At 37.7% G+C, this 72,089-nt stretch overlaps 2 long non-coding RNA genes across 2 annotated transcripts; both read right to left on the reverse strand.

Annotated features, from left to right (window-relative positions):
* Positions 1–25,466: 25,466 nt before the first annotated feature.
* On the reverse strand, positions 25,467–35,003 carry LOC129450344 (uncharacterized). The gene is made up of 5 exons (XR_012359726.1): positions 34,699–35,003; positions 33,921–34,048; positions 33,571–33,713; positions 33,386–33,479; positions 25,467–26,089 (listed from the first exon to the last, which is right to left on the reverse strand). It is a non-coding gene; the product is annotated as an uncharacterized lncRNA (long non-coding RNA).
* A 4,157-nt stretch (positions 35,004–39,160) lies between these two features.
* LOC141351331 (uncharacterized) lies at positions 39,161–40,723 on the reverse strand. Its single transcript, XR_012359553.1, has 2 exons — positions 40,465–40,723; positions 39,161–40,000 (listed from the first exon to the last, which is right to left on the reverse strand). It is a non-coding gene; the product is annotated as an uncharacterized lncRNA (long non-coding RNA).
* Between the last annotated feature and the right edge of the window lie 31,366 nt (positions 40,724–72,089).

Below are 72,089 nucleotides of genomic sequence, written 5' to 3' on the forward strand. Positions count from 1 at the left end.
AGAATACAACCCATTGCGTACATTGCGGTTGCAAAATTCAGGTCAATTAATTATCCCTAGAATATCAAAAGTGTCTAGTTTTATTTTTTTAACCCCTTGGGGGTCAGCTGACATTAGCTTTACTTAGAATTACATTACATCATGTTATGTTGTTACACATATGTTACATTATTACTCCACTTACAAGTACGTTTTAATCTCAGCCACTGTACTTTAATTATACATCTTTAACTAAAGCGTGATGTTCGGTGTTTCTGTATTGTCCTCATCAGTTATGTAAGCTCGGGTTCTTCTTCCTTTATGTAATGGCGGACTGGTGATCTGAGCACATACCGCCACCTACTGTTTTCACCTACTTTTAAGACAAATAAAACGAGCGCATACTGCTACATGTTACGCATGTGTATTATTATCATTTATTTTCTGTTTGACAGCTAATTTTATTGATATATTCACATTTGACAGGAAATACCTCGCTGTAGCATTAAGAGAACGGGTTAGGACCGTAACCATTTGACATCATGTACTGTAGTTTGAGGCATATAAATGGCAGGCTCCTAATAAAATATATATTTTTTAATCCTCCTTTTTATTTTGCATTTATATAGCCAATCTCAGTGTAAATCCTTTAAGCCATACAAGTCTATAGGCAGGGTACCGTTTAAGAGAGAACAGATTCACCATGTACTCACTTAATGTGCATCACAAATATGAATTTGTTCTCTCAGGCTGATCCATTTAGTAGCTACACAACCAGTATGTGATAATATCATCACTACAGATTTCTTGTGCTGGAAAACCATGATGATGAGAACAGCATATCCTGATATATACGCCACATCACACATACAGATACAGCTATACCTACTGCTAGGCTCCAACAGTCCAGATTGATATGTTCAGCCCCGCCACAACACAGAAAAGATTCTTCTATTCCCACAGAAGAAAAGAAAGATCTTAACAAGTCACAACACTTTAAAACTCAACTACAAAATCCCACAACGATCGAGGGCACAACGGAAGTCAAGGCCAAACAGATGATTGACAGGAACCAGAACAGTCTAAACCAGACAGTGATTTATTTTCTATAGCACAAACGGTGAATGAAATGTGAAGAGTAAAACATTTACAATAGGTGACAGATTGAATGAAATAAATAGGCAAACAAATACCCCAACAACTGTCTATCCTTGACAGTTACAAAACTGCTCTTTTTAAGGAATGTAGTACATATTAACGCACAAATCTATTATGCATAAATCAATTAAAGTAGCTGACAGGGAACGTAAAGTACTGATCAAATGTACAGTAAACAGGTAGGTTAACAGCCCTCAACATTGTATTGTATTAAAGCCTCTGACGAAGGCAAATGTAAATGCAGGTAAACTGTAACAGTTCTCAATCTGAATGAAGTTGGTTGATACATTTTTGGGTGAACCGCTTAGTAACAAATGATAAAACAAATCCAATCATTGCCTGACAGTTTAACACCACCCAGCAAGTATATGATTGGTCTTTGAACATTTTGTCACAGTGCTTTCCTCTGAGACACTTAATCTGCTGTAAAAACACAAAGCAATGCACGAAGACAGACATGATAAATTAAATCAGTCTTAATGAGGTGTACGTCAACAAAATTAATTGCTTTTGTGTGACACTCGCGCACGTATGCACACTTATATACAATGTACTTGAGCATCTTTTTTTTGGTCCCAGGGCCTTTGGAAGCCACCCAGCATCTTTAGATTGACCATAATGACTGTGATCAGATATAAAAAGGCCCAATTAGCCATGCAGTGATTCTTGCCCCCTTTTGTGCACATTACACTTGCAAATAAACCTATTATCAAAACAACGCAGTAATAAAGTAAGGCCTCCTGAATTTCAATAAGATGGCAAACAAACAATGCATTATTATTTTAATGAAGATCTGTCATTTGTGCTAAACTCTCAGAGTGTGCAGTTTCTAAATTGCCTGCAATTTGTTTAGAGAGACAAAAAGTTTTTCAACATGGTAATTTGCAAAAACTAGTTAAATTGAGATGGCAGTAAACAAAAGACAAATTTTTAAAAAGCTGACTTAATTCGTTGACCCATTTGATTACGAGTAAATGCAAGGTTAATTCGATTAATGGTTGTGTTGGAAACATCTCCCTCGTCAGTCCCTTGTTTGATCTGAACCTATTCAGGATGATGTGCACTGCATACTCTCATTTCATACAAACACAGATGAGGGGCAAGAACAGCAAATCTTGGTCTTTTGTTTATCAATACAGAGACAATTAATTGGAACGACCGGTGGTATTTCCACAACATGCATGCAAATCGACACACAGTGAGAGAGAGAGAGAGAGAGAGAGAGAGAGAGAGAGAGAGAGAGAGAGAGAGAGAGAGAGAGAGAGAGAGATGCACATCTGTCAGCACATAAGCAGACTGCATGCAAACACTATGAAGTACCAGGATGTATTGATGTACCAGGATCAGACAGCTGGGTATTCTCTGTGTCACATGTCACACCTGCTTCCCAAACAGAGTGTCCAGCATCTGGAAAGGTCAGTGCACACAGCCTGTGGACAAAACTGCTAACAAGCTTAGTGCCACAACAGTCCCAAAGCCTGGACTGTTGACAACACTCACTACAACCTCACGACATACAACTCTACAGTTAATGTTTTATGTAATTGTTTGTCACAGTTGTCATTTTAAAAGCAATATCAAAAATATGTTAAAGGAATACCCTTTTGCCATATTAAAGTGTGTTTTTACCTCAATCTAGACAAATTAATACATACCTATCTTTTTTCAATGCGTGCACTGTACAGCGCGTTGTGAATGTGTTAGCATTTAGCCAAGCCCCATTCATTCCTATGGTACCAAAAAAAAGTTTTATTTTGTGGCACCATACTTACTCGTGTAACTACTCATGTAACAGCTATAAATAGTGTTTGGTGGCTTACCTGTTTGGTACCATAGGAATGAATGGGTCTAGGCTAAATGCTAACACATTCACGACGCGCTGTTCAGTGCACGCATTGAAAAAAGATAGATATGTATTAATTCGTCTAAGTTGAGGTAATAACATAGTTTAATATGGCAAAAGGGTAGACTATTCCTTTAAATTGGTTAGTGAAAACACATTCATCTTGACAAATAATGGTGTATTATAATGTTACAGTACTAGCGTAGATACTAACTTACATTCTTTGCATTTATTTTACACTCTAAAAATGCTATATATTATACATTGACCCTCTTATAATATACTATGATATATACAGTATTATGGGTGTCGGAAACAATAAAAATGTGGGTGGGTTCAAAGCATTTACTGGAGTAAATGTCATTTTTTGGTATTCTGGTGCCTTTTATTTAAACAATTGCTTTTATAACCTAAAAGCTTTGCTTTCCTTGTTGTGTCACGGGAGTACAGTTGGCGAAAGAATTGAAAACACGAAAAGAGTTGATATGGCCTCGAATTGTGCTTTTCCATTGCATAGTACCCCACTGTATAGTTTAGTTTGGGTCGGGTCAGCTCACCTCACTTTGGCGTGGTTAGCTTTTCCATCGAGTTTGGTATCACTTCGCAGTGGGAGGGATTATAGGCGTGTTGTTATATTTGCGCTGCCTACTGCTGTGACATCATACAAGTGAGAGCGTTGTTGTACATTCCCATTCATTTATTTATTCATCAGTCCGCCACAAAATTAAAATTGGCTACCACAAATAGATGTTTTCACATCGCGTTTATCACTAAGGTTACCTTTATCTCTCTCAGTTTATGTTTAAACACCCGTGGCGTCAGTAGTTGACGCACTCCGCTGAGCCTCACTGAAGTTGCATTTAAGCATATAATGCTGACGTGCTCGTCGTGAATGTTCCGCCACAAACTGCAAGTTTGGAAAAAACTGTTATGGTGTTTCTGATTTTCAACCTGTTGATGTTTTTCATCGCTAAAAGGGAGTTTGGGAACTTATAGCAGAGCCCAGATGACAACATGTTTGCTCGAGACAGCGCAAGCTAGCATGAAGGTAAAGCTAATCTTTTACATCATAGCGTTGACGCTGGTAGTGACGATTCTCTCAGACCAATCAGTGATCTACTGTGTTTTCGCATCACGTTTGGTATCAACTCGGGTCGTTGGAACCCCAACCGAGGTGGTACGAAAAAATTATCGGGTACTACGTACTGCACCCAATGGAAAAGCTCCCAAAAGTAAGCTAACCCGACCCAAACTAAACCAAACCGTGGGGTACTATGCAATGGAAAAGTGCCATAAGGGTGCGTTTAAAACCGCATACTTATTGAAATTAAGTACCTACTCAGTGAATACCTACTTAATGAGCGCTAAAACAGTACGTACATTCACGTTAGTATAGACATCTTCCGACATGTTGACGTTATCATGTGACCTATGACGTAGTAGCCTTGGTCAACTTCATGCGCCACCACAAGAACCGACAGGAGGATGACATCACAATACCGCGAGGGCGACTCGAAATCTGACTTCTTTGTATGATTTCTGGAATCACTCTCGCGGTACTTTGATGTCATCCACCTGTTGGTTGCTGCATGAACTCAAACAAGCCTAATAACAGGCATGGAAACTTGTACGTACTTGTACTTAGTACGGTCTCTGTCAGTGTTTACAATTGTTGAAATGTCTGGACAAAGAAGAGGTTGGGCAGCTGCTCAAAGATCTCACCTTTGGAGAAGATGTTGATTTTATAAGCGAAAAAATACCCCAGATATCATACCCCAGAATTACATTGCTAGGCCACCCCAAGCATTTAAGATCTAAGATATTTTCTTAAATAACTGAAAATGTGTTCGTCTGAAAAATGATGGACATATGCATCTTTTAATGGAAATTAAAAAGTAATTAGTCATTAATTGAAATGGCTTATTTTCACAAGTGTCAATTCAGTCATTTTATTAAAAATATGACCATGTTTGCGGCAAAACTTTCTAAGTACACACTGTAAAGTACATTGTCCTTTCTGAAAAAAGTTAAAAGGTTAAAAAATTCGATCAATATTCTAAAATGTTTGGTAAACCTTAGATAGTGTATGCGCCCCAGACAGTATCCTGAAGGCTGTTCCACAATGTAGGTGGTAGGTAGGAAAAGGCTTGACCTCCTTTGGTGGCACCATAGTTCATTCATTTCTTCTTCGGTGCACTTAGAGGACTTTGCTGAAAACCATGCCGTTGTGGCATTTAACTTTGTGGCATTACTGGCAACAAACCAGCATTTCTAAATTGCCTGAGGCCCGAATTGAACAGAAGTGAAAGTATTTGATGAATGTATAATAATAGTTTTGCACACATACATACATACTGTATTATTATACTGTACTGTATATATCCTACTAGTACTGTATATTATACGATAATCATTAAAGTCAAATCGGGACTCTTCTTTTATACTTATACAGTATATTCTTAAACTTAAAAGTCCGGAATTGACATGAATGACCCATGAATGCATTTTAAATATAATGCAATACAGTATATAATGCAGTATATATAGCACAATTATAAAAACAACATCCACAATATATTTATTGACCGCTGATGTGTCATGCTGAACAGCAGCAGTCTCTATAGAGTCAGATGTTGCCTCCAGGAGGCTGCAGGTCATTCACTCCATAACAGGTATAACAGATGATGACTTGAATGCAAGTAGAGTGTATTTCTGCCATGACTACATCCTAATATGTAATAAACTGGCGTCCCCACAGAGTTTAATTTGAAGCTATTCACACGTTTACTGAAATAGAGCACGGGACTGTAACACATCAACGACACCCCCGAGACACCTTCAGAACTGCACAGCGACTCTCGTCCGGACCAAAATGAGTCAACAGTCAACCGTGGCTAAGCGTAAAGCGCGGAATGGTCTATAGCGCGACGTATCTATCCAATTTCAAGGTCATGTGCTTGTAACTACCAAATACCATTTTGAAATTGGTTTTGTGAGTTTGGTAAACTGCTCGGGAAACACAGCCTAAAGGGAGTTGATTTTTTTTATTTTAAATTTTCCCCCTCGCTCCCCTCTCAATTTCATGCACACCAGTTTCAAGCATGCGGCACCGAGACTGGGACTTCTCCCAATACGGACTGGAAACAGAAGATTAAATTGAATCCTGCAGTACATGTGGGGGCTGTCAGGGTGACATCGAACTAACCATGCATCCAGATGTACCCTGCGTGATAAACTGTGGGGGAAGTTTTTCACTCAGAAAAGCACGAACCATGAAAAAGTTTGCACCCACATTTTTTCTACGTTTTGGATAAAAATGTATTTTGTGGGATTTATTGTTTAACATTGTCCTACATGATGTAAAGAACATTTAGTGCAAAATATAACCTTGATATGTTTAATACTGGGCATGTCAAAGATTGAAATTAACTTAGATATATTAATAGATATTAATTGGAATGCACAACCAGAAAACGAGATTTCTGAAAAATAAAAAAAAATCTAATTTATCTCGTTTTGCAACGAAACTCTTCAAATATAGACTATATGTGCCCTTACAAAACCTTTAGGATATGTTAGGCTTCAATAAAAATTAATTATTTTATATATTATATACACAACAATAAATCAAAAATATTTTATAGATTATTCATATTATTAAAGGGATCATTTCACAAGATTTTTTTAAGATGTCAAATAAATATTTGGTGTCTCCAGAGTAGATATGTGAACTTCTTACTCAAAATACCATATAGCATACAGTATATGCCACTTTGGAGGTGTGAGAAAAAAAAATGCTGTTTTTTGGGTGTGTCCTTTAAAATGCAAACGAGCTGATCTCTGCACTAAATGGCAGTGATGTGGTTGGATAGTGCAGATTAAGGGGCGGTATTATCCCCTTCTGACATCACAAGGGGAGACAAATTTCAATGACCTATTTTTGCACCTGCTTGCAGAGAATGGTTTATCATTTTACTGGGTTGATCTTTATTCACATTTTCAAGGTTGTTAGAAGCACTGGGGACCCAATTATAACAATAAAACATGGAAAAAGTCAGATTTCCATGATATGTCCTCTTTAATATATTTAAATTTTGATACATTCAGAAAGAAATTATGTTTTGTGGTTGCTCGTTCTACCATATTAAACCTTTTTTTCCCATTAAGCAGTGATTCATCATTTAAATGAAGATAAGGTCACATCTGTACGAATCTGACGGAAATATTTGTGGGAGTACTTTTGCTGTGTAAGGAGATTTTCATTCACATATTAGTGGATGAGACAAAGTGAGCTTCAACATTAACATTTAAAGAACAATGAGTTCTCAGTAAGTGCTGTGTGAATACTGTTATCTGCACTTTTAGTTGAATTGGGGCTTCACTAAAACCACCTGTCAGTAAAACCATGAAGGACAGATATTCACTTAAAGCTGAGCTTGTGGCCAAGGTTTCTCGCTAGGTGAATTCTGTGTCTCTTTTTCTACAGCAGAGGGGAATGGAGGGTGTAATAGCAAGCGGTATAGTGGTGGGCAAACACCAACACACACACACACACACACACACAATGACAGCTGGGCAGGGTGCTGTATTCTGCTGAGATGTTCTCAAAATGATTTCCTAGCAGATATCATTTCAGTGGCCAACTGAATCGAGGTGGAGCGGAGGGGAGGGGGTGTAAAAGTGCAGGAGGTGTCTCAGGTGCACTACAGGAAATGAAAAACGAAAAAAAATGAAAGGAATGTTTGTCAAGGGGTGCCGTCTGGCATGCCTCATGGAAAATTAATAATGTATTTTTGCAAATTTGCAATGTTATTTTGCCAGATCAGGGGAGCAGGGCAGGAAGCCAGCTAGTGGAAGAGGACGGGCCCTGGGAGGAATGCTGATTAAACTTCGGCAGAACGAAGCCAATTGAGATCAATGGTGGACCGTGTGTGCTATGTCTTAATAATAAGATTGGTCTGATCCCGCAAACCCTATATAGAATCGTATGTGTGTATGTTTCAGTGTGTATGCTTGATAGAAAGACATCACAGATTCAATGGATGTATATTTTGAACATTTTATAACACAAGAATTCTAGAAATGCTGTACTGTACAGCTTTTAGTGTTTGTTTGTGGGTGTTTCTTTAACTTTGGCTATTTTATATCCCAGTATGTTTGTATTACAACCTTCAGCTTTTTGTTTTTGCTATATGAATGTAGTATTACAATAAAACTGTCTTACACAATTTACATTTGACAAATGCCTTGATTTTCCGAGCAAAACTTCTGATTTTTTTAAAGCTGTAACCCAAAGCATGCTGCCATAAAATCAAAGGCACCATTTGTCATTGTATACAACGTGTCGTTCGAAATGAAAAGGCAAATGATGCTGCTTAGACTGCAAGAAAACAGCTTCATGTTGTCACAACAGAGACAGGCAGGCAGTAAGTGTTGTTCATTGCTGCCTATTACTTAAGACTGTGATTTAAATCTTGCTTAATGTCATGCAGCAATGGCTTTGCTGACAGGAACGTTACTTCTCATTGCTTCAGTAATATCTTGTAGTTTTTCCCCTCAAAGACAAGTGCAACACTCAAAAGCCCAGATCAATTTCATGGCTGGATTCATTTCAGACATTTAGCACACATTTCAGCCTGATACACTAATCATATCTGTAGACTTGTCTCTGTATGTCTGTTGTATATCTCTTTATGTGTGCGTGCGTGCAAAGAGACTTACAGTGCGTTTTAAGGTACACATTTATTTTTATCAGTATGTGTGTTCCCTGGGTTCAAACCCATAACCTTTTGTGCTATTAACACAATGCTCTACCACTGAGCTAAAAAGTGCATGCATGTCTCCTATGTGACATGCTATTTGGTACAGTGCCCTCCACTAATATAGACACCCTTAGTAAATTTATGCAAAGGCGGCTGTAATATTTTCTTTTGATATTTTAATAAATAAATATATAAATAAATAAAATAAAAAAAAAAAAAAAAAAAATAAAAATAAATAAATAAATAAATAAATAAATAAATAAAAAATAAATAAAAAATAATAAATAAATAAATAAATAAATAAATAAATAAAAAAATAAAAAAATAAATAAATAAATAAATAAATAAATAAATAAATAAATAAATAAATAAATAAATAAAATAAAAAAGTTGTGCTCGCAATTGATTTATTTTTTTTAAATAAAAGTTTTTTTTTTGTTAATATTTTGAGTAAAAGGTCAAATACATTTTTTGAAAGCCGCCTTTGCTCATACTGCATTCAGCAAGGGTGCAATATTAGTTTATGGGCTCATATGGAGTTTACAGTACATAGATATATTCTCAATGGTGAGAATAGAGACCACATAAATTAACTTGTCAGTTTCACCACAATATTTATTTCGCGTTTTCATTGGGTGATGCATGGGATCGGCTTCCAAGACCTAAAACCTGAATGTTTCAGTAAAACTTTGAATCAACTTTTTATCAACTGCTAATTTATGTTACTATATTAAACCCATTTTGGACCGCAATTATGTGCTATAATTACTGTAGGGCAGACTTTTGACTGTGGACATAAATCACATACAGGCAATTTTGAAACATAGTGGAGGCTCGTATGAATTATGCCACAATTAAACCTGTTTGCTGACATTATGGTCAGCCTTTTCCTTCATCCAGATGCAATGAGAATTTAATATTTCATAAACATAAAAACTGTGCTCACAGACATTTTTTTAAAAACAGAAACACAATTTTTATGGTTCTTGTAAAACTCTTTAATAGGACAAGCCATGAATCATATTTAAGCGAATTCAGCAACTATACAGCAATCTTTCTTTAATGCATTAAGAAGAAACAGCTTGCCAACTTTTTAACCACCAGTGAGTCAAAATTGTCATTTTATCATCTTTTGCCAGGTTGAAAATAAGGTTAAGGGCTTCCAGTAGATTCTCATCATAAAAATTGCCTTTTTATGTCAAAACTGACTGTATTATATTGTAATATGTTCGTGTATTTCATCACAATGTTATACAGACATTCACTAAACCCCAGAACCGCCCTTACATTGTTTCACTGTCGAAAGCGTGGCAACTGCAGTCCAGTCTACTGATCATGTTATTTTATGAGAAATTCAATAAAACAGAGGTGAGAGACTGCAATGACACAAACAGCACAAAAGTAAAACAAAAACACGATAAATAAAAGGCGTCAGAACAAGAGGCCAGGAGTATACACAGCTTCACTTACCAATTACCTTAAATATGCCTCATTAGTGGCTAATTTATTGATTCAGCCTGACCACAAGAGTTACAGTCGTGGTGCCGGCTGCAGAAAATTCTGTTTTATTTGCAACTTGTATATTAGCCATGTCAGGTACAATGGACCTATGGTCTCCTGAGATTACACTGTGGGGATTTTATCCTGCAAATATGATCGTAATGAAGCTGTCACGCAATCCCAATGGCATTTATTGGAATTCTCTGGGTCAGATTTGACATTGCGGCTATTGGCTGAATTGATTTGAACCTTTTCATGGAGAAGTTCATCATGACAATGTCTTATTAAGAATATAAAAGTCATTTGAGTCATTAGGAATTGCATGTCATCTTGAAGAATTTGTGCAAAAAATGTCTTTAAAAGAGCTATTATAAATGACCTTAAACACTTTTCATCAACACAGTAACTTTGTCAATAATTGTTAAAATCATGTTTGTCGTTTCTCACAGGTGGTCACACGAAGATAGCTTCTTTTAATGAATACAAGTGTGTTTGTGTCCTTGGTAGATGTTTTCTTTGTCTCTGGTTTATGTTCTGTCTTCAAGGTTAATAAAAAAGGAATTGAGTGCTGGATTCTAAAAGCCGCACATCACAGAGGCTAATGAGCGAACACAGTCAGTCTCATTTTCTCTGTTTACCAGTTGGGTGGTTATAGTGACTCAATTAAGTTGATTAGAGTACAACTACTAACAGAAAGAGTGACAAATCAAACACAGTAAAACTATGTTCAAAACATTGCATTATTGCAGTTTTTTGAGGCATAATATACATTGAATGATGTCGCCTTTAAGGAAATGAAACATTAATTAGCCAGATGTCCTCATATATTTCCTCAAACTAGGGCTGTGGCAATTAATCGTGCAAACGCGCATTTGAAAAGTTGTTTCAAATTGCTTTCAGGGATTTTCATGATATTAAAGAATATTTTGAATGAGTTTGTTTAACAAGCGTTGCTTTTTAAAATGTATGTTACGACTCGTTATGACCTAAATGCCGTAGTACACGCAGGAGCTGTGCATGAAACACTGAATCGGAGCCTTGCGATTCAGAATCGATTTCAGACAGATCTTTTTTAATGGGAAACATGATTAATTGTCACAGCCCTATTCCAAACCAAGGGTGCGTTTCCCAAAATCACCGTTAGATGACTATGATCGTTGTTACCATTAAACTCTATTGGTATCGACAGAACTATTGGCGACCATAGTTGCTTTCAGGAAACGCACCCCAGTATGACTTTTTCTGTGGAGTGCAAAAGAAATTCTGAACAATTGAACTGGTTGCTTGTTTCAAGTCAATTTCAATGAACATAAATTCATTAGCCTGATTCCATAAAAATTCTTACATATTTTATGAGTTGGCTAATTCGTATGAAATCGTACAAAGTTAATAATGCAAAAAAGTATTGTATAAAACTATAATGAAACCCCACCCTTTACATTGCCTTTAACCCCAATGTCACGGGGCAAAGGCAAAGCGTACAAAAATTTACGAATGTGGTCGTACAAATTCAACCCAGTCTCACAGAGTTGCGTATAAATAGCACGAAGTGTAAGATCGTGCAATACATATGCCAAATTCCACTTTGGTGTGCATATGATACGCCATTTCTTCCCATTCACTTAAACAGCGCATCTTTTTTGTCGTTTTTTTTTTTTTTTTGCTATCTTTTACCATTTTCGCTTGGGTTTAGGGTTAGAACAACTTTTTGTTATATAAAAATTACATCCTTACCCGAACCCCAATTTAACCCCAACTACAAGTGACCATGGCTTAAATATAGACAAAAACATGGAGAAACCTGTATATTAAATAACCTCCTTAAGCAAATCTAATCCTAAACCCAAAAATAAAACAAGAAAAAAAGATGTGCCGTTTAAGTGAATGGGAAGGACTGGCGTATCATATTTACGCCAACATGGAATTGGCGTATGCATTGCACAATTTTTACACTTTTTACACGTGCTATTTATACGCATCTACATGAGACTGGGTAGACAGATTAATATGAATTAGCAACCTTGTAAAATACATACACATTTTCATAAGATAGCATTCAACAATATGTAAAAAGCACTAAAGTATTATAAGGTGCCCCATATGACTCCACTTTTTCTAAAGTCATTATAATTTAGTGAAAAACTTGCCTTTTTCTGGCACATTTTTGAGTTATACTTTTGAGTCAAATCTTTCAACTAAATTGTTTTAATTCACAAAACCATTTTCAAATGTTTCTTCACAAATCACACTAAACTGGTTCTCAAACTTACTAAAAGAATGATCCGGTCACAGCAGTTAATAGCTGACTGGAGGAGATTACAGTGAATAACAACCTAAACTTTTGTCTTTACGTCACACAAAGACTTCAGAACTTTATATATAGTGCACATTGAACCGTTTCATATAATTTTACATTCCATTTAAAGCTTGAAAGTACTGCATGGAAATTCGAGCAATAAAATAATCCAACCATTTTCGTGCCTTCCACAGAAGAAATAAAGTCATACGGACTTGAAATGACATGGGGTTGAGAAAATGATGAACGATGATGAAGTTTCATTTCAGTCGAGGGCTGCAAATAAGTGAGATGACACCATTTAACTCCATTGTGCTAAAGATACTCTTATAAAAACAAGAAACCTACACCCCTGCATAATCCATCACATAAATGAAAGCAGCTCTGTTTCCATAAGAGATGTTAAAATGTGAAGGCAGACCATTTTCTCACCTCAGACAATTGCAGATATGCCTCGGCGAATCAAGTCATCTGCTAAGTCACAGTGAAGCATGTCAGAACCAATGTGAGTCGCTTTTTTGTGTAGAGCAAGTGAAAATCTGAGGAAATTGGAAGTGGGGGTGAGAGTAACAGCAAGATGGAATGACAGTGGAAGCTAAACTTTTAAAAATAAAGGTTCCTAAAATAATCTTTGTTGGGCTGAATGGTTCCATAAGGAACCTTCGATATCCACTGTACCCTGTCATAAAAAACGGTCAAAATAGGTACCCCAGCTGTCACTATACTGTAGTACCGTTTAAAAAGGTCCTAATACAATAGGTACGGATATATACATTTGGTACTAATACGTACCTATGAGGTACTAATATGCATATTTGAGGTACTAATAAGCTATCTATGGTACAAATATGTATCTTTGAGATACTAATATGAACTCTTTAGATGCAATAACTTTTTGGAAAGGTAACGCTGCAGTGACAGACAATTTTTTCTGACAGTGTACCTTTCTGTTAAAAGATTTTTTGGACACCCAGAAATTGCTGCAAAGAACCCTTTCCTTTATTTGTAAGAGTATGGCTCTGCAAATCTCTAGGCAGAAATTTCGACATATTTCAACAAAAAAAATTGTAAGACTGTACTGTTCCACTTTAACTTGAATGCTTGAGGGAAAATACAACAGTGCTTTCTGTTGTAAATTGCAATAATATGACACAAATTTCCCTAAAAACAAGGAACTGTAAAAGTTGAACGGCAAGAACGAGATACAATGGAAAAGGTAAAGCTTTGTTAGATGAGAGAAATCACTCGCAGCCAAACAAATTTGCAATGGATAAATTGGATTCCCAATGTGTGTGCAGAACTTTAGGCTGTTTAATTAGTTTTACTAATCAAGCTCTCGCAAGGCACTGCTGTACATACAGTGTCCTCCCCCTAATTAAGTCTTTTGAGTCTCAGGTATTGCAATTTACTTTAAAGAGCACCTATTGTCCGTTTCACGATTTTACATTTCCTTTGATGTGTAAGTGTGTATTAGTACGTTAATGATTCTCAAAAGGTACAAACCCCAAAGTAAATGATGACACGAGTTATCTTCTCCAATGTAAATCTCTTTTCTTGGACTACAACAAACACACGGATTGTAGGCAGTTTACTTCCTGGGATTGGTGATGTAGTAAAGACCGACATTATCATAATTCCTCCTGCTTGGACTCACAGCCTGTAAATTAACTCCTGTTAGTATTGTGAGTGAATCTTTCCAAAATGGTAAGGAGCGTCACATTTCCGGCTGACATCAAACCCTGCTGAAAGAAACAATAAACCATTACAGAACATTCTAATGGTTACAATAAAATACCAATAGGAACCATTAGCTTTTACTATTAAAACCACTACACTGCAGTGTTTTTTGGTCCATATTCCATTAGAACCAATACATAGAACCAATACAGTACATACCATTAGAGACCAACAAAGACCAATACACTGTAGTGTGTTTTGGGCCATATTCCATTAGAACCAATAAAATTCCCAATAAAACCAATAGAATTTCTGTGATGATGTCTATTGTTTTTTTTTTTTTTTAGCGGGGAAGATATTCAGGCCAATCACAACGTACAGATTAGCTGGCCAATCAGGTACACAGCGATTTTCAAATCGATGAGTTTTGTACAAAATCAGTGTGTTTCATGAAGAGAGGGAAGTAACGTTGTTTTAAGCAATGAAATAGGTGCACTTCAATTTAGCTCTCACACAGTTTCCAATACATTTTTCGAAGTTTGATCCCATGGAAGTCACGGCTCTAGCAATGTTAAGCATGAGCTAATCTTCAGCCATCCTCCCAGGATCAGTGTTCTGTTCTCAGGCTACAGCACTTGGCCTCTTCCCTAATTTTGTCAATATCCCAGCTTCACAAGAACGGCTGTTTGACTTGCAGTGTGGGAAACAGGAGACACAGAACAGATGTGGATGATGTGGTGGGGTTGTGTACGGAGCTAAGAGGCTTCCCATAGGTAAGGAACAAAATTACAACTGAGGTTTTTAATATCTCAATTGTTACTCTTACCCAGTATTTAAAGTGGAAACAAAAAGTGACTAGGTACTGTATCTTACGTGTCCTGTCTCAAACTGAGCTTAGAATTACCAAGATACCAAAGTTTTTATACAAAAAGCAATAATAACAGTCTTATGCTTTGCTATTGATTTTAATGTTACAACCATAGACTGTAAGAAATATAGACGTAGTGTCCGTGATGTCACCCATGGTTTGTGAAGAGCATTTTTTAAGCTTAAAGTAGGCGGTGCCTGCCGTCGCCACCTTCAAAAACCGTGTCCAGATCCAGCTTTATTTTGACTCTGTCTTGACTCAGACTTGACTGAGAATCCAATGACACCAATACTGCAAGCTATATACATTTATACATTTTCAATGTGTATTTCAAGAATTTTGATGGGCTATGGAAATTGACACCATTTTGGTTACAACCCCTTATTTTCACATTGTGAATAAGTGTCCCAGTAAAGAACGACACATTTGAGTCTGAGTCAAGTCGAAGACCAGAGAGTGTCGAGTCTAAGTCAAAACCGTGTCAGGATCCAGCTTTATTTTGACTCTGTCTTGACTCGGACTTGACACTCTTCGGTCCTGGACTTGACTGAGACTCCAATGACACTAATACTGCAAGCTATATACATTTATACATTTTCAATGTGTATTTCAAGAATTTTGATGGGCTACAAGAACGACACATTTAAGTCTGAGTCAAGTGGAAGAACAGAGAGTGTCGAGTCTAAGTCAAAACCGTGTCCAGATCCAGCTTTATTTTGACTCTGTCTTGACTCGGACTTGACACTCTTTGGTTCTGGACTTGACTGAGACTCTAATGACACCAATACTGCAAGCTATATACATTAATACATTTTCAATGTGTATTTCAAGAATTTTCTGAAATAAAACTAAAATCTCCATCAGGAGGTCTTTAAGAGAAAGCAGGTGAAGCATATGGAGAAATCAGTCTGAGTACAGATGTCATTCTGTGGTTATTTGCGCATGGAGACTGTGACCCCTTTAACAGGAAAATAGTAGAGGCATACAATGACAGCCCTCTCATGGTTGACCAGGGTTGGCTTCTTGTCATAGAGAAGAGCAGGCGTGGCAGATTGGCTCTTGTCTGCCAAAATGCTCCAACAATGAGTAGTTTGTCAAGAAAAGAGAAGTGGGGGAAATACCGATAAAAATGTCACTCTCCTGGACAGGCAGAGGGGCTGTCGAACCAAAAAAATTATACAAGAAATGATGCTTTATTAACAAGGTTCGGGAGGAGCACGATCAGATAATTACCTAATTCAGCACAGGTGCATCTCATTAGGTAATCAGCCAAACACTATATATACAGACATCCTACCTACCTCAGGCCCTGTTTACACGTACATGGTTATTTTTAAAAACTGAGAGATTTACCTTCGTTTGTGCCCCTCGTTTACACGCAAACGGAGAACTCGCCTCTGAAACCGATTGCTTCTAAAAACTCCGGCCAGAGTGGAGATGTTGAAAAACTTCGGTTGCACGGTTGCATGTAAACTGAGACAAACGGATGTTCAAGCAGGCAACGTCACAGAGTATGCGCCAGAGCTCGCACGATAGGGATTCGAAATTAGACCTCTACGTGTGATTCCTCAACTCGCTCTCACGGTACTTTGACGTCATCGATCACCTACTGCAACAACTCCTCACTCCAACATGAAGAACCAGTTCGCGTCACCACCAGCGCTGCCGGTGATTGGCTTACGTGGGCTTGAACTTCTCTTGACGGCATATATGCAGGGGTACGTGTAAATAAACACTTTTCTGAAAACTGACGTGTGTGCACGATATTATTTTTAAAATGGAGAGGTTGAAATGTCCATTTATGAAAATAGCCGCCCACGTGTAAACATAGCCTCAGTCTGAAGATCGTTTTCCGACATCCCTCCACCACCCCAACTCGACACTCTAATCTGTTTTATCCCACTTGGAAAGGGGGAGTTCTCCGGGTTCGGGCCATACCCCAGATTTGGAGTTCGAGCATCACTCCGGATCCAGAGCCCTCCCCCAGGACAGCACGCCAAAATATGCTTACTTTCGCAATCGGATTAGATGTAAGGGCGAACTCGTGAAGATGAGGAATAAAGAGGAACACAAGTTAAAGCGAGAAGTAGCATTGCTAAAAGAGACAAGGCAGGTGTGATTTTTAACAAGTTAATAATGGGAAACTGAGAAATAAAATATTGTATACTGTGGCATATTGAGATCAGAGAGAGTAAACATAGATGACTGAGAGAAGAGAAGATGGGGCAATAATGTAGCAAAAAGAAAAAAAAAACAGGAGAATAAGCCATTGAAAAATTATTGGTAAGTTAAAGATGTGGCACTCTAGGAACCTCTAGGAAAAGAGGAGGAGATGAAATATGAATGTGGAGGAAGTGAAAGCTGGCAGAGATGAGGTAGGGCTCCTGCTGTTTTACTTCTTTTTTTAATGTATGCCAACAGAGGAAACAGACAGTGATGAGAAAGAGAAAGAGAATAAAAACAACAAGATTCTCAAATTAAGTTTATATTGCAAAAAAACCCAAAGGTTTATTTTGGAGTGCTTACTTTTCTGAAGTATTAACAAATTGCCTTTTTCAAACTTACAAGTCATGAGTTTGAAAGTAAAAAAAATGTGATTGTTAAATATGGTAGCTCATACTTGAAATGTGACCTCTGCATTGAACACATGCATTGCAAGATATGCAGACGGACTGGAGCGGTGGGCAACTATACAGTAGCTAAAACACCCGGGGAGCACCTATAGGCAAAGGGTGTCTTTTTTCAAGGGCACCTTATTTGCAACCAGACAGCATTGAGAATCAAACCAGTGATCTTTGGGTCTTTTGGTGATCATTCTGAGCATGCATTGGGATATATAAATATTTAATACAGTTGCACTGTTTGAAGGTGGTAGTAATTCACACTGTGGTTGTTAATTTTAGTAGTTGATTATTACTATATTTTATATACCAACTGTTAGTCTGTCTTTTGTTTAATGAATGTTCATTTGATGATGTGATGCTGTTAATCAAATCTTGTACAATTGTCATTAAAAACATTAGATGAAGCCCCGCACTAAAGCTCGTAAATAAAAGGCAACAATTTGCATATTTTTTGAAGTTGATACAATTTAGGAAATATTCCTACTTCATCTAAATATGTAATTGTTACAGTGATGGCAGAGGAAAATTGACTTTTAAAGTTTAGTACAGACATTTACATAAATTAAGTAAATAAATTAAATGCAGCCCCCCCCCCAAATGTAGCCTTCCATTTTTATGGAAATCTCATTTTTATCACGTTTCCTAAATAGTTCCTAGCACTTAAATGTTTTTGTTTGCCGCACAGAAAAAAATAAAATGTTTTTTTAAATTATATGTTTTGAAGCACTATGATTAATGGAAACCTTACAGCAGACTAAACAGATAAAACAAAGTAACACAGCAAAGTTAACTTTAACATTTCTGCTAATGCATCCGAGTAATAAAAATAAATACCTGTGTGGGGAACTGACTCACCTCTATTTATCTTCAAATCAGATCTTTGTCCAAATGTTCCAGATGCTCAGGCAGATGTGTGGGGAAGTGTTTATTGTTTGTTTTTCATTATTTTTGACATGGCATTGAAGGCTTGTGCCTCCTGTGTGCTGTCTCAGCAGCATCATAGCAATGACAGCAATCAGTATCAATAAAGCCCTGTAGCAATTTTAAGGAACTATTACTTTGAGTGATAGTCCCCATAGAGCTGTATTATTCTTGAAAAACACTAATTGGAAGCTTTATTTTTTGCATACTAGAGGAAAGAAGATTTTTTTGTACACTCTAAAATTGCTGGGCTATTTTACCCCAGCATTGGGTCAAAAAGGGACACAACCATTGAGTTAAATTAACCCAGAAAATGTTTATATCTGACCCATGAATATTGTACTGAATGCCGCTGTTTACCTAATAGAGTGACTCCTGCTAAACATTTTTAAGATGTGTTCATCTGGCTCAATGAGGTAGAGCACTGCGTTAGGTCAAGGTCATGGGGTCGATCCCAGGGAACACATATTGTTAAAGAAATCTGTAGGTTGAATGTACTGTAAATCTAAATAAAGGAAAACATATTTAAAACATTTAAATGTCAAATACTGTATTTTCAGTAGGGGTGAGCGGGGCACAAACTAACACGGGGTTAATTGTAACATGGCTACTTTACTCATTTAAACAGGGCTGAGCAATCTGTGCTTTTGTTCTTTTTCTCTTACTGTCAAAAGATGACCTCCTGTGAATTTATGAAAAGTTTTGACGTGTTTTGGATAAGATATTGAACAAAGAGTGTTTTGGGAGGCATGGAAGTACATTTCTTCATCTTATGTTTTTTTTTTTCATTTCTGAGTTGGATCCAACCTTATATTATTTTAAACACAGTCTTGATACCTAAAACATAACACCATTTTGAAACATGTCAGCAACTCCTTCTAACTAAAAGCTGGGATTGAAACATTTTTACACAGCGGGGTTAGTTGTAACACAGTTGTTACAAATAAGCCTCAGGTATACAATGATACTAAAATGAAAACAATGTAAATACTATTAATCAATATGATAACTGTTAATACAATATAATATATAAAAATATTAATTTTAATTGTGCAGCACTTTAAAAAAATATATGCGTTGATGCATAATACAAAGATGGTCAGATGAAAGATCATGAATTGGTGGATCTATTTATAATAAGCAGATATATAAAAAATATCTGTATATACACAGACTTTTATTGAATTGTTTTTGTTAAAACAAAATTTTCTAGCAGGTGTTAAAACAAACCCTCTATTTGTTACAACTAACCCCATCTATGGGGTAAGTTGTAACGTTTACACTCCTTTCACATTTGGTGTAATTGTCAGTAACAGTAGGTCGTCCCACAAACAAACTTTAAGTGTTCAAAGCCAAAAAGCGTTACTTTGTGCCCCGCTCTCTGCAGTTTTTTTTTTCAACTCAGTCAAAAAGGGACAAGCCCAGGCGTTGGGTTAAATTAACCCAGAAAAATGATTATATTTGACCCAACAATGGATTAAAACACCCCAGCATGGGTTAAATTACAGTACAACCCAAGGAGCTGGGCTCATCCCTTTTTTACCAAACTCTGGGTTAAAAACAACCCAGCATTATTTTGTGTGTATTATTATTAGTAGTAATGGTACTAATTGTGCCTGCAACAAAAGAGTTTATGACATATCTGGCAGCAAGACATTTCTCTTCGAAACTCACAGCACAAACATCATTAAGTATTTAAAATAAATGTTCTGATTCTGTGTTGTTTTCTAATGTTAGTTGGTATTTTGTCCTTTATTCCAAAGTTCCTGACCCTTTATGATTCAGCGTAAGTTTCTGCATTGCCCAGTGATTGTTTAACTGGAGCTCAAAGCAGACATTTGACTGAGCCTCGGGGAACACAACACTCACTGAACTGTGAGGATGAAATATTGAAGTGACAAAAAAGTGAGACAGCAATGTGAAAAAGAGAGTGAGAGAGGCATATTAGGTAACCTACTGTATTCGATTGATTCTCTAAAGCTTTGAAGAAAAGGCATATTTATTTTTCCTTCAAAATCTCAAACGTGTTTACTCTCCTTATGACCTCAGAAGCATCGCAGAGAGATTCACACAAAATCGCATATTCTCTACAGCAACAAAATGACAGCAAACAGGCCAAGTGTATCTTTGAACCTTAAACGTGCTACTTATCGCAAAAATAACACAACTATGAAATAAATCTATGAGCAGCGAATCAGTCAGCCTTTCTTCTAAATGGTATTAGTAGTGACTCAAATCTAGATAAAGCTACGGCTTTCTCTCTTTCCCGCAGGATCGGACGTCTGATCACATCTTCTGCAGCCCTCATATATGGATCAATATCTACGAATGTACCATCTGAGAACATTGATTTACTGCTCGCTGTCCTCTGCTGGTTTCATCTTTCTGAGTTTGAAATACACTTTAAGTCAATTTTACACTCATGCGAATAACTTTTTGCTGCATTGGAGTACTTTTAGCATACGTATAATGTTTTCCTTCCTCTGTGATTTTCCCAATAAAAGATAAAATGTAAAATTTTGAAAAACTGCAATATGTAAAAATTAATAATTGCTTATTAGATAAGACTGCCACCCATTGAGTCTCACCACATTGTCATAGCAGTTTAACTATACAGTAGTTAAGGTATCTATGTACAGTATCAATCCACTTAGAGGCAATCAAAGCTTTTTTTGACTACAGTACTTGCCTCTTTAGACTAAAAGTAGCAGAAAACACAAGAGATCCTAAAGTAGCCACTATCAATGTTTTTTTTTTTGTGAGTAAGAGGCTCAACAGCTACAATGGCAAATAGTTAAGACATTGATTTTCTGTGGTAGCTAAATGTTTACATGCCACTATGTACAGAAGCTATTTCATGATGTGATGGATAACTGAATCACAGTCCTAGGCTAGTCACTGAATGCTTTAAAGATTGCTGAGGTGTGGAAATGTCCTAAGACGTACTATTCACGGCTCATTGAATGGATGCACACATTGTCTAATGTCTGGACACCAAGGTATTATGTGCTTGATAAATCTGGTAAGAACCAGAACCTTTAGTTTTTTGCAATGATGAGGTTTATTAGGTCTCAGGAGACCCTGATCACATACTGTTGGTTTCTAATAAAGATTTTACAGACCCAAGACTTTAATACTTAGACTTGAGCATTCATTGACCTGTTGTCTGGTTCTACATCAATGAAAATTGGAAAAAAATCTTTCCCGCTGTGCAGGACATCATCTGAGACAAAGGTACACAATTCAAGCCACATGTCTGCAAAGCTCTTTGCAAACTATTGAAAATCAATGATGGTTTCAACTTCTGGCTAGCTTCTGCAATTCAGTTGACAAAGAATAAATCAAGAAGCTAAATCCTATTGGAGATCAGCTTACCTACAGTAGCACCGGTCCTGCACAAGAAGAAGGACAGGACTTCAGTACCTTCATTAGACTTGGATAGGTGTTGCTCCCTCTTTGCACCTGGTGGAGGGTATCATCATTTTCCTGTACATAACACTCTAAAAAGGTGGGATGTTTTCAAAAATATACACATGCTGGGTTGTTTCAGCCCAAAACACTTGCTTGTTTAGCCCATGGTTGTGTCAATGATGGATATTCCATAGGTTAATTTAATTTAACAGTTTATTGTCACTTTTTGACCAAATTATGGGTTGAAATCAACCCAGCATCCAATAATATGAAATAGGAATGTGCCTTTAAAAAATCTTCCCTTATGTTCTTCTAAATCTGTGTGAGTTTCTATTTTCTGTTGAACACAAAATATATTTCGATAAATGATGGTAATGGTTCCCATTGACTTCCCTTGCAGGGAAAGCAAATACTATGAAAGTTAATGGGTATCATCCAAACCTGTACTTTTTGAAGGGCACCACCCCAGTGACAGCTGAGGTACATATTTTGATTATGTTAAATAATTTTTGTATTTTGATTTTCATTATGTTAAAAATTGATATTATTTTAATTTGATTTAATTTTAAGTGTTCAAACTGTTGAAAAAAGTTTCATTCTCAACAATTTAAGTTTGTACTGTTGGGTTGCTTTTAAAACATTTGATGAAAATTATATTTAAAATGAAATTGTAATATCATTTAGCCTGGGAAAACCCAGACAACTTTCGGCAAATTTAGATTTGCTCTGTAAGTAGTCTGGCAAAGAGGCCATTCAAGACCATTTCTGATGCCGAGAAATCGCGGCACCAATCAGTAACGTTGGGGGCGGCTTTACACAATGACAACAGCACAGCGACGGTGAAGCAGATTTTGTACATTACAAAGATGGATGCCACCGTGGAACATCACTCGTCTGGGTATTGCGTCTGTTTTAAGCGACTTTTCCATTTCGTTAAAACCCGAGCAAAGAACTTCCGTGAGCAAAGAACTTTTCGTGATATAGTTACATTTTTTTAAAATTCTTTTTTCGTGATATATCGTATAACGAATTCCTGTTTTCGTGTGATTATCACGTATTGGTTACTCAACTGCTTTTCCCTATTTTTAAACCATTATCGCTTCGGTTTAGGGTTTGATTTGGTGCTTGCATTAAAATGTCACTTATATATGGTTCATACTATTTTTTTCTGATTTACTTTTTTATATGTCGCCTGGCGTTAGGGTTAGAGTTGGGTTTGGGTAGGGATGTCATTTTATGTAAATCTAACCCTAAACCGAAGCGACAATTGTTTAAAAATAGGAAAAAGCAGTTGAGTAACCAATACGTGATAATCACACGAAAACAGGAATTCGTTATACGATCACGAAAAAACGCGGAAATTCGTGATAATATCACGAAAAAAGAATAAAATACGTGACTATATAACAAAATTTCGTGAGACTGGGCTGCAACACCCGAAGCCTTATATCTAAAAAAATATGTTATCACTGTCTTACCGACTGGATCCAGCAAAATTCTGATATAGCTCTGCATACGTCATCTCCTTCATCGCTGCGATTGGTTTTATGTCTATCCAATTGGACACAGAGTGTCACGGCTAGGCCGTGTCATGTTTTGTGTATTGCACTGATCCGTCTCACCTGGACTCTCATTGACTCATTAAGCCAATACACCACACCTGTCTTATGTTTAATTGTCTTTGTATTTATATGCCTTGTTTCTGTCACACCGGTTGCCGGTAGATTGTCATTGTCATTACTTCCATGTCTGTTCCTGTTCACGTTAGATGTTCCTGTGTTATTTACATGCCTGTTATTTTACTCCTCATGTTTTGTTTCCAGTTTTATTATTAAATGTTATTTATTGGTTTGAACTCTGCGTTTGCGTCCTGTCTCTCCAACCCTGTCGTGACACAGAGGCCTTTGAGAGACGTCCGTTGGTGACGCCCCTTTGGAAATTATTTGTCTTGATAGTTACTACTGAGAATGGTCTGGATTTAACCAGGCTAAATTTCATTATTTTTTGCAAAGATAAATGACAAAATATGTTATGTAAACAAGGTCATAGTCATGTATATTTACTAAAAAAAAGTGTAACACAAAAATCTATATTGTTCTGTTGAGTTACTTTTGACCCACCTGTGTGTTACTTTCATCCCAGCTGACGGGGTCAAAAGTAACAATTCACTACTTATGTTTAAAGTAAAATTATACTGAAGTCGTTTTACATTTGTTCAAAATTTCACCTGGTATTGATAGACCACACTTGTGAGTTATTGACCACAGCAAAAATACATAGCTGTCTAAAATAGTATATTTTAAAATGAAGTTTTTATGAAGTTTTCCCCTACATTGATTACTTTGATTATCAAATTTTAGTTGGGACTTGTTTGTTTGATGGATTTTTAACAAACTATGCATGTGGATTTTAAATACAGTGAAGACAAACGTCTTATATTTTAATATAAATGCTGCCAAGTTTCTTGTTAATCACACATTGTATTAATGTATAAAATAATAAAAACTTTCAAACTATCAGCTCAATTTGTAGCAGATGGCACATAAAAACATAAAAAATATATGTGTTAAATGTATAAATTACTTTATAGATGCAATTGCTAATTGCTTAAAAATTGAGCATGTAAAGAACACTGAAAAAAGTGTTTCATTGGATCAAAGTAAAACTTTTGCGTCAACTTGTTACAACTAATTACTTTACTTTTTATCAATCTAAAATTTTTACTTTGAACAGAATGAACTATCCACCACCCGGCCAAAGCAAAAAGCATCCTCGAATCAAATACACCTTCCAAGTTAACGAAATGTCAAAATATACCTTGTCTTAATGCATTAACGTAATTATTTTACTTTGTATTTGGTTGGATATTTGGTTAGATGTAAAGTAAAATAATTAGGTTAAGACAAAGTATATTTTGACATTCCATTAACTTAAAAAATTTATTTGATTCAAAGATACTTTTTGCTTTGGCCAAGTAATGGATAGTTCATTCTGTTCAAAGTAAAAATTTTAGGTTGATAAAAAGTAAAGTAATTAGTTGTAACAAGTTGACGCAAAAGTTTTACTTTACATCTAACCAAATATCTAACCAAATACAAAGTAAAATAATTACGTTAATGCATTAAGACAAAGAATATTTTGACATTTCATTAACTTAAAAAACGTATTTGATTCAAAGATACTTTTTGCTTTGGCCAAGTAATGGATAGTTCATTCTGTTCAAAGTAAAAATTTTAGGTTGATAAAAAGTAAAGTAATTAGTTGTAACAAGTTGACGCAAAAGTTTTACTTTACATCTAACCAAATATCCAACCAAATACAATTTAAAATATTAATTTAATATAAAAAAAAATTATTTACTTTCAAAATGTGTAATTTTACCATCTGTCTAAGATGAATGACTTCAAGCATCAAACTTTTGACAATTTATTTTGTCATAATACACATTTTTGTACAAATACACACTATCTTACAATGTAAACACATTATAATCATGACAATTTGTCATAAAACACTTCAACAATGTGTATAGTATTGTTATAAAAACACATAATGTATAACAGTTTTTAGTATTTGTAGACACACTGGATAAAATGTAAATTCTAAATAAGAATCAGTTATGGTTGATAGATAAACCATAAAACTTAATCAAGATAAAACAAATCAGGTTTAGTAAACAGTATTACAGTTAATGTTGTATAAAAGGCTCAAAAAATTTACCTTCAGTAGCTGGGTCAAAGGAAAAAAATGTACTCCTGCAGTTTTGAAGAGGGGTTCTGCACCCTTCGGCTCATCTGCTTACTGTCTAGGTCCATGACATTTTTTTTGAAAGGCTTTAAAAGTTATATTTGAGTCCATCAGGATGTTTTAAGTTCAGTTCAAATGAGTCCAAACATGCACATGCAAAAGAGGGCAACTCATTTATTACTCCACACCGTCAATGAAAATGGAAATGTCCAGTGCAGGATTAAGAGCATCACTTTCACGGATCACAAAAAATTACATGGTGGTCTTTTTGAATTCCCTCTCCGCTTCTTCCCTCTGGTCAGCCTAAAAACATACAAGAACAGAGACCAATTTAGGGACTGTGCATAGATATGTACACTAGATGTAGCCTTGGCTACGGCAGTTCATTGGACCGAATGCGTCAAACAGAGCCGCCATCTTAAAACAGGGGAATCCCGCATCAGCGTCATTGTAGGCAATGGTGTAACAGAAATAAAATCACCATAAATCGTCATGAACGCGATTTTCTTGGTTTTCTTTTGGTTCGTTTGAACAGTCAGACATGTATTTAGCATTAGTACAGGAAAAAATAAAAAGTTTTGATTTTATGAAAATTTACTTTTTCTAACTGTAATGCATAGTGCTAGTAGCCCTTTCATCCATGCGCAGCTCAAAAGTCCGGCATCGTTCATGAATTCGAAGTACAGGCGGAGATGGCACCTTTACCTAGATACTTCCTATGACAAGACCCCTCTTCTAAGATGGCGGCGGTTTTGACGCATGCTCAGAGCCCCAAGGCGACATCTAGTGTATATATCTATGGGGATTGTGGAGGAAGAAAACACCCCTTCATCTGAAAATGTATTACACAATTTTGTTTGCTTTCCTACTATGGAGGTCAATGTAGAGCCCAAACATCTGTTGCTAACTTTAATTAAAATATCTTAATTTGTGTTCAGCGTAAAAATAAAATGTGTACGATTTATTTCAAGAGGAGAGTATGACAAAATTTTCATTTTTTATTGCATGGACACAAAACCAATGCAGGTAAATGGGGGGGCTCTTAACAACATTCTTCAAAATATCAGCCTGTGTGATTTCTTCCACAGAACACAAAAGAATGTGTAAATAACACAATTACTTGAACTACTTTTAAAGGAATAGTCTACTCTTTTGCCATATTAAACTATGTTATTACCTCAACCTAGACGAATTAATACATACCTATCTTTTTTCAATGCCTGCACTGTACAGCGCGTTGTGAATGTGTTAGCATTTAACCTAGCCCCATTCATTCCTATGGTACCAAAAAAGTTTTATTTTGTGGCACCATACTAACTGGTATAACTCCTCATGTAACAGTCTTTAAATAGGGAAAACATGAAAGTGTTTGGTGGCTTCCCTGTTTGGTACCATAGGAATGAATGGGGCTATGCTAAATGCTAACACATTCACAACGCACTGTACAGTACACGCATTGAAAAAAGATATGTATTAATTCGTCTAAGTTGAGGTAATAACATAGTTTAATATGGCAAACGAGTAGACTATTCCTTTAAGCAATATTGCACAACCAAATCAAAATTTTTCCATGTTTTATTCACCATCAAGGCTTGAGAAGACCTCTGTTAAAGGAATAGTCTACTCATTTTCAATATTAAACTATGTTATTACCTTAACTAAGAAGAGTTGATACATCCCTCTATCATCTGTGTGCATTCACGTAAGCGCTGGAGCGCGCTGCGACACTTTGATAGCATTTAGCTTAGCCCCATTCATTCAATGGTACCAATCAGAGATAAAGTTAGAAGTGACCAAACACATCAACGTTTTTCCTATTTAAGACGAGTAGTTATACGAGCAAGTTTGGTGGTACAAAATAAAACGTAGCGCTTTTCTAAGCGGATTTAAAAGAGGAACTATATGTTATGGCGTAATAGCACTTTTGTGAGTACTTCTACTCGGCGCAGTAACTCCCTCCCTCTCCCATTATGAGAGTGAGAAGGGGAAGGGACTTTTCAGGCGAGTCGAAGTACTCCCAAAAGTGCTATTACGCCATAAAATATAGTTCCTCTTTTAAATCCGCTTAGAAAAGCGCTACATTTTATTTTGTACCACCAAACTTGCTCGTATAACTACTCGTCTTAAATAGGAAAAACGTTGATTTGTTTGGTCACTTCTAACTTTATCTCTGATTGGTACCATTGAATGAATGGGGCTAAGCTAAATGCTATCGAAGTGTCGCAGCGCGCTCCAGCGCTTACGTGCACGCACACAGATGATAGAGGGATGTATCAACTCTTCTTGGTTAAGGTAATAACATATTGAAAATTAGTAGACTATTCCTTTAAAAGAAACCGCCACAGCTTTTCCATAATTCACTATGTTTTTCCCTCAAGGTAGACATGTTAATACATACCTCTCATGTCTCAGTGCGAGCAACTTAAAATATGAGTCCACTTCTGAATAAAAATTCCTTAGATCAGTGGTTCTCAAACTTTTTCCGCGTGCGGCCCCCCTTGTGTACGGTGCATTCCTTCGCGGCCCCCCCAAAGAAAATTTATGACAAAAAACTGTTCTAATATTTAACATTTTAAGTTATACAAATTAGTGCTGTTGGTTAGTAGCCTTATTTTTTTAGGTTTAATTACACAGAATTCATGATAAATTAATGTATTTTATAAAATGCCATAAAATTGGGGCCCCCCTGGCACCATCTCGCGGCCCCCCTGGGGGCCCCGGACCCCAGTTTGAGAACCACTGCCTTAGATGACATCGAGGTGAGTAAATTATAAGATGTTCATGACTTTTTTCAGTCAAAAATAAATTAAGGTTTTAATGAAAACATTCCAGGATTATTCTCCATATAGAAGACTTCAATGATGCCCAAATGGCTGAAGGTAAAAATGACAGTTTCAGTGCAGCTTCAAAGGGCTTTAAACTATACCAGATGAGGAATAAGTTTATTATCAAAGAAATGATCGGCTGTTTAAAAAAAAATACAACTGTATTTGGTTAACAGACACAAATGATCGCCTTGCTTCAGCTTTCTGTATTCTTCAAAGAGCTTACGCTGTATGTCCTATGCCAGGGCTATTCAAATCTTACCCTGGAGGGCCCGAGCACTACAGAGTTTAGGTCCAACCCTAATCAAACTTACCCACCTGTGATTGTCTAGTGATCATGAGGATGTCACAGGTCGGAGAAGCGGACCGCCCGTCGCGGGTCACGCTCCTCCTACCTGTGACAGATTTGGCGTAGTCGGCAGTCCACCCCGGGTTGAGCGACCAAGGCCCCCCAATGGCCTACCACGTATTTAAAGACCCTACTCGATTTTTCCTGTCACCAAGAAGAGCCCGTTCTAGGGACTAAAATTGTTTGGCGGGGGGGATGTCACATGGTGACTATTATAGGGCGGAACCAAAAGTGGCGAAGATTGGTTCCGCCCGAAGATGGTTTCCGCCCAGGCCGAACATTTCAAACACCAGTACTTCCTGGTTTCCAATGGCAACACAATCGGGGCTTTACGAGCCACAGGTGAGAAGAATTAAGGTGGTAATTTGTGATTGGAGGATGTGTGAGGATGGGACATATAAATAGAGCGGCAGAAACACCAGAGAGAGGAGTTGATTTTCGGGGCGAGCTCCGCTCCGTTAAAGGCGGACCAGAACTCACACTTCCTTTGAAGAGTCTAGAGCGCCGTTGATCGCTTTAAAAGCGAGCGGAAAGAGTGCGGGGCCAAGAGAGGCGAAAAGCAAGGAGTTGTGGCTGTATATTACAGGAGCACCACAGAAAAAGTGCTCGTCTCTGCGATTGTTGTGTGGTGCGTGGTCACAGAGACCGATCCGGTGTGGAAAGAGCGGAGGCCTGGGCGAAGTCTTTATAAGAAGAAACAGAGTAACATTGGAGAATACTCACCGGAGTTGTCGTTGAGGACGATCTACAGCGGCGGAAAAGCTGTAAACAGGAACAAGAACAGCAGAGAGTCATCGGGGAGTGTGAATAAGCTACGTTTATCACGAAGTGTGAGTAACAAGCTACGTTTATCACGAAGTATTAAGAAGAGTGCATTACCTGATGTGTGTTGTGAGTTTGATAACCAGCGTTCAGCCCCACCGTGGAGAGAAGCGTGGGCGAGCCGGGGAGTAGCATTGGAAGACGACAGTGTCGTGAAGAATTGCCAATGGCACGCGAATAACATCATAGATTGTATTACGTAGTGTGGAACGGAGGGTATATTACCCGACGTGTGTTGTGAGTTTAGCACACAGAGTTGCGGCCCCACTGTGGAGAGAAGCGTGGGTGAGCCAAAGAGTAATACTGGAAGACACCGTAGGAAGCCAGCATTGCGAAGTAGTGGCCTTTCACGTGAGTAACATGATCCAGCGTACCATGTGGTATTGAAGAGGGTATATTACCTGACGTGTGTTGTGAGTCTAGCACACAGAGTTGTGGCCCCACTGTGGAGAGAAGCGTGGGTGAGCCGAGGAGTACAACTAGGAGTAAACACTGGAGGTCTGGCGTCCATCCTGTAGGCACTTTTCCCCCTCCACCGAGAATAACGCCCAACCAACTCAGTCCTTAGTCACTTAAAGTGTGTGGAGTGTCGTGGGTGAGTCCTTGTCTTCACTGTGCGTGTGTACACCTAAAGCTTGCAGTGTAGTGCTGTGCTTGTGTTGACAGAAGCCACTTCGAGGTCAGAGGAGTCGTGAGGAGATCACAGCACGTTGAGGCTAGTGGAGCGTGGGTTAAAGGTAGTTGCCAATAGGATTTCCTGAGTATAAAGTGACGGATCCTTTTCCTGGCTCTGAAAGAGGGGAGTGGTGAAGTGTACCTGCATACCAGTGTGAGTAAACCATCTTGTAATTATTGTTCTTGGACGAAGGGTTACTGTTATAACGTCTTCATACGATAACAATCCTTGTGTGGAGCCTCTTCAAAGGTTCGCCGCTGCTCAGTATCTCTGGAACCGTAAGTGGAGGAGGAGCAAGGGAAGCGTTCGGCTCTGCACGACCATACCCGAAGTCGAATGCACCCTGTGTTGAACACCGCCCTGTAAGCCCACGGCCCTAGAGCGAAAGTTGTGTGGAATAACCATTGTGTTTGTACGAGAAGTTAAAGTCCCAGCCAGCTGTGTAACACTTACCTCTGCTTACAGCCACGAACCTGAGGAGGAACAGTTAAAGTCCCAGTCACCTGTGTCATTCTTACCTCTGCTTACAGCCACGAACCTGAGGAGGAAAAGTTCCCAGTCCCCTGTGTAATTCTTACCTCTGCTTACAGCCACGAACCTGAGGAGGAAAAGTTAAAGTTCCCAGTCCCCTGTGTAATTCTTACCTCGGCTTACAGCCACGAACCTGAGGAGGAAAAGTTAAAGTTCCCAGTCACCTGTGTAATTCTTACCTCTGCTTACAGCCACGAACCCAAACCTGAGGAGGAAAAGTTAAAGTTCCCAGTCACCTGTGAATTTCTTACAGCCACGAACCTGAGGAGGAAAAGTTAAAATTCCCAGTCACCTGTGTAATACCTGCCTCTTCCCACAGCAAAGGGCCCAGAGCCTCCTAAACACCCCCCCCCCCCCTTGCTATGAAGGCCTGAGGACTGATATGTTCTTTTTAAGTATTTAGTTCCCCCTATTTACCATTTTAAATTTTTAAATAAAAGTTGTTAGATTTTAATTCTTTGTCTGTCTGGTCATTGGGGTGTTTTGGGACCTCCTTGGGGTGGAAATAGGAGGAGCGTGACCCGCGACAGGGGCGGTCCGCTTCTCCGACCTGTGACAAGGACCTTGATTAGCTTGCTCAGGTGTGTTTGATCAGGGTTGGAGCTAAACTCTGCAGTGCTCTGGCCCTCCAGGGTAAGATTTGAATAGCCCTGTCCTACGCCTTCCATATTCTACTTACAGAAAAAACAGAACTGGTGCTGCGTGCGTTTGTTCCGTAAGTAGAATAAGAAAGGCGTAGGACATACAGCGTAAATTCTCTGAAGAATACTTCAGCCATTTGTGTGTAATTGAAGTCCACTATATATGGAGAATAATCCTGGAATGTTTTCATCAAAAACCTTAATCTCTTTTATTTAGTGAAGAAAGAAAGTTTTGAACGTGAGTAAATTATGAGGAATGTTTAATTCAGAAGTGGGCTAATACTTTAATTGCTGTAGCGTGCATATGTAAGCGTTTAGCTCAGCACCATTCATTCCTTAGGATCCAAACAGCATGCAGTAACACCATCATACCTGACTAGTCCCCCTTTTTTTAGAATTTGAGGGAGAGTTCTGATGATGTTACTGCGACCGAGGTCCGAGTGCTGCAAACTAAGTGCTCTTCTGCCATACAATATAGTTCTCACTTTTTATCCGCTTAGAAAATCACCAGGTTTTATTTTGTGCCACCATACTTACTTATGTAACTACTCATGTAACAGTCTTTAAATAGGGAAAACATGGAAGTGTTTGGGGCCAGTCACACCAAAAGCGTTTATGGCAGTTGCAGGCGCCTTTTTTGAATGATATTCTATGGGCAGGGCGCGTTCGCGCGCTGTTCATGCGCGCCGAGCGCCTTGCGTTTTTTTTGCCGCCTGCCGCGCACGCGTTTCTGAATGAGGGCTGAGAGCGGAGACGCGCCCGACGTCATTCGCCTCTTTCCATTGATCAATCGAATGAGGGTAGAGGCGGGCCTTACGTTGTGGTGAGGGAAGTTTACAGTTGCTTTGAAGAACCGGACTCCACTCGCTCACTCTCTCCTGCGTGTTTGTGCACCTCTCACCCTAAAACAAGGTCAGACCAAGCGCCCTCTTTTTAAAGTTTCTGCTAATATGACAGTTAACAGCAAAAGAGCGCTCACGCTTCAATATTTGATTGACAAGACAGCTGACTCGGTGGTTGCTTAGCAATATGAAAAGCGGCATCGCACTGCAAGCGTTTAAAGCGCTTTTGGTGTGACTGGCCCCTTTGGTGGCTTCTAAATGTATCCCTGTTTGGAACCTAAGGTATGAATAGGGCAAGGCTAAATGCTAACACATTTACGACACACTGTACAAAGATTAAGTGTACTTATTGAAAAAAGATAGGGATGGATTAATTCGTTGAAGTTGAGGTAAGAACATAATAAAATATTAAAAAACTGTGGTGTTTTCCTTTAAAGGGATAGTTAATCATAAAATGAAAATTCTGTCATCATTTACTCATCCTCATGTTGTTCTGAACCTGTATAAATGTATTTTTTCTGATGAACACAAAAGAAGATATTTTGAGAAATGATGGTAAACACACAGCATAGTGTTCATTGACTTCTATAGTAGGAAAAATATTTTGGAAGTATTGTGATAAATGAAGAAAATATTTTCATAAATGATGGTAAGCACACAGTTGACGGTACCCATTAAATTCCATCATATTTTTTTATTCCTACTATTAAAGTTAATGGTCACTATCTGCTGTGTGTTTACCATCATTTTTTCAAAATATCTTTTGTGTTCATCAGAAAAAAGAAATTCACACAGGTTTAGAACAACACGAGGATGAGCAAACGATGACAGACTTTTCCATCCCAAGGTGAACCATCCCTTTAAGGCAACCATGGTTGGAGAAACTTTCAGTAGTTTGCATTGTCTACATTACCTGGTATTCTTTGATCAGACAGCTTGCATCTTCACCAAAGTACATGAATCAGGCACTTCAGCAGGCTTTCTCTTCTGATTTCTATGTCCAGACTCTACAAAATGTTCAAGATGTATTGTTTATTTTAGACCAAAATACTACTAAATTAATTGCCACAAGCAATTTTGTTCGCATGCAACCAATACCTGATCCATAACTTTAATAGTGTCCTTAGTTTTTCATGGAGGACTCCACCTTTGCTCCTAATAACATGAGAGCTCTGTCTGTCCAAAGAGGCCATAAATCTTGATTTTCAAGGTAAGATCGTGATGCACATTTCTGCATTAATCTGAAAGTAAGAGAAACAGAAAATACACTTCTGAAAAAATTATTTCTAGAACTAGTTGTAAAAATAGATATACACAAAAAACATTTAATGAATATATAATTAGAGCATCTAAAACATTTTCAAAAGCACTACATCCTATGGTAAAAACTATGGTTAATTCAGTACAAGTCACATTTTAACATTTTATAATAAAATAAATGCTTTTACCTCCTCTGGCAATCTTTCTTGCAGTTCTTGAACAGTAGGTTGGTTTTCCACAATCTCTTGTCTGCGTAAGGCAAACGTCTTTGTCATAATGTTTGCTGATGTCTATCCAGGGATGGGATATGATTGGCCTGAACAAATAATAGATAATTGCTAGACATTTACATGTTCACTACATCTTGTGACATAAACACAAGTTTTTATTTAAAAAAGAATACTGTGGAGATCATTTTGTTTGTATGGACCCTGTCAAGAACCGAACGATTTTATGTTTGCTCGTCTCTCCACGTGTGCAGTTTTGAGTGCATAATTACACAGAAACGGAGCGCTGCGCGACTTTCAAACAGCGCTTCCGGAAGGAGATGCAGTATAAACAGCCAAATGCATTTTAATCGACTACAGTATGAGGCAAAGTAGCAAAACTGTCGCTAAAGTTTACACATCAAGAGTTCTGATCTTTGAAGGGCATAGAGACACATTCATCCGCATGCCTATAGAAACTGCTCACTTTAGCGCCTTTTTGCGGTGAAATTGCTTAAAATCACTTTGATATTAACATCTGCAAGCCTTTAAAACACGTGCAAATGATTAAACGTTTCCTATTTTAATTTGCGCATTAATCCGCGAATCGCATGTGAGCCGAACCGTCACGCTTAATCAACTGCGATCCGACCGGTAACAGTTACAGCACTAAGTAATACTAACCGTATGTAAAACAACAGTACAATCACACGTGTATAATGTTAATAATACGCCAAAACGTATGTTTAAAATTACTTACCAATTTTCTTGAATCCCATTGTACCACGCGGAGTTCATCCATCGGTGCAGTGTAAATCAAGATGGCGGAAAGCTGAACTTCAGCTGAACGTCCTTACGCACCAACCAGCATGACGTTACGTAAGTCACGTGACAATGGAAACTAATATTTTTAATTTAATTTACAGAAATGTATTTACTTTACACCAACAGGACTTACTTTTAATTTAAATCAAACACATTTTTTACATAAAACTGATGGCTGGACAGAAAATGTATTTTTTTGAGTTAGATCAAATATAAAATCTTCTTTAGAGTAATGACATGCGTTGTGCACTTTTTTCAGTGAATAAAATGTCAAAAGAAAAGTGTGAGCAGAAACAGGAATCCAGCCTACTTGTGCAAATTGCTCTCATTAAAACAAAAAGAAATGTTTTACTACAGTTAATAGAGTGAGCACTTGTTACTGTAAATTGTAGTAATTGAAAACTTCATTTCAGTTACACAGTATATAGTTAAACAGTTCTCTGTTTAAACCTACGATAAGGCTTTCATAATATGTGATCTCCCCCTACCGATCTTTTCTTTGCCATTTCGTATGCTCAGACTGGCACCTTACAGGTGTTCCCTTGACTTTTGCACTACATGCTGAGCAATGGGTTTCTATTTGTCCTCTACCTCAAGCACAGGGCTTCACATCAAACATTAACCTCGCTGAACGACGACATAACCAAATCAAAGTCAATTCAACACTACTTGATCCAGGCTTGAGTAATATAATTATCAGTAATATACATAATTAGATGGCAAATTGAAACATGAGTGGTGACAAGCCAAGAGAAGAAATAAAATGAAAAATGTAATGGATGTCTGTTTGAACTTTCCTTCAATGCAATAATAGAAAAAATAGAAATCCTTGTGTGGAAGGAGCCTTCAAGGTGATCAAAGGAAGACATTATTATGACGGAGGATGAAAATAAAAGTAGCATAGATCTGTTTTTGGAGGGCAGCAGTGAAATCCATTTCCCTCAGCGGCTAATCCTTTCCCTTCTGTCTTTTAATCAGAGACAAACTCTTTTAGAATTGAAACGAATATGAAGTCAGCAAAACATATTAGTCAGTTCGTATGCAGAAAGTTCAATATATATTCATATATATTCCGAGTTCTCCTGAAATGAAAAGTCCTCTGTGTGTTTGTGAGCGTGTGAGAAAGTGAGAGTGGAATTTTTTATTCCTATTAGTGAACTCGCGGAGAGTAGAGGCCTCAATCTCATCCAGTTCTGTGGCGAGGCCGTGTCATAAATATAGATGCGGATGCAGTTTGGGCCTTTTTTAAAATACGCAGAACAGGTGAGGGGATCGCCATGCATCCATTCAAGATTTAAAGAAATGATGATGACCATTTCCGTAATCGACACTGTGTTTTCGATCACCTACTGCGCTCCAGACTGCTCACAGGGGGATGGGATTGAAAACGCACCGTGAATCAACTTTTAAACGAGAGGGAAAGAGATTGAGATGTGATTTTATTTCTCCAGACTGCACCCAGGCACATGGGACTTTCCTGTGGGGTTTGTGCGCAACCAATTTCCCGAGAGTGACGGGGGAGTTTTGGCAGAGAGGTTCAGGCTGAACCCTGTCGGCCAATTTAATGTAATGAATGCTGCACTGGACATTGGGCAATCTTAGATGTAATAAAAATATAAACATAATATTCCTAAACGGCGCTGATCAATAAATGAAAGGGAATAAGCGGGTAGTTGAAGGTATTACAAAATGCAGCAATCTCCTTAAAGACGGCAATTTAACTTTGGTAGTGGATATGCAATTACTGGGGACGGTAATGTAATTGCCATACCTGACTACGGCAATAGGAAGAATGACAACAGTAATGATTTCTGTGCAAAAGAAAATAAGCTATTTATCAAACCAGCTGGCCAATAAGGTGACCACCTGCTAATAAGCCCAAGGGGGGACAAGGGGTATGTTTCTGAGGGACAATGTGGGACACTCCCTGGCCCGGCGGTGCATTCAACCCACAGGTCGACTTATTGATAGTGGTTAACCCATTTCTAGCACATACCACCTTACACTGCAAAAAATTATTTTTTAGAAAAAAATTCGTAGTATTTTGTACGGTCTTGTTTTCAGTAAAAATATCAAAAAATTCTTAAATGAAGACGCTTTTTCTTGATGAGTAAAACGACCCAAGAAAATAAGTCTAGTTTTTACACAAAAAAATATCAAATTTAAGTGATTTTGTGCACAAAACCAGCAAAAAAAAATAAAAAATCTGCCAATGGGATAAGTAAAAAAATCTTGAACATTTTTCTTAAACACTAAATTCAGGAAAAATTTGCTTACCCCATTGGTAGATTTCTTTCCTTGTTTTATGCACAAAATCACATCTTTGATATTTTTGGTCTAAAAACTAGACTTATTTTCTTGGGTCGTTTTGATCCTGAAGAAAAGGTATCTTAATTTAAGAATTTTTAGATATTTTAACTGAAAACAAGACAAAAATACAAAGATTTTTTTTCTTGATTTTTTTTTTTTTTTTTTTTTGCCGTGTACATGGCATATTAATAATGCCCTATTCCCCTAAACATGTTTAATTGCTGATGTATGCTCATGAATAGGCCAACCAATGTGTATTTAAAAAAAAATAAAGATTCATAATATTTTGAACATTCAATGAATTGACAGATGTACTTCCACTTACGATTTACTTTAGCTATTTAATTTATTTTTCATTACAATTTATTCACTTTAAATAAATTATAATATAAAATTATAGAATTAACAGGGATTGAAGTTGCTCAACAACACAGAAACAGTTAAAAAAAGTCTTAACTCACAACCAGTGATGCCACAGTTACTTTGAAAAAGTAATCTGATTACTGATTACTGATTACTCATTTAAAAAGTAACTAAGTTACTTTACAGATTACTTGATTTTAAAAGTAACTAAGTTAGATTACAAGTTACTTTGTTAGTTACATTCCAGTAGCTGCCAACACCCCCACTGCCTCAACATTGACAATCGGTTTTGCCAACACTCACTTTATTGGAAGTGCATTTTTAACAGTAACGTCAACAATGTATCTCCTGACATTTTAAGTTGAACTGTTGTGTTTTAAAAAACTAAAAAATATATATATGAGTCTTTCTTGACTTCACTTAACATAAATAGGGGTGAGCAGGGGCCATTTTCAGAAAAACTTAATTTTAAAAGCTAATGTTTTAGACAGAGATATATTTTTGCTGTGGTCAATAACTCACAAGTGTGGTCTATCAAAACCAGCTGGAATTTTGAACAAATGTAAAACGACGTCTGTATAATTTCACTTTAAACAAGAGTAGTGAATTGTTACTGTTGACCTTGACAGCAGGGACGAAAGTAACACACAGGTGGGTCAAAAGTAACACAACAAAACATGATAGATTTTTGTGTTACACTTGTTTTTATTAAATATATATTACTATGACCTCTTTAATATGTAACTGCAAACTTATTTTGTCATTTATCTTTGTAAAAAATAATTAAATTACATTTTTATTTTATCAAATGTTTCAAAAGCAACCAACAGTACAAACTTAAATTGCTGAGACTAAAAAAAAAATTCAATAGTTTGAACACTATGAAAATAAAATTAAATCAAATTAGAATAATATCAATTTTTTACCATATTATACACAGTATTAGCAGCGGGACAAAACTAAGTGTTACTTTTGACCCGACAGGATCTATTTACTCTATTCACCTTATTCCGCCACGCCCCTTTTTAATTCTTCGCTCTTCCGCATTTTGTCAACCGACTTCCGCTGCTAATATGGCACAGTGCATTCGGTGGTTAGTTTGGGGGTTAGAAGATTGTTTGTAGTTCACTATAACTTTAGCCAAATGACAAATATCGCTACTGCTGTTAATGTTTTAAATTAGGAGCACGGAGAAAACTTCATAAGACGCTCGGATAGTCTTATATCGTCCCATCAATCGTCTCGTGGTAAGACGATATGAAGCGGCCGCGGCAAGTAACCTATGGGACATATTACCTTGTCCTGTCAGGAGTTGATGGATCAGCATTGGAAATTATTAAAGTACTTATGCCTACCAATATTTGATTTCGTCTTTTTTTTTTTAAAGCAAATGTGCACCTTAGCCAGTCCAATAACTATTTCGTTTTTATGTGGTACCATGATAGAATTCATTTGCAAACTTGCCAACACTTATTCCTTCAAATCAGGAGACTTAAATCCTTTTAAGTGGAATCTACAAAGCTCACATATGATTTAAGAAATTCCTTACAGATAATATCTGATCACACTGTAAAGGTTTATATAACTGCATGGGAGGTTACATCTGATCACATAGTAAAGGTTTAATATAAATGCACAACATCTGATCACATAGTAAAGGTTTAATATAATTGCACAACATCTGATCACATTGTAAAGGTTTAATATAAATGCACAACATCTGATCACATTGTAAAGGTTTAATATAAATGCACAACATCTGATCACATTGTAAAGGTTTAATATAACTGCACAACATCTGATCACATTGTAAAGGTTTAATATAATTGCACAACATCTGATCACATTGTAAAGGTTTAATATAAATGCACAACATCTGATCAGACTGTAAATGTTTAATATCACTGCATGACATCTGATCACATTTGAAGGTTTAATGTAACTTTACAACAGGTAAAGCAAGACCACCCTGCAATAAATTAAGACACAGCTTTATCGGAGTCATCAGGAGCTGATCCCAAGTGTTTATCTGGAAGCTGTTGGTGTGTGTACTGGTAAAGTGCTTGGCGACTGTGTAATGGATGCAATATCAACCCTGTGTAAAGCTGAGAAAGATGGTTGTTTCTCAGTAGAGATATGTACATTTGTGCCAGCTCAACACATTGAAGCAGTTTCTCGGACAGGGTTTACAGGACTAGGATTTAATTATATTAGGACATTTTAGTTTTTACAAACAAACCCTACAAAAAAACAAGACTGGTGCGCATCTTGTGACAAAACAATGGCACTCATATATGTTGAGGTATGTCAGGAAAAGGTGTTTTTAAATTATTGTAGCTCAAATATGCATTTTAGCCTGGGACCAGCATAAGCCCTGTCCGGGAAACTGCACCATTGTTTTCCCATATCAGATGTAGGTTGCTTCAAGTTGAGTTGTGATTTTAAAGTGTAGTTCTGGTCAGAGACGGATGGATCCTCCCATTGTGTTTCTGCATCACAGTTTAGGAACATGTTGATTGTATCATCCTCACAGTTGTCCACTGCATCACTACACATCAATGCATCTGTGAAAACAATATAACCATAAACATTTTTATGTTAGTATTAAAATAAACTTGCATCATGAGAATTAATATATAAATGGCAACCATACTTAAACAGAACAGTGTGTAAGAGAGAGATGCATTAAAAAAAAAAACAGTAACATTATGCACACAACCTTTAACTTCAGTGTTAAATAATATGTCGTTTAATAGGTCATTATCAATATCTGAATGAGAAATGAACTGACATTCTAGCATCTGAAATGTCAGTAACTTGTAGGAATCACGTGGGCTACTGTAAGAATGCAATGTACTATAATATCTCGTTGTACTATCGTAAATATAAAAATATAGGTGGACAATTAAAACCATTAAAATAGTTGCATTTTATAAACTAACGTTACTGATCTTAAGTGTATTTGTAGAACGGACTTCACAAATCTAACTTTAGGCGAACGAGCACAAAGTTAGCTAAGATAGCTTACCTGAAACTGGCCACCTTTTCAACACCCGGCGTGGTTTAAAGTTTCCGGAACATCGTAGTCGAACCATTACTTGGGATAAGGGTGTTCCTCAGTTGGCTTAAAATTGGTAAGAAAGAAACATAAAGGCGCTCGAGTGAGCTTTTTAAGCTTAACGCGTCGCCTTGAGTCACTGCCTCAGCTGCTCATCGTCTATGCGGCCGGAAGAACATTGACAAAATGAGCGAAATGGCGCCGCCCTTGTTGTCGTGAAAAATAAGGTGAATAAACTCGACTTACTTTTATTTTGAAAAACTGAGAAGTCTTCAGGATGTTATATACCTTGTAGATTTATCAGTATTGTAACACATGAAACGAGAAACACAACGCGTTGTAAGAAAAAAAGACCGCTTTTGGAATTTACTTATCATGATTGAAAACACAGTTCTGGATCTACACGTGGAAATCGGTGAGTAAATAACGCGATTTTGTCAACTCTTTCAGAGGTTATGTGCTAATATGCTGTCATAGTGAGATTTAGAAGTTATAAGGGCTCGGAGAAAATCGCTTTGTTACTTTCGTTCTTAAACTCTCCCACACTTACTGGTTTTGCACTGAAGTCCAGCTTTTGTTGTTTGGGTAGTGGATGAACTCCTGCTCACTGCTTCGCATCACCGGGTGGGTAGTTTCACTGTCTGCGCCGTGCCGCGACTCCACATGTTTTTTAATTTTTTATTTGACGTAGTGTTTTTGTAGCTGCATCTCTCTTCTCTCTCCATTGTACGCTGTTTACGTTTGTGTCGCTTACACGTGACCTGAATTGTCCTCGTGCTGAACACGTGACTTGTCGCACATTTGACTTCACTTCCCGAGACGCAAGAAGAAATATACAAGAAAATATATATTTTACTAAGGAAAATTTAAAAAATAGTAACGCACAGTGACTTGGATAAGTAACTTTAATCTGATTACTGGTTTGGAAATATTAACGCGTTAGATTACTCGTTACTAAAAAAAGTGGTAAAATTAGAGTAGCGCGTTACTAAGTAACGCGTTACCGGCATCACTGCTCACAACTACAAGGTTCACAGAACGAGAAGGGAGAGGAAGGATGGTGAACTTGCATGTTAGTAAAGGCAGGCGCAGGAAAAAACTGTTCAGTGTTCTGGAGACACCTTTAGGACTTTCAGCCACAAATATTTATTTTCGTCTTTCTTGTACCCACACATTCTCTTTGTAATTAATGATGGCGGTGCAGAGTCAGACTCAGTCTCTTTCTCCATTTTTCAAATTGGAAAGCGCGCATCTAAAAGGTATGCACGTGTGTGGCTGCGTGCGGACTGCGCTGTCATGACAACAACGAAAAGTTGACAACAACTTGGCTTCAAACGCTGTGCGCGCACGTGCTACGCGGGACGGGTGGTCACCCTTCTGGCCAAGTAAACGTGTCTTAAAGGAATAGTTGCCAAAAATTGAAATTCTGTCGTCATCATGATCACTCAAACACACACACACGCACACACATGTATGTGTGTACATATGTACTGTAGTCAAAACCACTACGCAATCAAATGGTACTTTGGTTTAGTTGAAAGAAACTATATGAGTGTCAATGTACAAATGAAACATGAAAATTGTATGATTTGGCACTGAAGACTCTGGACATTTATCATCAAATCAGCGTATATATTAAAAGGCACAAGGTTGATGACAAACATAATCAGTCACAATCAAAAGATGTGTACAACATCGCTGGTGTAATGGCAAAATCAAAGATGTCTCATGAACCCTCAACCTAATCTTTTTACAAAGTGTAGATGAGCGAATGTTGTCCCCGAGATCATTTTCTGCTGGTTGTAATGAATATTTCAGACCTGGAATGGTGTCATTAATGTTAAACATCCTAGTACAGAAGACACAACTGTTCTGCCTTTTCAATCAGGGAACAAATCAGACTGCTGGCAGCTACATTGAATCCAATCCATAAAAGCCTCTTTGCTTACTAAGCATTTAAAAAGTGAGATAAGTTCGTACTGCAGTGAGATCCAGTGCCATCCCAGTGTATTAGGCATCACTAAGAACTATATTCCCCAGAAGACACTGTAATAAAAAGGTTGGATTCAGTCCGAAAACAACAAATGCAGAAGATAATGTGAAGGATATGAAAGAGAATGGAATAATAATGAATTGTAGATTTCATCAGTGCAGCGTACAAACCCGTCTCCTAGCAACATGCAGTTTTCCACGTGCAGTTCTCCTCGGCATCTGTAAGGCCGGACATCTGTAAAAACAAAACAAATCAGTCTCGTGTTCACTGTAATTGTAAAATTCAGAGTTCTTTCCCTTTGACCTTTCATTCGCATCTTGGAAATTGTTATTGTTGCAACAAAATGAAACACGGGAATGTCTGACTTTTCTTTTTTGCACTCCATTGTCCTCAGGAGTCATCATATTATCAGAGAAAGTTATTTGTGAAAGATTCCTGGTGTATATAAAACTACCCTGCAAAGAAACATGTACATTATTTGCATTTAAATAACTTATATTCTGAAGGCCTAATTACACATTTAGCAGCGGTTTCCTGGTGAGGGTTTATCCTAGTCCCAGAAAATATATCATTGTCTTGTCTCAAGATGCACACCAGTATTGTTTTTGTAAGGTATGTTTGTAAAAACGAACTAAATGTCCTAATATAACTAAGGTCTACTCCTGGATTAATCTAAACCTTATCCGTCGTTATACATTTCCATACATTAATTTATTTCTCAGTCCACCACAAAATTAAAATTTGAATGAATGAACATAAACAAACATCTGTTCAGAGTGCCGCCGTTGGATTGCGTCGAACGCTCATCGAGGTCTGATTGGTCGAGAGGATAAATCGCGTTTAGGCTAAAAATAGACTCGGCGCTTATCGCGTTTTGGAAAAGAACGGCATCTTGTACCTACATTTTAACAGGAAATGTAGTGATTTGGCATGAAACGTTCATGGAGCAGTGAATAGGTTCAGTACACAGCCAAATGACATGACAAACTCATTTTTTTTTTTTAAATGGTGTTTATCGCGTTTTGGAAAAGAGCTCTTCAAATGTACTTTATTAAATACAACTAATTTCTTAAATTACATAATATTCACAACATTTTCAGATACATTTATGTAATATTTTTTAATCATATTTACTAATTTTTTTGTAGACTTCACTTTCTATTGCATTGCTTTAGGATTTTTGATTACATCTACACAATTTTGTTTGTGATTGTCATGATTTGTATGGAAAGAACAAACCCAGATGGAGGCAGGGATGAACACAATTCAGGTTTATTAGAATAAACAAAGCAAAAGCCCACAAGGGGAAAAACAACATAATTCCACACTAAACAGACTTGAATGACACAACAATAAACTTGACAGAGATTTCTACTGTATAACAAGACTCACAAACTTCACTTGGTACATGGACAATACAAAACAGAAAAGCACAAGACAGACAACACAAGAGCACAAAATGGAATAGCAAGTAGGCAAACAATGGCCAAGTGCTTCCACCCATAACACGTAGGACAATGACAAACTTTACAGCTTTCTTATGTTCTCAATATTTTTAAGAAAAAAAATCACCAAAAAATTGAATGGATCATAGTTAAAGGAACAGTATGTAGGATTGTGGCCAAAACTGGTACTGCAATCACACAACTGGAGGCCAATACACAACATGACAACATAAACATCAGTTGAGGAATGAACTCCACTTTCTAAATGACAATATCCTGGCTGGACCGCTGTTGTCAGTGATATAAGTATTTGAAATGAAAATGATTTCTTAATGTCTGGTGACATATCAGAGCCATTTTATGAATAATTGATATACATTTCTTACATACTGTTCCTTTAAAGTTTTTACAGTATAGCTCAGTTACTTACTCATTTAGCTGACGCTTTTATCCAAAGTGACTTTCAATTGCTACACCTCTGTAGCAACTGGGGTTAAGTGTCTTGCTCACACAATGGTGTGTCACAGTGGATTCAAACCCGGGTCTCTCACACCAAAGGCGTGTGTCTTATCCACTGCGCCATCACCAGCCTACTAATTGGTAGATAGGGAGCATACGGAGCACACATACTGATTAAGAAAATGTATAGCTTTAATGTACTGTTAGTGCTTTTGGATATAATTGTCTGCCAAAATGTGTAAATTAAATGTAAATTTAGTTTACACAAAATTAAAGTTCATTATTAATTCACCTCCAAACCTGATGCATGCTGTTATTATACAATATGGAATATAAAAGGAAATTTCTTTTAAATCACTCAAATATCATCCTTATAACGATCATTTGGAATCGCCATGTTGATGACCGGACCACAGACTCAGTCTTGTATGATCATCACATTTACTGTAGAGGAAAATGTAAAAAAAAAATCTTTGGCATACTTCTGATACATTTTGTAATGTTGGGATGAAGACAGGCAGAGGATCCATATGCAGTATGTATTAAAGTTAAACAAGAAACAAGAATCCTCAAAATAGGTAGAACACAAAGAAAGGACAAGGAACCAAACACAACGAAAAGACAAGGAACCCAACACACACCACCACGAAAAGACAAGGAACACAACACAAACATCCAACAAAGACTGACACAGGACCACTGAAACACTACACTCTCAGAAACAAAGGTACAAAAGTTGTCACTGGGACAGTACCTTTTCAAAAAGGTACACCTTTGTACCCCAAAAGTGCTTATTAGTACTTCAAAGGTACATATTTGTACCTAAATGGTACATAGTATGACCTTTTTAAAGGGTACTGCCCCAGTGACAGCTTTGTACCTTTATTTTTGACAGTGTAGGGCTATATATAGCCTACACATACAGTAGTAATCAGGGACAATAGGACACACCTGGGAAACAATTAGCACACCAACCAATGAACAAAAGAACTACAATACACTACAAAACATGGTAGACAGGACAGAACTTCAAAATAAGAGACATGTGCTGCGTCCGAAACCACCTACTTCATATTATATAGTACGCGAAATGCAGTAGGCGAGGCGAGTAGTATGTCCGAATACATAGTATTCGAAAAACAGTATGCGAAAAGTACCCGGATGACCTGCTTCCGGTTAGATTTTGCAGTGTGCATACGATGGACACTTCACAATCTCATGATGCCCTGGCGGAGGAGTTATCCAACGAAGAAGAAGAGGCATGCGGCAGTTTTCACACTGGAATGACATGATGTGATGACGACGTATGTCACGTGATGTAGCAACATGGCGTATGTAGTACGTCCGAATCTCATTCATACTACCAGGATTCATACTATACAGTACCTACTGTTTTACCGCCAAGGTACTTCATCTTATTCAGTACCTACTATACAGTATACGGTTTCGGACGCAGCCATGGACTGGGGAAATACAAGACAGGACTGCTACACATTTGGCATTGTGGTCAGTTTTGGACACTTGGTTTTTACTGCATATACAAGTAAGGAACAAGATGAGTAAAAAATGTTTTAATTATTTGAGTTAACTGTTCCATATATAGACCTTTTGCGAGTCGACGTCACAGTTACGTCACACGCGCATGTGGTGGCAGAAAAACAGTGGAAATGAATGAGACACGAGTGAAAAGAACAATATAACTCACTAGAAAATGTTTTGTTGTGCTGTTGAGTGTCAGAATAGGAATGCCAAAATAGATGACCTTCATTTTTATAGTATACCATCGCCAAAGACACCATTTGAAGATAAACGTAGGTGTTTATGGTTGCAATAAAAGCCCTCAACCGGACAGACTGGAGTGATGAAATCATTTGGAAATCTTTTAATAATTAGAAAAGAAAATAATTAGAGAAGATATCCGGTGTTCTGTCGAAGTCTGATACCTCTATGTGTCTCTTATAGCGCTTAAAGATTTGAATTAGTTATTATAATATCAATAATATTACCATTTTTTAAAGTTTTCTTTTTTTTCTATTACTTCTTTTTACCTTATATGTTAGCCTATGTTTTCTTTCTGTTTGTTCTAAATTATGATGTTTACTAATAAATATATAAACATAACACACACACACATAATGTAAAGTGTTAATAATATATAAACAGGCCTATACAAATTAATTTGTATGTAAACATAATAGTTTTAGAACAAACACGTAGGCTATAAATATAAGGAAGAAATTGAAAACAGGAAATGATGAAATATTTAATAAATGATATTATACATGATAGTATTGCTCTTATAAGTACTTTAGCGATTCATACTGTAAAAATAATTGATTTACCAATAAAGAACAATACATATACATTACATACATGCACACAATTAGTAGCCAAGCCATTTAAACTTTTAATTTATTTAAAAAATAAACATAAATTGGTGAAAACGATATAAGAAACATTACACTTAAGAGAAATATAGGGGAAACAGACTTCTACAGAACACCGGATCCATAAAAATCACAGTTTAACCCTAAAACACTTCACACAGCTAATGAGAAGCATTCACTTTCTGCCACCAGTTGGGCTCCGCCCACAAAAAAAGTCATCTCTGTTTGTAAACACGCAAAAGGTCTATACATTATATTGCCAAACGTTTTGGGAAACCCCTTCAAACCATTAAATTCGGGTTTTCCAATCATACAAAGACATTTTGGACAAGTTCATGCTCTCAACATTGTGGGAACAGTTTAGGGATGACAGTTTGGGGATGACAGTTTGGGGATGACCCCTTGCTGTTCCAACATGACTGTACACCAAAGCAAGGTCCATAAAGACATGGATGAGCGAGCTTGATGTGGAGGAACCTGCACAGAGTCCTGACTTCAACCCAATACAACATCTTTGGGATGAATTAGAGCGGAGACTACGAGCGAGGCCTTCTCGTCCAACATAGTGTCTGACCTTACAAATATGCTTCAGAGGAATGGTCAAAAATTCCCATAAAAACACTCCTAAACCTTGTAGAAAGTCCAACTCCATATTAAACCCTATGGATTAAGAATGGAATGTCATTCAGGTTCATGTACATATAAAGACAGGTGTCCCAAAACTTTTGGCAATAGAGTGTATATTTAGAAAAATCCTGAGAGGGATAATAAGGAGACAAAAGACTTTCAGAAAACAGTTAAATCATTTTTGTTCTCCTTTACTTCTGCTTGTATAGCGAGAAACTGACACTATAATTAATAAAGTGTGGTGTAATTTTACAATGCAAAGAATTTTTCATTTCCATCCAGCCACATGCTATTTCTTAAAGGAATAGTCTACTCATTTTCAATATTAAAATATGTTATTACCTTAACTAAGAATTGTTGATACATCCCTCTATCATCTGTGTGCGTGCACGTAAGCACTGGAGCGCGCTGCGACGCTTCGATAGCATTTAGCTTAGCCCCATTCATTCAATGCTACCATTTAGAGATAAAGTTAGAAGTGACCAAACACATCAACGCACACAGATGATGTATCAACAATTCTTAGTTAAGGTAATAACATATTTTAATATTGAAAATGAGTAGACTATTCCTTTAAGCGTCAGTTTGTCAGCTTTTTTAAATACGCCATACTCTTTCATCCTGCTAGCTGATTACTTTATCTCCTCCTTTAATCCCTGTGCTATTCTGACACTTCAAGTCACCATCACATTCATCCATGTTCTCGTCAATAATACTGTATTTGCCCCTCTCCACTGGCGAGCGGGTCAAAAGGCTCGAGACCAAAGCTGGGGTGATGTTCTGTGACATTTCAGTTGTGTAAATTGAATATGTCTTTCCCTTTTCCTCATCTCAAATTCTAAATATAGTATGGAAATGGAACGGCATCACATGCATGACAACAAGAACTGCAGCATGACCTATTCACACTTATATATAAAAAATAACACGTATTTACTGCAAGCACAATCACTGTGTGAGAGCATAAAAACATTTTTGACCTTTACAGTATTGAATACATCATAAAAGAATGTGCATAGCCTTAAACAACCATACTTCTCCTTAATTGAATTGCAATAACTGGTGTTATATGTGTGACTGTGGATATGATCACTAAAGTCTTTAAATATTATTATAATTTAGCAGTATTTCTGTCTGATTGTAATGTGTCATTTTAAACGCTGTCTTAATAAAGAAGAAAAGAGCATGAATAGGTTATTAGTAGACATCAGTCATGGTACATGTCAGCTAAACTGCTGTCTCCCAGTAGTCTCCCACACAGGCCTCTCCTTCATATATTCAGTCTTTGTCATTTTTAATAACACACCGAAAGCTACAGTGGCTAATGTGGCCTTTAGTGTGAACACTTTCATTAGCTCTTCCTCTTCGGCATCTCCATCGCTTTTAAGCCCCCTAAGATCCACAGTGGGACTTATCTCAAATCCGGCTCGCCGCGGGATCGTGCCAAGCATTAATGACTTCTCCCCCTCTCGTAAATCTGCCAGGTCATTTCAATTAACATTTTCCGAGGTATCCCGGCGTCTCATTCTACGTTCAGAGTGGGCAACTCTTATCCCACACTCTAAAGGTTGCATTTGCCATGCTTGGCTGTAAGTGCCGGTTTCAGGCTCAATAAAGAGATGCATTTTGCTCAAATGTGCCATTCATCAGTCTGCATAAAATGAGCAGCGGATGAAATGATTAGTGCCGTACCCTCTCCCAAATTCCTTTACGCTGTTTATTTTGGATCTTTTTAAGGGAAATCATGCATGAAATTAATGCAAATGTACATCTGTTGAGATAATCAATCATCCTTAAGGTATTTATGGTGCATTTTAATGCTGTTATTAAGAATAGAGTATTGATTAAAAGGGCTATTCGATGCAATGGTTGGCATGAACCATAACAGAAAAACATCTGCATCTTTGTTCTTCCATACTTTGCTAAAGTTTCTCCATGTATATGTGCATATATTTTATATAATGAAAGCTTTGTCAAATTGTGTTAGCCTGAACTTTATATCTTTCTTTAGACCCTGACATAGTGTTTACATGGTGGAAGGGTTCATTTAATGTAAATTGTAAAATTGTGTCTTTTGCATGCATCTAAATAAGGAAGGAAGGCCTGAAAGACAACATTTCAGCATTTTCTAAATGAAAGCATCAGATATTTTCATGTCAAAACTCATTTCACCAATATGAAAGAAATTTGTAACAAATGAAAGTTATGTAGAGCAATGTTACATTTCTTCCTCAACATAATGCTTGTTTAATTTAACAATCAGAAGTATTGCATTAAAATATATATATTTTTATGATACATCAAAAAGAGACCACTGTAGCTTATTCACAGACGTGCAAACATTGCACCCTCTAGTGCTACATAAAATGTTCATTATTGCCCTTTAGTGGACTAAAATTGAAATAGTTGTCTTGAGGCATGTTTTGGTATTTGCACAGCAATAGCATTGAAAAACAAGCTGTGTTATTTGTCAAAAATGCAGGCTCTCAATTTACCAGCCTATTCTTATGATTTGTGTGTGATAAGTCGTGCCATACATACGGCAAATTCCAATTTTGCGTGCATATGATATGCCAGTCCTTCCCGTTCTCTTAATATGGCATATCTTTTCATGTCATTTTATGTTTCAGTTTTTTTACCATTGTTGCTTGGGTTTGAGGTTAGAACAACTTTATGTTACATAAAGATGCCTGTATTAAGTGAACGGGAAGGACAGCCTCTGTTTTTTGCCATTAGCTAAGTCAGAGGAAGGAATAAAATGCAAGTCAAAGTGTCAACAGGGTCACTGTAGGAAAAAAAGAAATACCTAGGTAGTCAATGTGTGCTTAACATGTTTGATCAAAATATTTTTTATCAAAATGAAGAAACTCATGGAGGTTTAGAACAACATGATGGTGAGTAAATGATGACAGAGTTTTTATTTGGGTGAATCAACCCTTTAACACCCAATGCAACAGTTACCTAGGAAACCATATTCAATAGACCTTTATATTAAGTTAGTTTTGGAAGATTCATCATATTGGTGACCTTGTTCATCTGAGAACTTCATATTTTGATGTATTTTATCAGTGTGGGCGACTCTGAAAAGCAAATAAAGGATTAAAGATACACCTACAAACTACCAAAGTGAAGCCAAACAACATTCAGTATTATAATTTATGTAAAATATGCTTGCTTGTAAATGTACTATTAGTAAATTTTAAAGTAATTAAAAAAGCAATAAAAGTAAATAATAATAAAAAATGCTTAAACCTGATGTAAATGTGATGTTGAAACAGCAGTCTGTGACTTTTGCCTTTATATCACCATCTTTGTTTGAAATTTAAACTTCAGGTTACTTTACATACACATTTACGTTGTTGAGAAACAACATTTCCCACTAAATCCAATCTGACAACTTAAAGGATTAGTCCATTTTCTTAAAAGAAAAATCCAGATAATTTACTCACCACCATGTCATCCAAAATGTTGATGTCTTTCTTTGTTCAGTCAAGAACAAATTATGTTTTTTGAGGAAAACATTGCACGATTTTTCTGATTTTAATGGACTTTGGTGGAGCCCAACATTTGATACTTAACTCAACACTTAACAGTTTTTTTCAACGGAGTTTCAAAGGGCTATAAACAATCTGTCACGGTCCTGTCAGACATCTGTGCTAGATGTAGGTCTGAGTGCATCTGACAGGACCGTGGCAGTATTATGTTCTGTGTGGGGGCATGTGGAATCACATTGTGTGTGTGGCTTCCACATGTTTCCGGTGTCTTGTTGCTGTCGTGATCTTGCCAGACCTTAGTATAGGTTCAGGTCTATGTTCTGAGGGCAAGGTCAGGGCAGCATTGTGTTTACGTGGGAACACGTGTGTTTCACATCATATCTGTGTGACACGTGTTCCCAGTGTTTTGTGGCTGTCATGGTCTTGCCTGACCTTGGTTATTATCCAGAGGGCAAGACCAGGGCAGCATTGTGTTTACGTGGGAACACGTGTGGGTTTCACATCATGTATGTGTGACACGTGTTCCCAGTGTCTTGTCACTTTCACCCTACTCCCTTATGTACTCGTGTCTGACGTGATTAATTATGTTCACCTGTTCCCCATTGATGTGCTGTCTATATAATGCCCTTGTGTTCTCTGTGTGGTGTGCGTGCGTTGTTGAAGTTTAGTGTTCCATGTTTCTCCAGTGCTTTGTACCAGTTCCTGTTTGTGTTCCATCACAGTTTTTGGTTTGTGTTTTATCACAGTGTTTTTGTTATTACTTGTTTTACCCCCTCGTGGGTGTTTCTTTTATTATTTGTAAATAAATTCATAGTTATATTTTTATACATCTTTGCGTTTGGGTTCGTCTTTTACTTTCCACAATCCGGTGTTTAACCGAACGTGACACAATCCCAAACGAGGCATAAGGGTCTTATCTAGCGAAAAGATTGTCATTTTTGACAAGAAAAATAAAAAATATGTACTTTTAAACCACAACTTTTCGTCTAGGTCCGGTCCGGCTCGACCTAACGTAAATGCGTGGTGACGTAGGGAGGTCACGTGTTACATATATAAAATGCACATTTGCGGACCATTGTAAACAATAAACTGCCACAAAGACATGAATTAGTATCAGTTGACATACAACAACGTAGGAACGGTCCTCTTTCTCAACACATGTAAACACTGGGGCGGAGTTTCGCGTTCGTCCTTTGTGACCTCTTGACGTCATGACGTATTGCGTCGGGTCACGCTAGCGCATCACGACCGGATCTAGACGAGAAGTTGTGCTTTAAAAGTGTATATTTGTCATTTTTATTGTCAAAAATGACAATCGTTTTGCTAGATAAGACCCTTATGCCTCGTTTGGGATCATTTATAGTCATTTGAAACTCCGTTGAAAAAAACTGTCAATTGTCGAGTCAAGCACCAAATGCTGGGCTCCATCAAAGTCCATCAAAACCAGAAAAATCCTGCAATGTTCTCCCCAAAAAACACAACTTCCTCTCGACCGAACAAAGAAAGACATCAACATTTTGGATGACATGGTGGTGAGTAAATTATCTGGATCTTTCTTTCAAGAAAATGGACTAATCCTTTAATTATTAATTGATTATTTATAAGCTTTATTTTATGTGAATCAGTGTAAGGAATTGAAACAGTTTTGTGCACTGATTGTTTAAATATTTGCTCGATAAATTTTTGAGCTAATATAAACAACAAAGTGTAATATAAACAAACAATATATCTATAAATAAATAAATATTCATGGTTGGAGTACATGTGAAGAAATGGTCATCCATATTCCTTTAACCCCAACTAACTAAAACAGTTAAACTAACTAAAACTAACTTATTAGCTAAATATTGCCAAGCTCAGTTGCAAATGGATATCAGTTAAGCAAATTCTGTAACACAAGTAGCTTCATTGATTGATTAAGATTTCTTACCAATTTTTACCAACCAATAGAGAGAGTATTACCATTGAGCTCAAATAAAAACATATCTAATGTAATAGATTGGATCTACATCAACACATCATTTTAAAGGAAGAATATCCAGGAAGTTTTGGGTTTCTGAATGGAGTCGCACATGGGGCGAAAAGCACAGCACCGCATCGCGCCACATATTTAAAATTTAAACACACTGTATGCACACTGGCATTGTCTGTTTGTGGTGCTCCACCTTTTATTTTGGTTTGTGATGCCGTGGTATCAATAGACAGAACGCGTCTCTGTGCTTCTTGCCCGCTGTGCCACCGGCTTGAGCCTAAAGTGTGGGATGAAAGACTTAACACTTTTGTTTTTGTGTTATTAAGAAAAGTAAAGTGTTGTGTCAAAACAACGATGAATACAACTCTATTAACTAACATAACAGTTTGTCTGTCAATCAATCTATTAGGTCTAGCTGTTATAATTGCATTGGCCTGCTGAATGAGCTTCCATTCTGCTTGCTGAGGCAATACAATTAAAAAGTGAAAACTGATAGCTCACAAGATTTCAGACCGCATGTCATGTAGACAGGAAACAAAATCAATGCTCACCGCTAGCCAGACTCAAGTTTACAATTCCCGTTTATAATGACACAGCATTTTCCTACTGGCAATTACAAGCTGTCTGGTACTGAGGGGAAAGAACACAAGTCATGATATGAGAGCGCAAAATTAGGTTATTTTCCATAAAGCAATTTAATACAAAGATACTATATTAGCTTTTTAAAAGTTTGTGACTTTTAAACATAATTATTGTTCAAGCCTCATACATCATTTTAATTTTAAATTCATTATAATATACAAATATTATAATGGATTAATTCTAAAATAATGTGAAACCACAATTTATTTTTTTCTACTTTCTCTTTGACCTTTTGTCAAAAGGACTGTTCACCCAAAAATGAAAATTTGCTGTTTATTTACTCACCCTCAGGTCAAGATATTGGTGACATTATTTCTTCAGTAGAATAATCAAAAAGATAAAAACAATAAAAAAGATATTTTGCAAAAAAAAACAGTGCAACGTTTTTTCCCTCTTACTGTGCTTTCAAACCGCCAGCGGGAGAGCGTCAAAAAAGCTCTGACTCTCGAATGCATTCTCTGAACTCCTCTCAAGGTTTCCGCCTTCTGATTGGTTGCGGCCGAACCACGTCATAGCTCATTACCATAAAGTTGAGCTGATTTCAACTCTCCTCGACACTCACACCTCACATGATATGCTGCCGGCTTATGAAAATTATGAAAGTTATGAAAATTAATGACTTCTGGCCACTTTGACACTCTCGCCAGTAGCGGTGTGAAAGCACAGTTTGAGAGTTTAAAAAGCAAATATGTACAATACAAAAGTAATTCCAACAACTCATGGTGACACATTTACGTCTTGTGAAGCAAATCGATCATTTTTTTTGTAAGAAATTGAACATTATTTACAATAAGCGTTAATGCAGAGCCTTTGCCAAACATGAGCATGAACTTCTTCTTGTGGTGTTTGGTGGTGGTTAGCAAACCAGCCTCTCAGTGCCACCTATAGATTGGGAGGGTAAAGCACACTTTTTACACTGAAAAAAAATTGTTGGATCTAATTCAATTATGGACATTGGTTCCACATGTTTAAAACAAGTTGTCTAAAAACTAAATTATCATGTAACCTCTGGGTTACTCTGGGTTTACTAAGTCTTGTCCAAATTAAGTGATTTTTTTAGAAGTGGATTTTTTTGCCAATAAAGCTTGTATGCACTTTTGTAGGGTTTTGTAGCAAATGCATGTATCCGATTCATATCCAATTTATTTCCACATGGCCTGAATCCAATCTGAGAATTTCAGAATCAATGCGCTTTTTTCCTGCTTTACACATTCATTGGTCATATCCGATTTGTGCCACACAAGTGAAGCCAAAACGTTTCAATCGCCCCCCAGTGACTGGTCCTAGTACAGACTCTTTTACAGCTCAGGTGATCAAATAGCCTGCGCGCGCATTTAGGCAAAAGAAGTGGTGTTATTCACCATTGGTTCTAATGTGTTAGCAACTCAGAAAGTTTATTAAAACGGTTTCCCAGCATCAAGCTGGTTTCTGTCATTTACTGTATTTGTTATCACGCTGATGTAAATGAAATTGTTTGTTTTTAATATATATATATATATATATAATATATATATATATATACCCGTTCTCACCAAGATGCATACAAATGACACGCAGTGTGATTATCGTGCAATAGATACGCCAAAATTCCAATTTTGCGTGCATATGATACGCCAGTCCTTCCCATTCACTTATATGGCGAATCGTTTTGGGACGTTTTATTTATTGTTTTCTCATTTGTTTTCTGCCTCTTAAACCATTTTCTCTTGGGTTTAGGGTTAGATTTCACATTTGTTTAAGCAGGTTATTTAATATACAGGTTTCTCTATGTTTTTATCTATATTTAAGCCATGGTCGCTTGGAGTTGGGGTTTAGAGTTGGGGTTTGGGTTAGGATGTCATTTTTATCATACAAAAAGTTTTTCCTTGCCCTTAGAATATCATTCAAAAAAGGCGCCTGCCATAAACGCTTTTGGTGTGATTGGCCCCTTAGAGGGTTTTGCATCTGAACTCTTCATATATTAGACATATATTAACCCACTGGAGTCAATTGGATTACTTACATATTGGAAGTATTGTAGGCCTATTGCTTTCTGAAGCTGCAGAATTTTGGATCACATAATATAAGAAAACATGATGACATTTTAATATAAATAATTTGTCTTCAACTTAAGAAAGGAAGTCATGACATATGTGAAGGGATGAGGGTGAGTGAATATGAGAGAATTTTCATATTTGGGTGAACTATTAATTCAAATGACACTTTTTATAAGTTAGTTTTAACTTTCGCAAGTCAAGTTACTAAACTTCTGTTTTCATAGCCCTTTAACTCTTTCACCGCCAGCGTTTGTTTTAAAAGTTGCCAGCCAGCGCCAGCGTTTTTCATGATTTTCACAAAAGTTTAATGCCTTCCAGAAAATGTTCTTCTTCAAATCAATAAACCTACAATAAACCACATCAAATAACAGACCCTCTGCTTTCAAAAAAAAAAAAAAAAAACATTTCATCCTACCTTCAGCAGTTCTTTTGTAATCAGCTTTTGAATATGGGTAGGTTTCTGCAAAAACAACCACATTTTGAGCAAAAAGCAGAGATAATTAAATTTTTGTGACGGACTTTTCATGGAGATCCCATTCAGAGCGATCTTTAAAACAGACACGGACATGCAGCAGCTTGCCATAGGGCAATACTTCCGGTTTTAAAAAGTTGCGGAATGGTAGTGGATAATAGCGGTATTGCGGAAAGACGGAAATACTCGTCATTGGCGTGGAAGCGTTTTCTCTTGATTGACGAGATATCTCGTCAATGGCGGGGAAAGAGTTAATCTCAAAAGATCAAGGATTGGCTTGTTACATCAAATTTCCTACCATATTTATATAACAGCAGCAAATTTGAAAGCTGTTAGAGTCTTGTCTTTCAAAAGCAAATCGTAAAATGTACCTAGTTATTAACAGCTTCACCATTCATCTTATCCAACCGCAACTGCACTCATTACCACAGACCTAATATTTCCCGTCTGATTATGTGCACTGGAACGTGAGATTGTGTTCATGGTAAATTTAAGCATTAGTCATCCTATTCTGTGTAATAAATATACTGTTATTTCTTTTCTAGAAGAACAGAGAACACAGAGAACAACAACAGGTACACATGTGCATAGGCTGTGTACACAAGCAGTGTAGGGGGTGGATAAGCATATGCTTCTTTGACAGGCAACCAGTGGGGAACTAGATTAGATAAGATGTTACATGAGCAAGATTAAATTAGATTGCAGGACAAAATCACACGGACATCGACAGCTTCTGCTGCAGGTACCTTCACGGCTCATAGCACATGCCAGGAGGCATGCAGGTGTCGTATACTATAAGATGCATGTTATCGTTATCCTGTTCTGCCCTTGTCTTGTGAGCCGTGGACACTTATGATCATGCCAAAGAATTGTGTTAAACAAGGGAACAAAGGAAGAACGCTAAGGGGTGCAGAGATGAGCCTCACTGCCGAAAGCTTTCTGTTTAAGCAGCAGACCCAGGTCCAAATACGTAAAAGCTTATACATTATTTAAATTAATATTGTACCAAAAAAAGTGATATCCTCTACTATTTCAAGCCCACGTATGAGGGAGAGTACGCCACATTCACACCGCAGGGTTCAAGTGACTCAACTGACCCTTCGCTAAGCCCCCCCTTCTTTGTGTTAAATGACCCAAATAATGGGTTGTTTTAAGTAAACTGCAGGGTGGTTTCAACATGGTTAATTAACAATAACCCAGCAGTTGGTAAAAACATCCCATTATTTGGGTCATTTTAACCCAGAAATGTGTTCTGTCCAATAGTTACCCAGCCCTGGGTTAAAAACAACCCAACATTTTTTAGAGTGTAGTTACCTAGTTATGGTTACTAAACCACGATTGGCCTGTGGTGGTTTTTGGGCATGGCTTTGTAAGGTACCACCCACAAGCCCAACGACGGATGCAAGTGGAGTGGGTGAAGGGGACTCGTGTTCGTTCCTTCCTCAGCGCTTCTAGAAGAATAATTCCATATCATGATTAAATTAATTTCTTTGATCTCTGTGTTTAAATTATAATCTGACTCCAATTTAATATATTAAGAATTTTGTGCATTATTCCAATTATCTGTTGATCATAATTTAGATGTTTGATTATTTATTAATTCCCATAGTCTTAGTTATTCGTTCATTAGGGACCCGGTATCGCACAGAGCATACGCCGGCCGTTTGCGTACATCTCACGGACACAAAATTGTCAGTCTGATCTTAGTCAGAGGTTACCGGGTAAACTAATATTTTTACGTCTGGCCGCTCCATGCTTGCTCCGATCATAAAAATAGTTACTTTAGTTTAGCACTCATGCAACTTGCTAAGGCAGGTGATAAACATAAATCTGAGAGTTTTAATGAATGTGCCCCATGCTCCATTCGAACATCAAAACCTCAGTGTGATAATATCCTGACACGATAATCTTGCGGTAATACCAGACTCCTTCTAATCTACTGATCATAACAATTTCTGAAAGAATTCAAATAAATCAATACAATTTCTGAATAATTCAGATGAATCAAATGTAACAATTTATTATACCAGGCAGGTTTCAGCTTCAAACATAAATTAAACAATATCATACAGAATTTGATTCAAGTCCAATTAATTAAAATTATCAACAGTTGCAAAAGTTACAAAGTCATACCTGGCAATAGACACTCTGGCTACAGAGTACTTCCATTATGAATATAATATACCCAAAATGGTTCAGAAAGATTCTTGTTAAAGATGTTTGAATACACACACCCAAAGTGTGGGGAAGTTTCTTGCTAAAGAATACTTCCATAATGTCTGAATACACACACCCAAAGTGTGGGGAAGATTCTTGCTAAAGAATACTTCCCAGAGTCTCTTGCCAAGCCACCTTATATACACAGAATGAGACAAAGAATAATAAAATCTCAAAACAGGATTTGGTTGGTCGGTTCTCGTGACCTGAAGGAGCACCAAATGGGACTGTTAACCATCTGTGATCTAGATCTCCTCATGAGTTGACACCCATCACAGGAGTACAGATTATGTCTTAAGTTTTAAACTTTGATATACTTTCTCTTAGCATTATAGAAATTAGACCTTTTTAACCATCGCACCATGACCTTTAAAACAACACCAAACATGAAGATGAAACCTTTGTAGCATCACAACATATGATATATCCAATGTTACATGTGTTTAGTATATTTCCAGTAACCAAAACCTTAAAGGAGAAGAGAGAGGGGGTGAAATACAGATCAGTTCCTGGGTATCTGTGACCCCTGTGGAGAGAGACAACACGTCTCTCAAAAATAGACACAGAATGTGTTTTTTATTGTTTTATGGTCTAGCTCCAAAAACAAAACTTGTCCACCTGTCCTACAGCTTAGCGAAGGGTCAATTCAGTTTTGTTTCTCCTATATGGTCCAGATCAGATATGACCCATAAACGTGTAACAGGAAAAAAGTGCATCCTATTGGTTTCAGGCTTTATTCATTTGCGGAAATAAATCATATTTGTGCATTTTCGTCTGACATGTAAGCGGAATGATCGGATATTCTCCTGTCAAGGCACGTCATACCGTATGTCAATTGAAAAGCCACCGTTGGTGGCAAATGACGTCAAATTAGTGGACACCAACCAATGACCAATTTCAGTTGCGGAGAACATTATTATTATAGCTTTAAGTTTCATGTCTTGTAATTATCCATTGCATATATCGCACCATTTCACTTCAATTGCGACCTAAGCTTTTCCGCAAGGGGTCTCCCTTCACCTGTTCACCAGCTCCATGTCCCTACAGTCCTTGCTTGTTTTTATCAATAAGCTACTGTTATCAAAATATATAACTCCTGAAAAAAATGTGTTTGGTCTGATTTAAAAAAATATATATATTTTAACGTATTTGATTGGTTTGTCGGTAGTCGATAGGAAATGTTTGGTTGTTTGCCAAGCACAGCGCCACCACTGAACGTTAAGACACGGTTGAGTGTTGCAGTGAGACTGGCACGTTATGGTTCTGCTGTGATCTTTGAATTATTTTTGCTGCTGAAACAACAAAAACAGTCAATATTGTGTCTAAAATGTAAGTGTTAACTTATATTAATTACTTGTTTAGTGAACTGTCATATGAAATCGGTGTCACATTTTCAATTGTGATGTGATGTTGCTTCCCCAGAGCATGTGAGAAATTCCACTCCCCGCTCACATGGGTGTTCACTAACTCCGCTTCACCGCTCAAACTTGGACCAGACCGATTCGCTCAATTCCGCTCCCCGCTCACCTACAATTATTTCACGCTCCAGTGAAATCGCTCCATGCTCGTTCAAATTTAAAATTCCTCTGCATGCCTAACACCTGCCGTTTTCAACAGAACCCCATCTGGGACACACTGCCTGCATGGTAGACGTGGAGCTGGTTTGTTGCGTGAATGCTGCAGACGAAAATCGGCTTCACTTCTATTCTGTCGCGGGGCCTGCGTTTGCGCAGGTGGACAGCACCTGATACACGCGTATTCCACAAGCAGCGTGTCTGTTAGCATAGGCAAATCAACACGCAGCAAACCCACTCCTCCTCGAATCCACCACGCAGCCTTTATTCTTATGCATGCCCTACACCCGTGGCGTGAGCGGTATCAGAGCAGAACTGGAGCGAGAAAGAGTGATCAATCCAGCCTTTGGATAAAAACCCGCTCTGTGCTCTGACTATATTTCGCACATTCCGCTCCTCCCTCTCCCCGCTACGCTCCGCTCACATGCTCTGTGCATAACTGTATCATACTCCACATTTTTACCGCAGTATGTTAACTGAGTTTAATTCACTTTGTTAACACAGTGTTAACTCACTGTGTTTGTTGCGCTCATTTGTTTAGCGTTATTACATTATGCACTTTCGGTCGCCATTGAGACTAAAGGATGCAGAATCATTATCACGTTTTGGTGATTTTTATTGCCATTTTAATCAGGCTACGCTACTTGTCCGTTCGGGCAAGTATCAATTCTCTTTCACTTGGCCTTTTAAAAAATCCACTTGCGACAAGCATTGATGTCGAGCCCTGCGACGTGTGTTAAGACTGCTTCAGTAGGTTAGGTACAATCTTTAAGACCGTAGTATTGCATCAATGGAGACCGTAGTATTGCATCGTTTTTTTGTCCATTTAATTCATAATTAATTATATTATGCATTGCATTGAGGTTGATCTCATTTGTGCCCGTCTGTGAATTTATGTCTGGCGCCTGGTCTGCCAGATATAGTCAACAAATTGGAATTGTGAATCAAGACCTCCAGTGCAAATGCAGTCTTTATGGTAAAACAATTATTTTTGCATAAAATATCCTTTTTAAAAGTAAAGAGGAGGCTGCAGTTGGCAGCAAAGTGGGATCCATATCACAAAGCAGAAGAAGGTCTATAAGGTCTTTCTGGAATGTTTTCGTCTTGACACCCAAGAACCCGATCTCAGAGGCCCGACTGCAGTTCACTCTCCGTTGTTGGATGGATGTACTGTGGAGGGTTGAGGTGCGCTGACCTGCTGGGATGTTACAGAGGAAGCTCTTATAGATTTGTGTGCCAGCACTTAAAGTTGTGGCAGGGAACATTCAGGTCATTCATCACAGAGTGGAAACCACCCACTGCAATCCACTGTGACTTCTACAATACTAAATTAGCTTGAAACCATTTGTGTAATTCTATTATTATCATCGAATTAATTATGATTTGGTTAGATTAACCTACTGTATATGCATGGCTTAGCTGAGACAAACTCAAGGATCTTTAGCCTGGTCTCCAAGGAATTTGAAAGTATTTTACAAGGTGGCTTAATTATATAAATTTGTACAATGTGAATAGAATGAAAGTTTGATTATTAGATAAAGCAATAATAAAGCTCCATCCAAACCCATATCAAATTTTATGAATTAATTTGAATTAGACATCTTGTAAAGTAGTTACGAATTGTCGTGAGATGTGTTGGAACTCTCTAATCTATTTGACTATCCATTTGAGCGTTTATTTGTGTGACACTCAGCCACTACAGTACAGTATATGCTCAGAATGGCTTTTTAATGGATTTCTAATTTGCGGAGCAAATATCAGGAAGACATCCATCTGGCCTCTAGCTCATCTCCAAAATAATTTCAAATTAACACCTTCTGATAATGTTTATCATACGGGAAGATTATTGCTTTGCATATGTTAAATTCTGTGCAGGGAGAAAAAAAGTGTTTTCTTTTCAAAAATTTGACACATTCAAAGTAAATGAGGCAGAAAAAAATGATCTGGCCCTCTGGGTAAAATAAAGGAATAACAGTACACATGTCAGACTTCATTATGGAGCTGTCTTGTGCACACTGCATTTAATTTACTGGCCAATTTGGTTTCGAAGAGCGCCCAACTGAAAAAACAGACCGGCATGACAAACGCATTCAATTTCCCGGCTTAGCCACCTCCCGAGGGAGCTTCATAGTGAAAACTTTAGGAATAGCACTTTATAAAAGAATCTCTGTGATGTGTCTAGAGGGGCCGTGCGCTTAAAATAGCCCTGCTTGGTGTAAGCAATTTTTCTGAACCTTGGACTAAACAAGCACAAGGCCGGATTTCTGATATTAATGAAAAACATCAGCTCATGGCCGAGTCGCTCCTTTCCCAGTGGTCAGATTCCCTGCATTACACTTCCTCTCTTTTCATTCGCCGGTACGTATATTTTAATCCTGACTGAGTCAGCAAGTTCACTACCTCTCTTCGACACTGGCTGATTCTCCTTTTTAGTCACCTTGGCAGTCCATTTAAACACATGTGTGGATGTAAACACTTGTCTTGACTTTTCTTTCCTTAGTTTGGATCTTAGTGTGAGGGGATCCAGGACGTTGCACAGCTTGATTAAGGCTTTGGGGAAAAGACGACAATGTAATTACATGGATTGATTACACAGGGGGAATTGGAACACAATGGGTGTACATCACAGGCAGTGTGTGTGTGTGTGTGTGTGTGTGTGTGTGTGTGTGTGTGTGTGTGTGTGTGTGTGTGTGTGTGTGTGTGTGTGTGTGTGTGTGTGTGTGTGTGTGTGTGAGCGCGAGTGTGTGTGTGTGTGTGTGTGTGTGTGTGTGTGTGTGTGTGTGTGTGTGTGTGTGTGTGTGTGTGTGTGTGTGAGAGAGAGAGAGAGAGAGAGAGAGAGAGAGAGAGAGACTTGTAATTATGGTGCTAAATGTTGCCACCACCCTATGTGAGTAACGGAAGGTGACGGAGCAGTGAGGGAAAGGCACCAACCTCGATTGTTTAAGACAAAAGAGGTGCGTGCATTGACTCATATGCACATTTTTACACAAGTCAGTATCTTTCTACAGGTAGAGAGCACTGTGTTTAAAAGCATCCACTTAATGCCCATCAACCAAACCAATGGCCCCTGCCAATGACAATTTACTTACATTTGCTGGATGAATAAATTTCTGCTCACAAATATTACTTTGGTCAAACATAATAACACCAAATGACTGGCATTCAGCTGTGAGACCAAACTACTGTTGTGGTTTTCACCCATCACAGTTTTGGGTGTTACTACTTCCATATACACATATAATGATTATTTAGTGAATTCACTCCCAAAAAAAAGCAAACAGTCTAACTGATCGTTTGACATGAGAGCAATAAATATTTGCATGTGCCTTTCAGGTCACATTGGATTTGGGATTTTATGAAACCGCTTTAGTTGTAAAACTGCTTTTAGCAAGAGCAGAAACAGATGTGTGATACATTGTCAATACCGCAGTCAATACTTTCTTCATCCTGAGGGATTCATAGCATTTGCAAAGCAAACAACACTTGACAACACAATATTAACAGAAAGTACATTTCTAACAAAAATAAAACTGCTTCCCGGGTATAGAAGTATAAACAAAAAGCATCATTTTCAAAAGCACTGCTCTAAAAGCCTCATTACTGAATGCACTGGGACGCTAGGGATTTTCAATCTAACCAATTGAAACGAAAACCCAGACAAACAAACTGGCTGTTTAAAATCGTTGTTTTATGTCCTATAGTATTTTACATGCATAAGCAGTTTTTTTGTGTGTTTTTAAATGGTTTGCTTTACTTTGTTTGTTTCTTGTTTATCAATGCCATTATACACTCAACTAAAGGATTATTAGGACCCCTGTTCAATTTCTCATTAGAGCAATTATCTAATCAACCAATCACATGGCAGTTGCTTCAATGCATTTAGGGGTGTGGTCCTGGTCAAGACAATCTCCTGAACTCCAAACTGAATGTCACAAGAAATGTGATTTAAGCAATTTTGAGTGTGGCATGGTTGTTGGTGCCAGACGGGTCTGACTATTTCACAATCTGCTCAGTTACTGGGATTTTCACGCACAACCATTTCTACGGTTTACAAAGAATGGTGTGAAAAAGGAAAAACATCCAGTATGCGGCAGTCCTGTGGGCGAAAATGACTTGTTGATGCTGGAGGTCAGAGGAGAATGGGCCGACTGATTCAAGCTGATAGAAGAGTAACATTGGTTGAAATAACCACTCGTTACAATCGAGGTATGCAGCAAAGCATTTGTGAAGCCACAACACGCACAACCTTGAGGCAGATAGGGTACAACAGCAGAAGACCCCACCGAATACCACTCATCTCCACTACAAATAGGAAAAAGAGGCTACCATTTGCACAAGCTCACCAAGCAGTTGATGACTGGACAAATGTTGCCTGGTCTGATGAATCTCGATTTCTGTTGAGACATTCAGATGGTAGAGTCAGACTTTGGCGTAAACAGAATGAGAACATGGATCCATTATGCCTTGTTTCCACACTGCAGATTGGTGGTGTAATGGTGTGGGGGATGTTTTCTTGGCACACTTAAGGCCCCAATTTGGCATCGTTTAAATGCCACGGCCTACCTGAGCATTGTTTCTGACCATGTCTATCCCTTTATGACCACCATGTACTCATCCTCTGATGGCTACTTCTAGAATGATAATGCACCATGTCACAAAGCTCGAATCATTTCAAATTGGTTTCTTGAACATGACAATGAGTTCACTGTACTAAAATGAGCATTTTGGGATGTGGTGGAACGGGAGCTTTGTCCCCTGGATGTGTATCCCACAAATCTCCATCAACTGCAAGATGCTATCCTATCAATATGGGCCAACATTTCTACAGAATGCTGTCAGCACCTTGTTGAATCAATGCCACGTAGAGTTAAGGCAGTTCTGAAGGCGAAAGAAGGTCAAACATAGTATTAGTGTGGTGTTCCTAATAATCCTTTAGGTGAGTTTATAACATTATTAATTTGATGATTTATGGCTTTGATGTTTATAGAACCTGTCTTTAATTAACATAAGCAATTAATCTTATACTTTCAGTGAATGATTCAAATGAACTTCGGTTATATTTATCCACCCAGATGGTGGAAAGTCAAGGAGAAGGTAAAGAATGAAAACTAATATTGTTTCCCATTCAGTTCATTCAGCTGTTGTGAACTGAATATACTTCCAAACATGAATTCGTCTCAAGCAAAGTGTGTGGTCTTAAAGTGTGCACAGAACGTATAATCTTGAACATTTACATATTTTAGGTAGATGATTTGAGTTGTTTGGGTACACAAAAAGTAATTCAAAATTTCAAGCTTTAAAGTGCCCCCTAAGATGGAATTTCTAAAATTACTTTTACTGCAGTGTAGCTGTCCATCAATGTAAACCGTTTGCAAAATTGTTCATCTGAAAGTCTTTAAGAAAGATTTGATTCTGAAGCACCTTAATGAGTCCTCTGTAATTTGAATCTTAAATCTGTTATGGATCTACATAAGTAACACATTTGCATGATGCCTGCACCAGTAAGTGCTTCAACCTATTTCCAATCTCTCTCTCTCTCTCTCTCTCTCTCTCTCTCTCTCTCTCTCTCTCTCTCTCTCTCTCTCTCTCTCTAAAACTTTTACAAATGGACAGTATGCTAAATCATTTATTTATTTTTTGTAAATGTATTGTTCTCTGTGAAAGCATTTCAAACAACATTGCATATACCAGTCATCACTGGTCATCACTGGTCATCATTATTTCAAATAATATTCAATCATGAGATTTTTTTAACGAACATTAGTGCTAACGTAATAATTTGGGTTGAGCAAATTCTCCTTCACTGTTAAAAGCTATTTATGTTCTTTGACAGCAAAGTGCTTAGGCATGGAAGCAATTACAGCTTTCAAATCACTTACTGTATAAGAAAACTGTCCACATCTCGCCCTATTCATAAACCATTTAAAACATTATTCCAAGTGAATACTTTATGTGCATACACACACACACACACACACACACACACACAGATCTTGTCCCGTCTTGGCTCATTAACTAACAAGGGTATGTGGGGGTCAATGAGGCATAACACATCAACTGCTGGTCCTAAATAGACTCTCCAGCCCTTGGATGGATTGTAGGTGTCCAGGTAGCAGATTTACTTCAAGCCCTTTGTCATCCTCTCTTGTTAGCATTGAGCCAGTGGTCCAGAAGCATGAAGATAACAACACTCCACTCAACGGCTCTTCGCTGCTCTCACAGCTGTAGCACAATGAGTGGAGTTCATGAGAAATATGTGCTTTAGCTGGCTCCGCAAAACCATTAAGCTCTATGTTCTGTAGCAGAGAGCTGAGGTTCAATGTTTCCAAGTGTGTGATGGTGAGAAACGTGCCTGCAGAGGTGATGAAGAGTTGAGATGATCAGAGGAACGACCTTTTCATGTTTGCATTAGTGCCAATTGATAGAGACATCTATAAGACACTGTGACATCATTAATCACAGACTACACTATCCATTGCAGGAGTACTGTGTGACCAATGTCCAGTGCCATCCCAAAATATTTATAGCATAGCTCCAGGACCAGATGAGAAGCAGTAGTAGTAGTAAACCCGTCAGCACTAGAATGTTATACATCTATGCCTCTTGTACCTGTTTTTGTTTGAGGCTGTCCTGCTTAATATTTTCCTTTTGGTTTAAGAAAGCCTCCCCTGATATAAAACCTGTGCCTAAGAAAGACCCAGGTGACATTTCTCCAGATTAATGGTAACTACATCCATGCCGATGCACTCAAAGGGCATTTCAATTACTCCTGGTGGCACCAGGGGGCTGTGGGTGCTCTCTGTGGGACTGCCTGCAGGTACCTGTCATGATACTGACAGAAGTGTTTAACCTCTTGTTTCAGACCTGACCAATGAGAGTCGTCTCTGATTTTTTCAATGCTGTGATTGCCATCCCATTCCATGAGATTCATCGACATGCTCTCCACACAGTAAAGCATGTGACTGTAAGAGAAATAGGAAACGGTATGATTGCTTCTGTGGAGACCAACCTCACCTGTTCAGTGGTGGAGCAGTGGGAATTTCCCTTATTCGGCTGTTGTCCAGTTTTGCTGGAAAGTAGCTACAAATAGCTGGTGTGGTAACAGCCCCCACTAAAAAATATAATGAAGTCCCATAAAGTGTTAACATAAGTGAAAAGTGTTAAAAGAGGATTGAATAAAAAAAACAGTCACTTATGGGATTCAGTTATTATGATACGCGTTTGTTGGATGTGAACAACTATAAAGTTAGCTCTGAACATAGTGTTCCTTATTGTTGTTTTTTTTTTTTGCATTGGCAGGAACCTTTTGTAGCACCTTTTTATTTTTAGGAGTGTAACACAGAGCCCTTGCAACAATACTGTTGCACTAGGGGACATGAATATTGATTAACTGTATATCTTGAATTAATTGCAATTTATTTTAAAATGAGCACCAATCATCCGATTCACAATTTTACATTTTCTTTGGTGTGTTGGTGTGTATTAGTACATGTTAACGATATGCAAAAAGTACAAATCCCAAAGTTAACGATGACGTGATTTATGCATCGTACTGTGGTGGTTCAGCTGCGAGTTACGTCAGTGTTTGGGAAACGCACCCCTGGACCGCCCACTCCCGCAATCGTTAAAACAAAACCACAACATGTGGCACCTTAGTTTTCAAATGTATACTGCATGATGCACGCGCACTAAAGAACTAGTTAAACAAACAGTTTGTTAAAGGACAAGTTCGGTATTTTACACTTAAAGCCCTTTTTTCAGATTGTTTATGATGAAATAGAACGGCTTTTACTGAAATTTGAACATATGATGCTGGCCCGAGAATTTTCGGGTGTTTCTTGTATCACCTCCCACCTCTAAAAAAAATGCATTAAACTTTCGTTTACAAAGAAGTGAAACTCACCGAGTGGTCGGGGGTGTTCACTGATGTGCTCACACAGGGATCGTTGCAAAGGACGCATTCCAACAGGTTTTATCGTAGTTTTTGTCCAACTCCATTGACTTGTATTAGATGTGCTGTGAGGTACGGTATTACTCGGCGCCGGGAACGTGGTTTGTATTCTTGCAATTGGCAAAGGTGGATTATCACCACCACCTGGGCTGGAGTGTTTATTAGTCAAGCTCTCTGCGGAAGAATGTACGGGTGTGAGGCGTTTGGAAAAAATAGGTCCACAAGTTTACAATGAATGCTAAAACACCTGTTGGAAAGCATCTTTTGCAGTGATTTTTGTGTGAGCATATCAGTGAACACCCCTGACCACTCGGTGAGTTTCACATCTTTGTAAACAAAAGTTTAATGCATTTTAGGAAGGATTGTTCCTGTGCATCTATACACCCATTATGGAGATGGGAGGTGAAACAACAAACACCCAAAAATTGTCGGGGTAGCCGCATATGTCGAAATTTCAATCAAAACCATTCTTTTTCATCATAAACAATCTGAAAACAGGGCTTGAAGTGTAAAATACCGAACTTGTCCTTTAGCAACCTGATGTGTCACTAGTGCTCACCAGTTCTTCCAGACGTGAGGCTAGTAGTAATAGCATCCCTCTGGCCTGTGCTCTCCGAAGTTGCCAGGGTATGTGCCACATGCTGTTTGGCTTAATTTTCTTCTCAACTTTATGTGTTGACTCTATTTCCATTACACGCCAAATCCCACTGGGCCCCGCGGTCTCCCGCTAAATTTTCTGACCGCCCACTCCCGCCCACAGCAAATGTGAAACTGCCCGCTCCCATGAGATTTGCCTTTGCCAGACCCAATGCAACCCTCTAGTGCAGAGTAGCGCTTGTTGTTTCTACAATCACAAATGCAGGCATAGTTTTAAAGGGGACATGTCACAATAATTTTTTAAGATGTCAGATAAATCTTTGGTGTCCCCAGAGCACATATGTGAAGTTCTAGCTCAAAATACCATATAGATAATTTATTATAGCATGTTAAAATTGCCACTTTGTAGGTGTGAGCAAAAAAGTGCCGTTTTGGGTGTGTAATTTAAAATGCAAATGAGCTGATGAAGTGCAAACACTGATCACAATGATGGTGGTTTGATGCAATTCAAACTCAATTATGCTGTCAATTTTTTTTCTTTCTCTTTGCACTAAATGGCAGTGCTGTGGTTGAATAGTGCAGATTAAGGGGTGGTATTATTATAATAAGATCTCCTTATGACATATATGCCAAATTCAATTCAATTTCAATTCAATTCAATTTTATTTATATAGCGGTTTTCACAATTGGTAATTGTTTCAAAGCAGCTTTAAATTAATAGAAGCAGTTAAAAGCACAGAAAATCGACAGAAAGCACAACATATTTCACGATAGCATAAGCAGCTTAAGTTGCTGCGGCTATGAATCAACATTATAAGCGAGCTTATTACTAATGTAACGTATAGAAGAGGGTGCTAAGTTAAGCCCAAGAAGGCTGCCTCCACGGGTTGAAAAACCCCTTGGAGAAAAAAACCCAGACTTTTTAGCCGGGGAAATAAAAAAGTCCTAGGAGGGAAAAACCCTTGGGATATATATATGTGTGTGTAAATTGGAATATTTCAGACAAAAGCAGTGATAAGATATGACTCTAAACCATTGTGGTCCATTGAGGAATGAAATGGGGGTAAAGAATGTTAATGAATGTGTTGTTGACAAGTTATCAATGTCTGGCAAGGGTACCTGTAAATATAGTGCATGATAATAATGCAGAAAGGTAATCTGGCAGCATCCCATACTATTATAGAAGTTGTGTCCTTTGAATAATTAGCTTGTACTTTAGATCTCTTGGAAAGTTAGAGACTACATCCCAAAGGAGAAAGATATACTTGCCAGGCTATTTCATCAGTATATTTATGAAAATTAGACGGTTCAAGTTTGACGAAGCGAGTCCTCATGCACATGTCGAATGCGCCGGTAGATGAACTGAAAAATAGTCGGCTTCACCAAGAACACAGCCTGTGTGTATGTGCCCGCTTTTATTTACTAGTCGAAACACGGACACTTTCAGTTTTCCATAGTATCCAGCTTCACTGTAAAGAGGTAATTTCACGAAAAGCAGTTTTGTTTTAGTGTTTCCTTTAGGTCACATTACTTCACGATCGAAAATCGTCTACACTTTGGCGCATATCTAAAGCTATAAAAGAGCAAATATCTAACAGCTAATTATTCACTGGCTGTAAAGCTGAGATGAGCGTAAGCTTCAAAGAAGCCCAGAAACGACTGTACAGACAGAAACAGCCTGTTAATGTTGAAAGACATTAAAATTTACAACACACTGGATCTTGGTGAGGCAGCAAAAACAACTGCTCTGCATCTGAGCAAGTCGCTCAACTGAATCCATAAATCCACTATGGACTATGAAAATGGGTCAGTCCAAAGACTTTGAGTTATCTCCTCCTGTCCTCTATCAATCTCTACGGTAAAATCTAAGTCAGACACTTTCTGTTTCTCATTTGTATGGCCCATCTTCACAAATAGCATTTATCGTCGTTAATAATCCCAGATTCATCTACCACCTAGAGACTGTCCAGCTTATCGGCAGTCAGACAGACCTGCCAGCAGCTCAAGTGCACCTGTGTGCATCTTTGCTCCCGTTGTCCCTGCTTGCTGACATTATCAGCCGTAGCAAGTGATGAGAGTGGCTCTATCACACACACAAATCTTTACCTCATGGCTCCTAAATGGTAGCAACAGACTCACACATACAATTTAACATGTAGGGGAGAGTAGATTACTGTAATGCTCTATGGGGTCACTGGCAGAATTTACGGGCAATAGGACAAAATTTTAAGCCCCTATAAACCCAGTAGGGTGTTCTCAATCTCTACCCGACAGTGGCCCTAAATAGATTTTATTTTAATGCATATTCTAAAAAAATGGTTTTGGTCCTTGTATGCTAGCTGATCAAAAGCAATGGTGTATTTATGATAAACCACAGCTATGACATCATCACCAAGCTAATGTATTATTTAAATGACTGCAAAGCACTAACAGCCAATCTACAGCTAGTCTTCATATTTATTCATTTCATTTGATGTCCTCTCCGTGTATTTTTTCCACCCTCCAATCCAAGGAAACTTTACTTTTCAAAGCACGCCATTGGGCACTCATGCACCAGAATTATTAAGGACTCCCTCTCTCTATTAAACAGTTTGGCACACATTCCAGCTTTTTGAAGAATTCCTGAGAGACAATGAAAAGGTCAGGCTTGTAAGTTAATAAAACATACATTTCGCTCACAGTGTCGCACATCCTAGCCTCCCTCTCCCTGCGGTATTTGCGTTTCTTGACGCAGTCAGTAAAACACGTCCTGCCTCTGCCGACAGCGTTTGAGGAACGCTGATGGCTAACAAAATGGCCTTCCTGTTATCTCGCTGGTGAAATGCCTTTTTTTTGCTGGTGATGTATTGTGGCGTGCCGCACATGGTGTGGACAGATCTGCCACAAGTATCCTGTGATGATAGTCTAGGACTCATGCTGAGAATGTGTTATCGTGCCAGCCCACCACTGCTGTCTCGTACCTGAAGATCTTCAGTTGTGAGCAGTGTCTCAGTATGGAGGCATAAGCAGGAAACAGGAAATCTCTGACACTCGTCTGGCATTTTATATTGCACCAGTGTCTGGTAAATGTTGGAGCCAAAAAGGATGTGTTTTAATGTCTTTTTTAAGTTTGTAATGCCTGTGGTGGTTTCATTTAGCCTCCTTTGTTTTGGATACACTTGACTACTGTAGCAGCATGTATTTTACCTTGTGTTTTGATTAAATAAACTTGCATTCTGCATTTTCTTGCATGAAAGGGTAATGTTTTGTCTCTTGTCTGCCACTGTTTATACTAGGTACTACACATGAACTTTATGTTGCTAAAAATTACCTTAGCTCTTAGCTCTGTAATGTTTATAGTTCAGTGTCTGTATGTAGCACCATGGTTCTCGAGAAACATTAGTCCCTTTCACACATGCAAATGTACTGGTAGTTTACTGGTAAATTGCAGTTAACAGGTCATGTGTGAACAGAACCTTTCTGGTAAATCAATGCTGTCAATTTACCAGTAAGAGAGGTTGTAAGATTACCAATAATTTACCGGTTAGCGCTAGTGTGAACAAATAATATAGATCACTGGCATTTAGAACGGACGACGTCAGATCGCGCTGATAGCTTCGGGCCAATCATAACGTTTTTATACCGATGGCACGTATACCCCCGCACTGTTTACGGATGTTTCCACACACACGCTGCTTAAACGTTGAGCACACCTGAAGTTAACTTTCACACCTCTTCACAAAAGTTGTT

Source organism: Misgurnus anguillicaudatus, chromosome 20, assembly GCF_027580225.2.
Source record: "Misgurnus anguillicaudatus chromosome 20, ASM2758022v2, whole genome shotgun sequence".
Lineage (NCBI taxonomy): Eukaryota > Metazoa > Chordata > Actinopteri > Cypriniformes > Cobitidae > Misgurnus > Misgurnus anguillicaudatus.